Consider the following 69,923-nt stretch of genomic DNA (forward strand, 5'->3'; position numbering starts at 1 on the left):
ATAATAAGCTTCAAAGTCAGGGAGTGTAAGTCCTCCCACTTCGTTTTTCTTTTTTAGAGTGTCTTTAGCAATTCGAGGCATCTTCCCTTTCCAAATAAATTTGATAACTAGCTTTTCCAAGTCTGCAAAGTAGGTTGTTGGAATTTTGATTGGGATTGCATTGAATCTGTAGATGAGTTTGGGTAGAATTGACATCTTAATGACATTTAGTCTTCCTATCCATGAACATGGAATATTTTTCCATCTTTTAAGGTCCCCTTCTATTTCTTTTAGTAGAGTTATGTAGTTTTCTTTGTATAGGTCTTTGACATCTTTCGTTAAGTTTATTCCTAGGTACTTGATTTTTTTAGTTGCTATTGAAAATGGTATCTTTTTCTTGAGTGTCTCTTCAGTTTGTTCATTTCTAGCATATAGAAACATTACTGACTTATGTGCATTAATCTTGTATCCTGCTACTTTGCTAAATTTGTTTATTAGCTCTAGTAGGTGTATCGTCGATTTCTCAGGGTTTTCTAGATATAAGATCATATCATCTGCAAACAATGACAGTTTTACTTCTTCTTTTCCAATTTGGATGCCTTTTATTTCTTTGTCTTGCCGGATTGCCCTGGCTAGCACTTCCAGCACAATGTTGAATAACAGTGGTGACAGCGGGCATCCTTGTCTTGTTCCTGATCTTAGAGGGAAGGCTTTCAGTCTCTCACCATTGAGTACTATGCTGGCTGTGGGTTTTTCATATATGCTCTTTATCATGTTGAGGAAGTTTCCTTCAATTCCTACCTTTTGAAGTGTTTTTATCAAAAAGGGATGTTGGATTTTGTCAAATGCTTTTTCAGCATCTATTGAGATGATCAATTGATTTTTCCCTTTCGAGTTTTTAATGTGTTGTAATACATTGATTGATTTTCTTATGTTGAACCATCCTTGCATGCCTGGAATGAACCCCACTTGGTCATGGTGTATGATTTTTTTAATGTGTCTTTGGATTCGATTTGCAAGTATTTTGTTGAGGATTTTTGCATCTATATTCATTAGGGAGATTGGCCGGTAGTTTTCCTTTTTTGTAGCATCTTTGCCTGGTTTTGGTATTAGATTGATGTTAGCTTCATAAAATGAGTTAGGTAGTGTTCCATTTTTTTCAATGTTTTGAAAGAGTTTGAGTAAGATTGGTGTCAGTTCTTTCTGGAAAGTTTGGTAGAATTCCCCTGTGAAGCCATCTGGCCCTGGGCATTTATTTGTGGGAAGATTTTTGATGACTGATTGGATCTCTTTGCTTGTGATGGGTTGGTTGAGGTCTTCTATTTCTTCTCTGGTCAGTCTAGGTTGTTCATATGTTTCCAGGAAATTGACCATTTCCTCTACATTATCCAGTTTGTTGCCATACAGTTGTTCATAATATCCTCTTATAATTTTTTTAATTTCTTCAGGATCTGCAGTTATGTTACCTTTTTCATTCATTATTTTGTTTATATGGGTCTTCTCTCTTTTTGATTTTGTCAGTCTAGCTAGGGGCTTGTCAATCTTGTTGATCTTCTCAAAGAACCAACTTTTGGTGATATTTATCCTTTCTATTGTTTTTTTGTTCTCTATGTCATTTATTTCTGCTTTAATCCTTGTTATTTCTTTTCTTCTACTTGGTTTAGGATTGGTTTGCTGTTCATTTTCTAGCTTCTTCAGTTGATCCATTAGTTCTTTGATTTTGGCTCTTTCTTCCTTTTTAATATATGCGTTTAGTGCTATAAATTTCCCCCTTAGCACTGCTTTTGCTGCATCCCATAGGTTTTGGTATGTTGTGTTCTCATTTTCATTCGTCTCTATATATTTAGCAATTTCTCTTGCTATTTCTTCTTTAACCCACTGATTGTTTAGGAGTGTGTTGTTTAACCTCCAGGTATTTGTGAATTTTCTAAGTCTCTGATGGTTATTGACTTCTAATTGTATTCCATTGTGGTCAGAGAATGTGCTTTGAATAATTTCAATCTTTTTAAATTTATTGAGGCTTGTTTTATGTCCCAGCATATGATCTATTCTGGAGAAAGATCCGTGAGCACTAGAAAAGTATGTGTATCCTGGTGATTTGGGATGTAATGTCCTGTAGATGTCTGTTAAATCTAATTCATTTATCAGATTGTTTAGGTTTTCAATTTCCTTATTGGTCTTCTGTCTGGTTGATCTATCTATAGGAGAGAGTGATGTGTTGAAATCTCCCACAATTATTGTGGAAACATCAATTGCTTCCTTTAGTTTTGCCAATGTTTCTCTCATGTATTTTGTGGCACCTTGATTGGGTGCATAGACATTTACGATTGTTATTTCTTCTTGCTGAATTGCCCCTTTTATTAGTATGTAGTGGCCTTCTTTGTCTCTCAAAACATCCCTGCATTTGAAGTCTATTTTATCTGAGATTAATATTGCTACACCTGCTTTCTTTTGGCTGTAGCTTGCATGAAATATTTTTTTCCATCCTTTCACTTTCAGTTTCTTTGTGTCCCTGTGTCTAAGATGAGTCTCTTGTATGCAACATATTGATGGTTCATTTTTTTTGATCCATTCTGCGAATCTATATCTTTTAATTGGGGAGTTTAATCCATTTACATTCAACGTTAAAACCGTGAAGGCATTTCTTGAATCGGCCATCTTATCCTTTGGATTATGTTTGCCATATTTTTCCCTCTCTCTATTAATATCCTTATTGTACCCATACCGAATCTCTTTAGTACTGAACCTTTCTCCAGGTCTCTCTGTCCTGTCTTTGTTTCTCTGTCTGTAGGGCTCCCTTTAGTATCTCCAGTAGGGCAGGTCTCTTGTTAGCAAATTCTCTCAGCATTTCTTTGTCTGTGAAAAATTTAAGCTCTCCCTCAAATTTGAAGGAGAGCTTTGCTGGATAAAGTATTCTTGGCTGGAAATTCCTCTCACTCAGAATTTTAAATATATCGTGCCACTGCCTTCTTGCCTGCATGGTGGCTGCTGAGTAGTCACTACTTAGTCTTATGCTGTTTCCTTTGTATGTGGTGAATTGCTTTTCTCTTGCTGCTTTCAGAACTTGCTCCTTCTCTTCTATGTTTGACAGTGTGATCAGTATATGTCTCGGAGTGGGTTTTTTTGGATTTATTCTATTTGGAGTTCGCTGAGCATTTATGATTTGTGTATTTATGTTGTTTAGAAGATTTGGGAAGTTTTCCCCAACAATTTCTTTGAATACTCTTCCTAGACCTTTACCCTTTTCTTCCCCTTCTGGGACACCAATGAGTCTTATATTCGGACGTTTCATATTATCTATCATATCCCTGAGGTCCATTTCGAGTTTTTCAATTTTTTTCCCCATTCTTTCTTTTATGCTTTCATTTTCCATTCTGTCATCTTCCAGGTCACTGATTCGTTGTTCAACTTCCTCTAGTCTTGTACTATGAGTGTCTAGAATCTTTTTAATTTGGTCAACAGTTTCTTTAATTTCCATAAGATCATCCATTTTTTTATTTAGTCTTGCAATGTCTTCTTTATGCTCTTCTAGGGTCTTCTTGATTTCCTTCATATCCCGTACTAGGGTCTCATTGTTCATCTTTAGTTCTTTGAGTAGCTGCTCTAGGTGGTGTGTCTCTTCTGGTCTTTTGATTTGGGTGCTTGGGCTTGGGTTATCCATATCGTCTGGTTTTTTCATATGCTTTATAATTTTCTGTTGTTTTTGGCCTCGTGGCATTTGCTGAACTTGATAGGGTTCTTTTAGGGTTTGTAGACCAGTTGAAGTCCTTATCTCTGATTTATCAGATCTACAGCTTCGTGGAGTACACTTTTTCTAACTAACCAGCAGGTGGCGTCCACGAGCCACCTGTTCTCCACAAGCCAGATCTCCCCTGCTTAGCCTTTTTGGTGAGTGGGGGAGTGAGTCTTGTGGGGCCCAATTGGTGTACCAAGCTTGCGTGTGTAGTTGGTGTTGCCTGCCCTGTATGTGGGGCGTGTTTCTGGGCAGTCGGGGAGGGGGGGTGGCCCTAACAATCAAATCTCCCTGATGATCCTAGAGTTTTAAAGCTGCTGCAATAGTCTAATCCTTCAGTTCAGTCCTGCCACAGTTTGTCTCTGCCACTGACCCACAAGTCTTTGGTATTGGCGTATGGCTCCTGAGACTTGCAAGTGGGCCCCTCTTCCAGGCTGTGCACCCCGGGTCCTCTGTTGAGGGATGACTGTGCTATGTCACAGGTGAGTGCCGTCCCCCCAGGGCAGTTCTGGGCTGCTGGGCTGTGTTGGGAGGCTCCCAGTCTGCTCAAATGATGGCTGAATGGGGCTCTGTTAATTCACACTGCTCCCCCTTCCCAGCTCTGGGACATTCAGCTGAGATTGCAGGGAAGGCTAATGTCCACGCCCAGTTTTGTGGTGTGTGCCTGTTATTTGAAGCACTTCCGTCACACTGGGTTGTCTGGGGCAGCTCTGGGCTATGGGGCTGGCGATGGGCAGGAGTGTTTCCTGTCCACCAGGATGGTGGCTGTGAGCGGACACCCCCCTTTTCTTGGGAAGTTGTGTTGTTTAGTGAATTTTCTCAGCCACTGGAATATTGCCTTTTGTCTCAGAGCTCTCTTAGTTCTGCTCTTGACTTGACGTGCCCAAATTTCAATTCTTTGAAGCTTTCTGTATTGAGCTTCTTAGAGTAATTGTTTTAGAAAAAGCAAAAAGGATTTAAAAAAGAAAAAACAAACAAACAAACAAACAAAAAAACGGCCCTCCTCAGAGATCTAATGGGTTATTGAAATGCTAATAGACAAAGCAACCAGGGCCATTAAGGAAAGGTGCACTGGGCAGAGAGATCAGCTTTGCTTCGGGATTTGCATATGCGCCTCAAGGCCTGATCTCCGCCCTTCCCCTTTCTGTGTTCACCAGAACTCGAAAAATCCTCTGCTTTTATTTTGGAGTTTTTCGTGTTGTTTTTTTTCTATGTCTGTCTCCTCTCTGCTGGGCTGGCTGCTGTCAGATTCTCTGGTGTCTGGTCTCAGTCTATCTATGGTTGGAGTTTGAATCAGTAGAATGAGTTTCCGATAAGAGCAGCCACTGCAATTCTCCCTTCTCCTTCCCGGAGCTGACAGCCCCTCCTCCCCCGGGACTGAGCCTGGCAGGGAGGGGCGCGGGTCCCCTGGCCGCAAAAACTTACAGATTTCGCTGATCTCAGCAGTTCCACGTCTTCATGAGTGTTGTATGAAGTATGCCCAAAGACAGATTGCTCTGTGGTGTCCAGTCCACGCAGTTCCTGGCTTTTTACCTACTTTCCTGGAGGAGTAACTAAAACATACAGCTCACCAGTCTGCCATCTTGCCCCGCCCCTAGTGGTTTTAAGTTGCCTTTTTCTTGATTCTGCACTCACCCAATTACTACAATCCTTTAACTGTTTTCTGGAACTCTGGGAAAGATGGTCTGCCAGTTTTTACTAGTTACTGAAAATGGGAGGATGGAACCCTGGCATATCTTACTCCATCATCTTGGTGATATCATCTCCAATGGCTTCTTATGTCACTACACATAAAATGCAACATCCTTACAATGATCTGCAAGACCCTACATGATCTGTGCCTTGCTCATTTCCTACCACTCACCCCTTGTTCACTGCATTTCAGTCATATTGACTTCTTTGCTTTGCCTTGAACATCTCAAGAACAGTCCCTCTTCTGGGCATTAGCATTCACTGTTCCCTCAGATATATGCAAGGCTCCTCCCACTCTTCACTCATTTTGCTATTTAATTATCACCTCTCAGAGAGGCCCTCCCTAGCCACCCTATCCAAAGGAGCTCCCCCATCCCCGTCTGTCTCTATCCCCATACTCTGTGTGCTCCAGTTGCTGGGAGTGCTGACATCAGACAGCCTTCATCTGTCAGACCCTTCAGGGATTGCCTCAGCTACAGAGCAGCCTTGCCCAAGGTTATGACCTTCTCAAGGTAGCCCACATCAAATAACTCATGGGGTGATGTGGAAAGGCTGGCCGTTTCAGTCCAACAGGGGGCAATCTGATGAAAAGTGCCACATGGTATCAGCTGAGGCTATCATAGGAACCGTCTCTCAACTTGATTTGTCCCTCTACCAAATCCTTCTTCCTTCCCTTCCATAGATGTAATCCCCAGAGTATTGTCTATAAATATCCTGCATGCTAAACTCCATCTCAGAGTATACTTCCCAGAAAGCCCAATCTGTGAACCTCTGCTATAGGTTTTCTTAGCACTATCTGAATTGTATTTCATAACATTTTATTTGCATGTTGCATGTATCTGCTTAAGGTGTCTGAAGGCAGTTACATTGTTTTGAAACTGCTGTTATCTCGAGCACCTAGAACAATGCTGGGCACATACATAGGTGCTGAGTAAATACTTATTGAATGTTGAATGAATTATCATGTGATGGTTAATTTTATGTTGTAAATTTGACTAGGTTTTGATAGCCAATCATTTGGTCAAACACTGACCTAGATGTTGCTGTGGGGGTATTTTGTAGATGGGATTAGCATCTACAATCAATAGACTCTAAGTATCATCAATAATGTAGGTGGGCCTCCTCCAATCAGTTGGAAGACTTTAAAAGCAAAGAACTAAGAGTTCCAGATAAAAGAAGGAATTTTATCTCAAGACTACACCCTTCAATCTCTCCGAGTTTCCAGTCTGCTGGCCTCTTCTACAGATTTCCACTTAACAGAATTTCCAGTCTCTGGCATGCTGTACAGCATCTAGACTTGTTAAGCCCCACAATTGCCTGAGCCAATTCCTTACAATGAATCTCTATTTTGTATATAAATATATATTTGTGTATGTGTATATATATATATATATTTAATATATATGTGTTTGTGTATATATATATATATATATATATCTGTTTTCTGGTGAACCCTGTTGCTTCTGCTTTCTAGTGAACCCTGACTAGTACATATCATTATCATCTTCTTCAACTCATTATTACTCTAAGATTACTTTATGGGCAGAGAGTCCTTGGGTGGTTTCTGATACTAAGATTCCAACCTTTGAACAAACTTGTAACTCAGGGAACACAATCTTCTCAAGATAATTTGCCTCCACATTGAGAATAAGCTAAAACAGACTGTTAAGTGTCTGGAAGACTTGACAACAGAGCTCTGCTCTGCCAACAACTTCCTCTCTCCTGCTCTGCCCTCCTTTTGTCTGGAAACAGATTTAACAGCTGGCCTCACCAGGGAATGCTGCCTCTAGCCTTTGAAGCAGCTACACGGCAGGAATTTTGATCTGGTCAGCCCACAGGATAAATTGCAGATTAAGTGGCTATTCTTGAATATTTTTACACACAGTTTCATCTTTTTCAAGAGCATTCACATTGCTCAGTAATTTCTCATGTTAGCCGTGGGCTAGGGGTCTGCTTTATCATCTTCATTTTATAAACAGAGTAACTGCAGTCAGAGCAATAGCTTCATTTATTCCAAGTGTTTAACAAACACCTTCCATGTGCCAGGCTCTGGGCTGGATTTTGGAGGATATCAAGATGAATTAAGTAACCACCCAGGCTAGCAGGGGTGATGGGCAGGTACAGTTTTCTCTGTAATTGAGGTGGGAACCAAGAGCTGAGAGGGCCAGAAAATGGAATAATTGCTTCTGTATTGGGGGCAACCTCTGGGAAGGTTTACTGAATAGGTAACTTTTCTCAAAAAATAACATTTTAAACATAAAGGCTCTTCTCTCTTGTTCAAACTGTCTTCTGCTCTCTCAATTCCTTGCATTCCTAATTCGTACAGGTCCCAATTATTTTCACCAGGTGCACATGGTTGTACATACACACATGCTTTAAAAAAAAAAAAAAAAAAAGCCTTTTTAAAAACTTATCTATATTTTTGATATAATCAAGGATATTCATTGCTGCATTCTATGTAATAGCAAGGCACTATAATCCACTAAAATGTTTATTAATAGGGAACTAGGTAAATAGTTCATCTATACAGTAGGATATTATGTGGTGAAAAAATAATGAGGTAGGTCTGTGTACACGGATTTAGAACAAACTCCAAGTTATACCATAAAGTGTAAGGACCCACCCAGATCAAGATGGTGGCATGAAACACTACAGGTCTCCAACCCTCCCCCCCACCCCACCCCCAGAAGGTTTGAACAATCAGCAAGAACTGGTAGAAACTTCTTTCTCAAAACTCCCAAAAACAGTTAAAGTACTACTGTAAAAGCCGAGCACCAAATCAAGAAAAAGCCTACTTCAAAGCTGTAGGTCTTTTTTTTCCTTTCCAGAATTCCTCATTGGCTCAGGGCCCTAAGAAGCACTTGAAGCGTGTTGCAGCACCTGAGCATCAGATGTTTAACAAACCAATCAGTGTTTTTGCAACTTGGCCATCGACAGGTTCCCACAAGCTGTGGGAGAGTCTCCCTCTCAAAATATTCCTCAGGAATAGACTCAAGTATGTATTGACCTGAGGTGAAGTAAAGAAAATAAGTATGCAGCGCTTCATCAGAATTGACAGCAAGATTCAAGCCAGTGTCATGTACTGCTGGGTTCGTGGACATCATCAGCATCGAGAAGACAAGCGAGCATTTCCAGCTGGTTTATGACACCAAAGGCCATTTTGCTGTTCACTGTATCGCAACTGAAGAGGCAAAGTACAAATTGTGCAAACTGAGGAGGATATCTGTGGGTTCAAAGGGAATCCCATACCTGGTGACTCATGATTCTCGTACCATCCGCTATCCGGATCATCTCATCAAGGTGAATGACACAGTACAGATGGATTTAGGCACCGACAAGATAACCGACTTCATTAAATTCGACACAGGCTAATGCTTCATGGTGATCAGTAGGGCCAATCTTGGCCTCACTGGTGAGCTCACCAACACAGAAAGACATCCTGGTTCATTTAATGGAGGGCATGTGAAGGATGCCAATGTCAACTGCTCTGCCACGAGGCTTTCCAACATTTGTGTCATTGGCAAAGGTAGTAAACCTGGGATTTCCTTGTCCAGGAATTAGGGTATTCGATTTACAGTTGTTGAAGAGAGAGATAAGAGGCTGACAGCTAAACATTAGCAGTTGCTAAACTAGTGTTTCTTTGCTCAAATAAACAAAGGAGTTCTGATTTCCTAAAATAATAATAATAATAATAATGAAAGCAGTAGGATCTCTTGGCACTATAGATAGCTCTTCCTCCACCCCTCACTGGCTTGGTGCGGAACCAGCCCTCACTCCCAGTGTGGATCCCTGGTCCCAGTTCTGGAGGGAGCAGAGTAACCCTCATGTACATACTGGGAACATGTATGTCTGGCCTAATCTGTCTGGTGGTGGCCAGGGGGAGTCACCATCCCAGAACCTGACTTGCATGTAGAAGGCAGTTCACAGAGCTTTCCTACAGTACACTGTGGGAGAGAAGTCAAGTCATGCCACCTGGAGCAAAGGATTACTGGCTGTAAGACAAACAGTGCAGTGCCTAGGACTGTGAGGAAACTGTTTCCTAGGGAAGAGGGGACATTCACATCCTTAACTGGGAGTTCTTAGGTCCAGCCCATGCCCAAGACAAAGGATCAGGGAAGTCCCTATACTTTGGCCTGGAACTATTCTCTAAACTCATTGTATGGATAAGTCCTAAAGGAGAGCACTTGCATAGGTCAACCTTCATGTTAAAAAATAAAAAACAAAAAATTCTGCATGCAAAGACTGGGAGAAGTGTTTTCTTTTTTATCTTTTTTCCTTTTTTTTTTTTCTGTTCTCTCCTGGCATTTGAGGAAAGCTCTGTTATAATTACAGCTGGATACAAACTTAAGGAACAGATGCCTCAGAGTCTAAATTTCAGCAGTAACATTAAAATATCAAAATGTCCAGGTTTCAACAAAAGACTATAAGACATACAAAGAAACAGGAAGTGATGGCCCAGGCAAAGGAGACGATTAAAACATTAGAAACAATCAATGAGAAGAACCAGATCTGGTACATACCAGACAAAGGCTTTTTTAAAATGGTCCTAAATATTCTTAAAGAGCTAAAGGAAAACCTCGACAAAGAACTTAAGGAAATCAGGAAAATTATAGATGAACACAAAGAGAATATCAATAAAGAGATGGAAACAATGAAAAGGAACCAAGCAGAGTTGAAGACCTCAGCAACAGAAATTTGAAATTCTCTAATGGGGTTCAAGAGCAGATTGGAGCTGGCAGAAAAAAGAATCAGTGAACTTGAAGGTAAGACAACTGAAATCACTCATGGTGAGGAGAGGGAAAGAAGAAAGAATGAAGATAAGTGAATAGAGCCTGAGGAAGCTTCAATATATACATTGTGGGGGTACCAGAAGGAGAAGAGAGAAAGGGGCAGAGAGAATAGGCAAGGACGTAATGGCTGAAAATGTCCCAAATTTAGTGAAGACATGAATACACACATCCAAGATGCTTAACGAACTCCATACAGGATATACACATATAGACCCCCACTACAGCATATTATAAACAAACTATTGAAAAACAAAGGTAAAGAGAGAATTCTGAAAGCCTAAAGAGAGAAGCAACATGTCAAATACAAGGAAGCCTCAATAAGATTAAGTGCCAATTTCTCATTAGAAACCATGGAGGAAAGCAGTTAGTGGGAGGACATATTTAAAGTGCCGAAAATAAAAAATTGCCAATCAAAAATTCTATATCTGGCAAAACTGTCTTCTAAAAATGAGGGAGAGATTAAGGCATTCCCAGATAAACAAAAGCCGGGAGACTTTTCCATGACTAGACCAGTCCTACAAGAGATGCTAAAGAGAGTTCTGGAGGTTGAAAAGAAAGGATAATAGACAATTGATCAAAGCCACATGAAGAAATAAGGATCTCTGATAAGGGCAACAACATGAGTAAATATAAAGCCAGTGGATCACATTTTTGGTTTGTAACTCTACTTTTTACTTCCTACAGGACCTACAAGGTAAATGCATAAAATGGAACGATAAATCAATGGTTTTGGACTAATAATGTAATTTGTGGTGACAACTACATAAAGGTAGGAGGACAGAGGGTATAGGAACATAGTTTGTGCATACTTATGGAGTTAAGTTGTTATGGATTTAGGATGTTAAATTTAAGCCCCATGGCAATTACAAAGAAAATACTGGAGAATATGAAAGTTCATAGAGACAAAAATTAGAGTACAGGTTTCCAGGGGGAAGGAGCAAGGGGAATGGGGAGTTAATGCTTAATGGGTGTAGGGTTTCCATTGGGGAGATGGGACAGTTCTAGTAATGGAAGAATGGAAGGTGGGTACTAGAATGGTATGTTTGAGAAGGGTTGAGAGGAGAAAGTTTATGTTCCCACGATTAAAAAAAAAGATCTACTAAAGAAATAACGACAATTAAATGTGAGATATGATACTGGATAGGATTTAACAAGGGAGAAGAAAAGGTTCAAAGGAACATTATTGAGACACATGAAAAAATTGGCTTATAGGCTATAAGCTTTATATCATAAATGTCTTGAACTTGATAACTGCACTTAAGATGGTTACACAGGTGAATATCCTTGTTCTTAGGAAATGTACATGGCAGTATTAAGTGTTCAAGGAGCATTATGTATACAGTCTACACTCTTGTATTCAGAAAATGGATTGATAAATAGACAGATGGATAGATGGAGAGAATGATATGGCAAATGTGGAAAGATTTAAAAATTGGTGGATTCAGGTATCTGTGGAGGGGGGTTAAGGATATGTTGGAGCTCTCTGTATGGGGTTTGTATTATTTGTGTAACTGTCCTGTAAGTTTGAAAGTATTTCAAAATAAAACGTTTTTTAAAAAAACAGTCTGCAGAGTATTTACAAGAAAAAGTGTGTGTATGAGTGTGTGAAGTTTGTGTATACACAAACGTTTCTGGAAGATTCCTAAAAATCAGCTAATACTGCTTCTGGTGCTAAAAGACAAACTTCTTTTCCATTTCCATACCCTTTCATACTGTGTGTGATCACACTGCCTGTTTTCTTGAATCATTTCTCACCTCTCTTTGGGCACTGTAACCAGTCAGTTAAGTATTTCATTCATTCAACATTTTGCAGTTACTTATTGAGCACTTTTTATAGGTACTGGGAATGAGCAAGGTAAGGTACCTGCTCCAATCAAATTTATTCTTGTAGGAGAAGACTAACAATAAGTAGGAAAATGAACAAGTTGATTTCAGATAATGGCAAATATTATGAAGAAAATAAAATAGTGTAATGAAATAGAGAATGATGGGCAGGGCAGGAGGCTTATTCTGGATAGAGTGATCAGGGATAATCTCTAGCAGAAGAGATTTGAGTTAATGATGAGAATGAGCCCGCCATGGAACGCTCTAGGCTAGGGAGAAGATTGATCCAGGCAGAGGAAATAGCAATTGCAAAGACCCTGTGGCTCAATGAACAGAAGACCAGTGTAGCTAGAGCAAATGTACTACGGGTTGAAGTATGTGTTTGGGGAGGCGGGGGTGTGATGGGGGTGGCGGGGAGGCAGAGGGTTGGAAAAGTTTGGAGTTTATTCTAACTGTAATCAGAAGCCGTAACTACCTGTTGGACAGTTATGCAGAGTGGTATGCTCTGATTAGTGTTTTTAAAAGATCAGTCTGGCTTCTTTGGGAGAAAGTATGAAACACATTATATTTTAGAGTCTCACAAGACTTGTCATAAAATGCTTTGACAAGTTCCTCTTTTCAAAGAGGAAATCTCCCAGATCCAGAAGGGGGCGCTCTAGCCCCCGGGTCGACAAAATTAACACGGCGCTCACGTTGTCTACGAGAAATCGGTCGCTTCCGGAAGTGGCCGCGGCGCCCGGCGCTGTCCTCTCTATCCGCCGCCGTTTCTGTGGTCGCCGGGCTCAGAGGCTTTGCCTCTCTGCGGCCGGGCGGGCGCTGCTCGCCTCTACCCGGAGCTGATCCAGGGTTAGCGGCCTCCTGGATGCGTCGGATCCCGACCCATGGCTGTCCCGGGGAGCGCTTCCCGGACTGGCGCCAGGTGAGCGGGGCACCTGGGGAAACAGGCCAGGCCGCGGGGCCGTCCTGCTCGGGGTGTGTAGGAAAGGGGCTCTCCACCCCCTCGCGCTTTATGCGCTGCCCTCGAGCTCCAGCCCCGGCTCGAGTGATGTCTGGGCCAAGAGGAGCTCGCCGAGGGGCGCCCGCGCCGTCCGATCTGGCCCGAGGCCGCCATGCACCGGCCACCGACCCTCTGCTCCAGCCTTCGCAGGATCTTTGCCATTCCGTGGACTTTGGGTGTCGGGTGTGGGATCCTCTCCTTCACCACTGGAATTCTTTAAAAAAAAAATTTTTTTTTTTTAATATTGTAAGTTCTCAGAATCGAATTGATCGTCCTCCTGTGTTCATGGCACACGGGGGCCAGTGCAAGTTTCCTCTTTGATTTTGTTTTATTGTCTTCCTTCGTTCCTTATTCTCAATCCCATTATACGCCCCTTCTTAGACACCCACACTGATGTATTAAATGAGCGTCTTTACGGTCCACCGTAATGATTTTGGGTATATGTTGCCTTGAAATATATATATACTGGTTTTAAATTCATACACATAATAATATGATATGCATATTTTTTCCTTTTTACTTGATACCGTGTTTTTTGAGATCATCTGAGCTACTGTAGTAATGTAGTTTTCACTTCTGAGTGCTGCGTGGTGCTACCCCATGACCACGTACCCCATTTTACTTACTCTTTCCCTAATGTTGGACATTTAGATTGCTTCCAGTAATGAATATTCTGGCACTTGTCTCCTCGTAGATATGGTTGAGTGTTAGCCTCTCTGGGGTGGATGCAGGTCACACCTAATAATGCTAGATTGCTCTCTGGAATGGTCAAACCAGTTTATACTTCCCACCAGCAGTGCATAAAGCCTCTGTTTCTCCACGTTCACCCAGCACTTAGTATTGTTTGGTTTTCTAATTTGTATCGATCAGATGGGTGTAAGGTATCCTATTAATTTTCATATATCTATTAGACATTTGAGTTTCCCCTTTTGTGAATTGCCTGTTTATATCCTTTTCCTCTTGTCTATGGATTTCCTATCTTCCTGGTTTGCATGTTCCTTGCTTGTTCTTTGTATGTTCTAGATTTCAATCCATTGTTAGTTTTACAGTCTGCAAATACCTTCTCCGAGTCTTCTAACTTGATCTATGACATTGTGTTAAAACAAAAAATATTTAATTTTGATTAAATAAACTCCATCAGTTTCTCCCTTATAGTTTGTGTGTTTGGGGTCTTATTCGAGAAACTTCTTTCCACTTCAACATTATTAAGTTGTTCTTCTACATTTCCTTATATTAACTTACATAACATATTAACTTATATTAACTTATATTTGATATTAACTTAATAGTGCTACTTTTTAGATTTAGATTTTTAACCCATGTGTAGCTTTCTGAGTTTATTCTTGTAACTGGTTTGAGGTAATGACCCAGATTTTCCTCCACCACTTCAGTTAATGAGTAATTAATAGAGAAGCTGTGTTGTGTAGCTGTTAAGAGCACAGATTCTTGGAGCCAGGCTGCCTGTGTGCAAACCTGAAGGCCACCACTTACTAGGCAGGTGACAGGACAAGTTACTTAGCCTCTTTTTGCCTCAGTTTCTTCATCATAAAATAAGGATATAGCCTCCATTTCTTAGGGTATTGGTGGGGGTGTTAAATGAATTAATGCATGTAAAGCACTTCGAACAGTACTGGGTTCTGTTCATAATATGTTTGTGTATAATAAGTACTGACAATGATTAGTATTAATATGTCCTCTCTTGTGATGGACCTGTTATGTACCCATGTAAACATGGGTCTGTGTTTTTTTGTCTCTGTCCCATTGGTCTTTTTGTTCCTGCATTAATACCACACTCTGTTATTACTCTAGCCCTGTAAAATGATCTATCATCATAATCTGATGGTTTGAGTCTCTTCCTTTCCCTTTGCTATTCTTGACAATTGCCCTAAGCTATTCATCAAGCTATTATTTTTTCATGTAAAGTTTATCATTGAAGTTCTGCTAGTTGTTTGATATTGCATTGAACTTATGGAATACTTCTGTTAGAACTGAGGTCTTTATAATGTCAAATCATGCCATGTCTGTCTGTCTAGAGCTTCTTTCATGTCCTAAAATAGAACTTTGGTTTTCCTCCCAAATGTCTTACATATTCTTTAAAGTTAATTCCTGGATATTTGATAAGTCTTTCTGTACTTTTCTTACTTTTGTAAATGACATCTCCTTTTCTTTATATTTTCTAGTTAGTTACTGCTGATATAGAAGAACACTATTAATATTTGTACCAATATTTGTATGTTAACCCTGTAACTAGCAACATTGCTGAACTTCTTTTATTTCCAAGTTTGTCTACTGATTTGCTTGTGTTTGCTGTGTAAATGATCATATCTTCTCCAGATAGTGACAGTGTAATCTCTTCCCTTTCAATCTTTTGCCTCATTTCTCTTTTTTGCTCTGTTGCTTTATCCAGGACCTTAAAATCTTTGATGAAGTAGGCATCCTTATCTTGTTTGTGTCCATAAAGAGGATGTGGCTAATGTTTCTTCATTTACTATGTTTCTTGCTATAGGTTTTTTGGTCGATAACCTTTTAGAGCATGTATCAATTTAAAGAAGTTCTTTTCTGTCTCTGGTCCATTCCCAACCTGCCAACCTCAGCATTAGGAAACCATTCTTTCTTCATGGCCTGGGCCCCACAGAACAAAGTCTGTAAGCTGAACAGCTGCTCTCTGAGGCTTAACTCCCTCTTGGACTTCTTTGTGCCTCCCCTGCTTCTCTTCTTCAGGCCCAGGTTAGACCTGCAATTTCTTCAGCGGTTCCTGCGGATACAGAAGGTTTTGTTCCCCTCTTGGTCATCTCAGAATGCCTTAATGTTCCTGACCCTTCTGTGCGTGGCCCTGCTGGGTGAGTGAGTGAGTCCAGGCCAGAGGTGGGAGGGCAGCTCTGCTCTGGGGTCCCTTTCCTTCTCTCTGGGGTATTATGAGGCTGGGATTCAGGAGGAAGCCTTCCTCCTTCCATTCTCATCCCTCATCAGTGGTTTCTGACTCTCCCCTTCGCCCAGAACAACTGGTTATCTACCAGATTGGCTTGCTCCCCAGTCAGTACTACGGGGTTCTGGGGAACAGAGATTTGGATGGGTTTAAGAGCCTGACATTCCTGGCCGTCGTGTTCATCATCCTCAACTCCACGGTAAGGTCTTTCTTCTCCCTGCTTCTTTCTGCCTCTCCAGCCTGGTATGAGTGGAATGCCCAGTGGGACTTAGCCACCAGGAAGTAGGAACCGAACAATAGGGGTGTGTTCTCTCCCTTTTCTGGGAACTTGAGAGAGGGTTGCTCCAGAGGTCAGACTCCTAGGTAGGGCTGTTGGCCCTCTGGGGATCCTTTTCCTCAGGGGTTTCAGGCTCCTGGAGCTGGGCCATCAGGTTCTGGTTTAATTCAGCATTTCACAGAAATTACCACTGTCCCTTCCATTCCCAGAATCCTTGCTTCAAGGAACTCAGAGAGAGCACTTTAAAACTGCCATCAGCAGCCAGAGCTGCTGCTCCTCTTCTGGGGAACTGAGGCTGTGACTGGCACCATGTCACACCTCCCAGCCTTTGCACCTGCTGCTGTCTCACCTGGAATGTCCTTCCCCCAGCCCCTTGTTCACTTGGCCTCCTCATCTTTCAAGACACCTCCATTGTCCCCTCCTCCAAGCCCTCCCTAACGTTTTCTTCCATGTCTTCTACCAAACTCTGCCCTTTCTCTGTACTGACCTAATACGTTGAGTTTACCTCTGCAGTAACCCCTCTCGCACACTCGTAATTGTCCATGCCCTTTCTAGACTGTGAGCTTGTTATTTCCCTAATCCTTAACCACACAGGTGCTCAATAGATGGTGAATGAATGAGAATTGGGGCTCTGCCAGGGATCAAACCTAGTGCTCTCTTTCAGGCCAACCCTCCTTTTTCTTGGGGAAGCCATTTCTTATTACACTTTGGCTACTATGATGGTCCTCAGTCAGTAAGCTCCTGTATGTGCAGAACCCCATTCCAAGCTTTGAGGACAGAGGAGTAAGAACATAAGTGGAATAGAAGATATGTTCCCTAACCTGCAGAAGCTCATTAGCTCTCAGAATAAGACAGTATTCTGTCTTGCCTGTGGCAAGCCCTTTGGTATTTGGTGAAGGAATGAACACGTGAGTGAATGAGGAAGAGAAAATCCCGTGACTTGATGCTTTAAACAAGCAAAAATGCTGAGTGGACAGACTCTGATCAGAGTGGGCTGGAGTTGGTCAGCAGAGGCTTCCTGCCAGCCCTGAGCTTTGAGCCGCAACTCGTGGGAAGCCATCTGTCCCCTCCCCTCCCTTCCCCTTGCCTCCCTCACCACACAGCTGAAGAGCTTTGACCAGTTCACCTGCAACCTGCTGTATGTGAGCTGGAGAAAGAACCTCACGGAGCACCTCCACCGCCTCTACTTCCGGGGCCGCGTGTACTACACCCTCAACGTGCTTCGGGATGACATCGATAACCCGTACGCGCCCCATCCTGGTCCTCAGTGTTTTCTGCATGGTCCTGTCCATCTGGCTTAGCCTGGGAGAATCCTGGTGGTCAACCCCATGGAGGTCATCTGTGGTCATTATTGGCTAATTGCTTTGCTAATTGCTGCCCAGAGCCATGTGGGGCGGACCCCTGGAAGGCTGCAGGCTGTGGATGGGGAGCTGAAGAGAAGAGGCCAGGCCTGTGGGAGCACTTACCTTTTGTCCATTTCTTATCCTGGGCTTCCAAATAAGGCATCCCCTGAAGAAAGTGCCCTTGCTAGAAAAGCTAGAAAATCAGCTTTCGGGTTTTTGGCAGTAAAAAGTTACTGCCATCCAGGACTTAGTATAAGGTTCAAATACCCATTCTAGTCCCTCCCAGCTAATAGCTCTTGAGTTCACCAAGCCTCAAGTTTCCCTTCTGTGAAATGGGATAATGATGGTTCCTATTTCAAAGAACATAGTGAGGATAAATGCAGTCCCTGACTCAGCAAGTGTTATGGTGGAAGTTAGCTATTGTTATTTTACAAGTGAGGAAACAGGCCCAGAGATTGCAAGTGACTTCCCCAAGTCATGTATCTCATGGGAAATAGGAGGATCAGTGTGATCCTCATGGTGAGATAGGACATATGGGGTCTCTTCTTCACACCCCAAGCACTCCCCACTCCCCATACCCCCCAGACAGTTTCTTTGTTACCCAGGGTGACCTTCCCTGCGTGAGCCTAAGCTTTGCAGCAAAGATTCTTGGTAGGCAACGATGGCTGCTGCTGCTGACTTTCTCTTCTAAGCCTCTGCCCAGAGACTGAACGCACACAAAGTTTCTGCGGCCAGATAGCTAAAAGGAGGACAGGCACATCTAAGAGAAATTGGGGAAGGTTGACATAAATGGGACAGCTTTCCTGATTGTACAGAAGTTTAACTCATCTACTGCCATGTATTTCTTGGGCTCAGCTCAGCTGACTCAAGCCCCTGGGTACCAGACATTTCAGTTTCCACTTTTACTGAGGGGTAAAATGAGGTTCCATAGGAAGCAGCTCTCCAGAACCCTGTTTAAAGCCCCCAAGGGTCCGTTTGCTGCTGGGAAACCAGCCCTTATCTGGGTCCATCTTCCCACAGGCTCCTTGCTAACAGCACTGAAAGGCAGGGTCAGAACTGAGACACTGTGATGCCGTCTTGGTTCTCTCCACCCGTCAAGCCCAGCTTCCTGGGTCCAGTCTCTTTTTCTTTGGGTTGGCTGCAGGGACCAGCGCATCAGCCAGGATGTGGAACGATTCTGCCGGCAGCTCAGCAGCATGGCCAGCAAGCTGATCATCTCCCCGTTCACCCTCGGCTACTACACTTATCAGTGCTTCCAAAGGTGAAGCCTCTTCCCAACCCAGAGTCCTTTCTCCTCCCCTGGCCTGGTTTTCCCAGTGTCACTCACTCATTCCAATATGGGGTGAGGAGCAGGGACAACTCCCTCAGGTCAGAATCTAGGAGAGGCTTGTCCTCCCTCCCTCCCTTCTACCCACACCCCAGGAAGTCTTCCTGTCTCTCCCTGCCTGGGCCCCTGCCCTGCCTTGGGCCCGGTGGTATCCCAGTGTCACAGGGATCCTGGTACTCCGATGACTTGGGCCAGGTGCCAGGTGCCCCCCACACAGGAGCAGAGACCCCACAGGGCTGCGCAGATTGGCTGGGGCTCCCTAGGGGCGGGCAGGGTCAGGGCCAAGGTCTATAGGTACATGTGATGCCCCACACCCTCCCGCATTCTCTTTTCTTTTCAGCACAGGCTGGCTGGGGCCTGTGAGCATCTTTGGGTATTTCATCCTGGGGACCATGGTGAACAGAATTTTGATGGGCCCCATTGTGGCAAAGCTGGTGCAGCAGGAGAAACTGGAGGGCGATTTCAGGTGTGCCTCCCTTGCTTGAGGGAGGGAGGGGCTGGACCTAACGGTTAAGGGAAGGGGGCCCGGGGTAAGACAGCTCTTAAGTTCAAATCCCAGCCCTGCCACTTAACAGATGTGTGATCAGGCGAGGTCTTTAACCTCCCTAAGCTTCAGTCTTCTCGTCTCTAAAATGGGATGATGATGTTGCCTACCAAGGGGATTGTGAGGCTAAATTAGACATGAGAAGCCCTGGGAACAGTGTCCAGTTGGCCATTATCATCATCATCATCATCGACCCTTGGTCTCCTCGCATGCTCCTGCACCAAGCACTCTGTTTTGGGTTGTTTGGGCCTGGCAGCTGGGGACTGTAGCCCCTGCTCCGCTCTTCTTGGCCTCCTCCTTCAGGCCCAGCCCCAGGGAGGATGTGGTGCTGGGGGCAGGAACACATTTGTCCACTCTGGGGAGAGGCTAGAGATGGGCCCTGTCTCTGTAGAGCTCCTGTGGCCATCCAGGAGATAGGGTTGGGCCAAAGCAACCACAGTTTTGAGGTGGAGCTGGGCTCCGTTTGGGAGGTCTTCTTGATCCAGGGCTCTGAAGAGGGGCCAGCCCTGCCCGTGGTCAGCACTCACTTCTCTTTGGTCTGCCCAGGTTCAAGCACATGCAGATCCGGGTGAATGCTGAGCCTGCTGCTTTCTACAGGTAAGTCTGGCAGAGAGGATCACCTTTTGTCTCGTCAGAGCTGATAGTAGAGATAGTGGAGAAGGAAGGATAAGTTCTACCATCTACCACCGCGAGTTTAGGGGCTGAGTGTCCTCGTACCCGGCTGTGCCCCTCGCTGTACTTCTCACTATATTTGCCTGCCTCATCCTTAGGTCCACATTGGGGGTGCCCCACACTGGCCGGCTTTAATCTCAGTGACCTAGAATGGGGCCTAAATTTGCTCAAAGAATAAAATGAGTGGCTGCTTCACCACCTTGCTGATGGCTGTAGGCGTTTCCTTTGTCTCTGTTTTTCTGCCTGTAAAATGGCTTTCTGGCAGTGCCCGAGGTCTGGAGCTGATCCTTCATCTCTGGCAGGGGAGGAAATGGGAGCCTCTCAGGAGAGTGTTAGGACAGACCCGCCCCCCACCAGTGCTTTCCAAGTGGGGCACAGTGTCCAGCCTCCCAAAAGCAGCGTTGTGAGAAATCCCTTCCCTCCCCTCCCCCTTCCCCTGGGGCCAGTGCAACCAGTATTTGAACTAATAGTGCAGATCACAGAGGCTCGTGTGTGAAGAGTGGAAGCTACTCTGTGGATCACCTGTACAGGGGTAGACCTAACAGCCCTGGGCCCTTGCTCTTTGGTCAATCTCTGCTGTAGTTTGCAACTGCCACCCCTGGTGGGGGGTGGGGGGTGGGCACCAAGAATACTGGGAATCTAGAGCTGGGGTTTGCTTGGGAGTGGTAGGGCTAGCATATGTTAAATTTGCTTTTGGAGTCTGCAGCCTCTGCTCATAAAGCACTGGGCTCTGAGGAAAGCAGGTTAGTTCTTGGAGCTCCAGACAGGTTCATCTGAGGCCTTTCTATCCCTTTCTGCAAAATCTGACAGCCTCCTAAAATGCCCCTCTCTCCTCCCTGCACCTTTCCTTCCTGGAGAATTTCTGCCCATCCTTGAAGCCCCTTTGGCCTTCCCAGACTTTCCCGACTCCGTTAGTGGTTGATCCTGTTTGTCACCATAGCCCTGAAGACATGCTTTCTGGTACGTCACCGTCCACACTTTAAGTGAAGACTGCAGTGTCTCTGCCTGCCTGTCTGAACTGGGGCTCCTCAAGGACAGGAAGTGTCATAACAGAGCCTGGCCCCGAGGAACTGCTCCTTGATTGCTGGTTTAGTAAGAGCAGCCACAATTTATTGAGAGCCCCTTAGGTGCCAGGCACTTTATATGTAGTAACTCTAACCTGTTCCAGAGTTCTTTTGAGCTCCATTTTACAGATGAGAACACTGAGACTCAGAGCCTTAAGTAACCTATCGGTGTCAGAGTGATTTGAATCAGGTCTGTCCAACTTTAGGGTTATTTCTGCAGACGGCACCGTAAGGAATGAGTGAAGCAATGAATGGATGCTAACAGCAGAGTGGGTCTGAGGCTGGTGTTATTTGGATGGGTGGAGCCCCTAAAGGAGAGACGATGAGGGACAAGGGATCTCCCAGCTGGCCGAGGCTTTCCAGGCCCCACTGACATCCCAGCCCTTCTCCTCAGAGCTGGGCACGTGGAGCACATGAGGACGGACCGCAGGCTGCAGAGGCTCCTCCAGACCCAGAGGGAGCTCATGTCCAAGGAGCTCTGGCTGTACAGTAGGTGCAGGGAGCCTGGCTCCCGGGGCCCTGGGAGGTGGGAGCCACGGAACTGGGTATTCCACTTCCTTTCCCACACCTCCCTACTTTGCCTGTGGCTGGTAAATTTGCTCTGATGAAGGAATTACCGAAGTGGGGGGGGGGGGGGAGGGATACCTTGCTTTGAGAATCCTCTGGAGAATGCGGATCCAGGGAGAGCCTGGCCCCCTCGGCTTCCTGCTCCCCATCCTGGGATTGTGTTCCCCACAAAACTGCAGTCTGTTTTCTGCAGTTGGTGTCAACATGTTTGACTATTTGGGCAGCATCCTGAGTTACGTGGTGATTGCAATCCCCATTTTCAGTGGGGTCTATGGAGACCTGAGCCCCACCGAGCTTAGCACCCTGGTCAGCAAGGTGAGAGTCTTTCCTGGTGACCCCTCTGGCCTGCCCCCTCCCACCCTCTGGCCCAGCACCCAGGCTCTCGTCATGGAGGCCTGTGCTGACCGCTCTCTTGTCCTGTCCAGAATGCCTTTGTGTGCATTTACCTCATCAGCTGCTTCAGCCGACTCATCGACCTCTCCACAACGCTTTCGGATGTGGCTGGTTATACACACAGGTGAGCCCCTCTCTGGTTCCTGAGCAAAGTGAGTGCCCCTGGGAGAAGTGGCTGAATGAAAAAAGGAACAGAAGAATTCACTATGTACTCATGGGTGTGAGACAGGATTAAGAGTGTCTTCTTCACCTGGGCCTCCCAGACCCTGCCTCAGGTTTTCATTTCTGGCCCAGGATTGGGGAGCTGCAGGAGACCCTGCTGGACATGTCCCTGAAGTCTCAGGACTATGAGATCCTGGACGAGAGCGAGTGGGACTTGGACAGGTGAGTATCGGGCTGGCAGCGTAGTGCAGTATTGAGAATGCAGGCTGTGGAATAGCCCAGCTTGGGCTCACCCCCCAGCCCTGCCCTTTCCCAGTGGGGTAACGGAGTTGTTAAGAGGATTAAATCCACACGCTGGAAGTGTTCACAATCAGTGTTGCTCTGCTGGCATCCATTGGGTTCATTTGCATCATTCTCCCAGCCGACGGAGGCCGAGTGCACCCGTGCCTTCTGCCTGTGCTCAAGATATCCCCCCCCCCGCCCCAACTGAGCCCTGATACCTGCCTCTATCCTCAGGATTATGTCTATTCTTGGTTCACTGTGCCTCACTCAGAGCCAGAGGTATCTTTATTCTTGTGTCTGCAAGTTCTGAAATGTTTCTGACCTTTCTGTGGATCCAGGGTTTGTTTCATCTCACTTTTCTGGAGCATATTACTTCACCTATCTCTATCTCAGCTTCTTCTATATCTCTAAAAAGGGGATATTAATGGAAGCTTCCTCTCAGGGTTGAGGTGAGGGTTAAGTACAGCAGTCCGTGGAAAGCACCTGAACAGTGGCCACATAGGAAGCTGTCAAACAATGGGAACAGTCTGAATTCTAGGACCTGCATTCTGCTCTCTCTTCTTAGGAACTAATGCCCCTGCTTGAAAGTAAATCTTCCTGCAACTGTGAGCCCAGAGGCTGGGGGTGATGGCACAGGGACTGTAGAAAAGTGGGGTTATGTGGGGTAGACAGGAATCCACAGAGAGCCAGGAATCCCCAAACTCATTCTTATTATCAAGGCCCTAGTCTCACCTTGACTAATGAAAACCCACTAGCTTTGGAAGCACACAAATTCAGCTCTCTTACTATCTCTGAGACCTTGGGTAGGTTACTTAACCACGTGACTTGATTTCCTCATCTGCCACATGGGGATAATACCTGTGATTCATGGGTCAGTACCGCCACCTCCACCCCCAATCCAAGGCTGTGCCCACCAGGAGAAGCACCGCCCCCGGGCCAATACTGACAACGGCTTTTCTTCCCCATGCCCACCCTTCCCTGGCCCCAGGGCCCCGCGGCGGCCTGCAGAGCCTGCAGACACAGCTTTTCTCCTTGAGCGGGTCTCCATCTCAACCCCCTCCTCTGCCAAGCCCCTCATCAAGGAGCTGAGCCTGAAGATCTGCAAGGGGCACAGCCTGCTCATCACGGGCAACACGGGCACCGGCAAGACCTCCTTGCTCCGGGTTCTGGGCGGCCTGTGGGCGAGCACACAGGGTGAGAACCAGGCCTGCCCTGCCCCAGCCCCCCTTGCATCCAGGTGGTATGGTGCAATCCATGCTTTTCATTGGGGAAAGAGGGTGGGAGGCAGGTTGAAGAGGAGGGAGGGGAGGCAGTTACCTTCTTTGGGAGATCTCAAGGTGGGAATTTGTGAGCCCCGCAGGCTCAGTGCAGATGCTGACCGACTTCGGGCCCCACGGGGTGCTGTTCCTGCCCCAAAAGCCGTTCTTCACTGACGGGACCCTTCGGGAGCAGGTCAGCCCTGTTCAGGACCCACGGCCCCCCTCCCACCCCTGTCACCCTCTCTGGCAGTGTGGTCGCTGGCAGGTCTCAGGCTCTAGGGAGGTCTGGGACCAAGGGAGGGGGTGATAAACTGTCCCACAGCTAGAAGTCCCTGGTTCTAAGAACAGTACATTAGTATCCACAGATTGGGCCCATGTACTCAGAGCAACTTTTATATAGAAATAGATAGATAGATAGATAGATAGATAGATAGATAGATAGATAGATAGATAGATAGGTATTATAGAATGTAACATACATACATAAAAGTGATAACTTTCCAAGTGCAATTTAATAAGTAGAGGGCAAATTTCAAAGAATATTATAGGTTACAATTCCACAGTTTCAGTTATTTCCTTATTATGAAATATACCATATATACAAAAAGGTAATATCTTTCAAAGTATGATTTAACAAGTAGATATATAGGAAATTTCCAAAGTTATTATGACTTGTAGTACCACAGTTTCAGTTATTTCCTTATTGTGAAAAATAACATATACAAAAAGGTATAGTTTTCAAATTACAGTTTAACAAGTAGCTGTAGAGCAAATTTCAAAGGATGCTATGGGTTACAGTTCCACCATTTCAATTCTTTCCTTTTAACTATTCTGGTACCCTAGCAACTAAGGAAAAGAAAATTATATAAAGATTCAGTATACATAATCCTTTGTTAAATTCCATCTTGTCTCAGAGCAGCTTTTGAGGGCCAGTAAATAAATCAGTGAGGGCTGCAGACCAAATACCACCCGTGTTTGTCAAGCTCTGGTGTTGGATTGTGGTGCCCCTGGGCTCAGAGGCCTCAGAGGCTCTGTCTGCCCTGGCACACTTGTGAAGGTGGCAGTGACCCTGCCACCCCACCCGCCAGCACCAAGCCTCCCCCACTGGACCCTCAGTCAGGGGGTTCCCAGCCACCCCCAAGCAGAGAGGAGCCTGGCCTCCAGGCGGTTCCTGGGGGTGCTTCTGAGGAAGGGTGGGCTTGGGTGCAGCCTCTTGCTAGGCTCACTGATCCTCTTGCTAGGCCTGTGTGGTTTTTATTTTCCCAGGTGATTTATCCCCTGAAGGAGATCTACCCGGACTCAGGTGAGCTTGGCCTCCACGGGCCATACCCTGTACCTCCACTGTCCCTGCTCTGCCTGACTGTGGCCTCACCCATGCCCTTTGGGAGAGGCCCCAGCCAGCCTGCTGCTTCAGGTTGGGACCCCTCCTTCAACTGTTTAATGTTTTGGGGTCTGTACCCTGACCTCATCGCGTTCTGTCCCTCTCCTTGAGCAGAGACCCTCACTGGAGAGAGGAAGGTGATTATTTCCTTCACCTGGCCCTTCCCTTCTACTGACCCTGTCAAATGTTGTAACCTGTCACTTCAGAGCCTCAGCCCAGCATCCTGGGGCCTCTGCCCCTGCCACAATGTGCCCCATCTATCCTGGCTCCCCAGGAGCTGATATCTTGAAGAAGCCTTCTCTGTTTTTCAGGTTCTGCTGATGACGAGAGGATCATGAGGTTCTTGGAATTGGCAGGTCTGGTGAGTCAGGCAGGGGCCCTACAGTCCACAGCCCACCTGGGGGCACTGGCCTGGCATTTCCCACCGCAGGGGCTGGCACCAGCAGCAGGAGACTGCAAGTAGGAGCCTGGGGCAGGGAGAGTAGGAGCACAGAGCTCAAGTGCAAGGACAAGGTGTCAGTCAAATTCAGGCAGTAGAGGCCTGTGCCCGCTGTAGAGAATTTTAAAACAATAAAACTGTCAGTTTTTATTGTCACCAGGCTCCAGCAATTGTAAACAAGGAGTTGAAAGCATACTCCTTGCTGCCTGGGGCAGATGTACGCACAGGGGTTTCTATCTGTCTGGGCCGTATATATCCACCTGGTGTGTTTGGTGGGGACTGGGGTGGGGGCTTTGCCTTAGGATGTCAGGAGACAGGGCCGGGCCTTTCACAGACATCATTCTCTCCGGGTCTGTTACAGTCCAGCTTGGTGACAAGGACAGGGGGTCTGGACCAGCAGATTGATTGGAACTGGTAAGAAGGGGACTGGGGTGCTCCAGAGCCAGCTCCCCTACAAAGACCTGGGTTCCAGGGTCCCACTGAAGGATGGAGGTGGCTCCTGAACCTAAGTCCAGGTGTTTGGACAGCCCACCAGGAACACATTTTGGCCTCACCCTGCGTGAGCAGTGGGGCTATGGTTGAAAATAGAGGGGAGTGGCCTCTGTCTGTCCTGGGCCAACCTCTGCAGAGAGAACCTCCTCTTGCCCACACCCCTTCTGGGCAGAGACCAAGCTTTGTCCCTTGTGAAATGCTAATGGTCTTTATCAAACGCTGTGATCTGTCGCTTAGAGCCTGAGCCCAGCATTCTGGGGCCTCTGTTCCCTCTCCTCAGGTATGATGTTCTGTCCCCAGGGGAGATGCAGAGGCTCTCCTTTGCCCGTCTCTTCTACCTGCAGCCGAAGTACGCAGGTGAGGCCTGCCCTAGTGGTGGACATGCCAGGCACCATGTGTGCTCATGGGGTAGCAGTGTGTGTCCATGTGCACCCAGGCAGGCATTCATGGATGCAAAGCACACCTGGGCCTGGCAGGTCAGCTCTGGGTGGCCCGCAAGGGCAGGCTCCATCCTCCTTCTCTGCCTTCTGCTGATCGTGGCCATGAGGCAGTGATGCTTGGCATCCTCAGAGCCGTTTGGGATACGGTATGATGCCACTGTATAAGCCTCCCTGCCGTAGCCACAGCAGGAGCCAGGGAGCCAGCCTTGAGAAGGGTGATTTTGTGCTCCTCAGGCTCTGCCATCAAATGAAAGGACATCCCCCCCAGCTCTGCCTGGCAGAGGGATGGAAAGTGTAGACTTTTCCAAAGACCGACATTCTAGGGGGATCCTGTGTTCTCTGGACTGAGTGGTCCCAGGGAGTGGCTGGTGCTTAGCTGATGGGAACAGGCCTGCCACTGGCAGACGGACTCCCTGGTGGAGGCTGGCCCTCTGCTCCTTTGGCCGTCCCCTCCCTGAGGCAGGGCTCCCGGAAGGCAGCGCAGCTGTCGGCCCGCCTCCAGGTCCCCGCCTGCAGTGAGTGTGGGTTGGAGGAGAAGCAGAGGTGGACAGTGGACAGAACTTCGGTCTCTTCCTGCCGTGTTCTGCCCTCAGTGCTTGATGAAGCCACAAGTGCACTGACAGAAGAAGTGGAGAGCGAGCTCTACCACATCTGCCAGCAGCTGGGGATGACGTTCGTCAGCGTGGGACATCGGCGTAGCCTCGAGAAGGTGTCCCTGCTCACGAGGATGGCCTGAGGAGGAGGGACCCAAAGGCTGGGGAGTGGCAGTGGCAGAGAGGGCAGGGGTCAATGGCCTGATCTCCACCTGATGGTGTTTTGCAGTTTCATTCCTTGGTTCTGAAACTCTGTGGAGGAGGAAGATGGGAACTGACTAGAATTGAAGTGGAATGAAGCCAAGGACGAGGATGCCCACCAGGGGAGCCACGCTCCGGGCAGACCGGCAGTTCCCAGGAGAAACCAGGAGGACTGAGTGGGCCGGGATGAGCTCCAGCTTGGCTTCACAGGGTCCTGCGTGGACAGCAGAGGGCTCAGCCCGGGAGTGGGCCTCCCTGGGGACACTCCATCCTCAACATGCCGACTCCTGCCGCCTCATACACCTGAAATGCTGATGACTCACAGGTTCCTTCAGATCACGTTTTCTAAAGAAATGAGGGGTAAAAGTGGAAAGAGTATTGGACTTGGAGTCAAGAGATCCAAGAATCTCTTACACTCAAATCAGTGAAATTTTGCAACAGAGATTTTTAACTTTATTAACTGACCATTTAAATTTTATAACTTTTTAAAAAAGACAAGTTAAAAATTAAAAAACAAAAAAAAAAAAATTCAGCTTCTCTCTTCTCTGTCTCCTCTATATAGAATAATCGTTTTTTATTGAATCTCCAGGCTTGTAGTTGAGTCTGGAGGGGAGGGAGCAGCACTTGCCACTGTCCTGCAATCTTCTGCTCATGGTTTTCCACTTCGCTCCACGTCTTTCCCTTCCCGTGTGTCAGTTGGAGTGCCTGCACCACTAACCCTCTGGTTTCCTTGTCTTAACCCAGATGAAAATAAATCCCTTCCCCTTGGTTAACTAAAATAAGTCTGGGATTTTCCCGACGTAATCTGTACTAGAGAACAGCAAAAACAGCAAGCTGAACAAACAAAACCTAGAAAGCACAAAAGCACGGGATGAAAAGTTGTAGAGCCCAGAGGGGTTAATCTGGAAGTGTTCTCCATACCAACTTCATCAGAAATGTGTACTGTTTATACTATCGATTATTTACTGTTTCCCTTAAATCAACTCACTTTCTAAATTTAATTGTATTTTTAGAAGTAATTTACACTTGCCATAAATAGAAAGTAACTGTAAAAAGAAATACAATGAAAGCCAAACAGTGTTATTAAATTGTAACTAGGCACTGTTGCCTCCAAGGGCTCTGAGCCTGATTGAGGCCTGCTGTTTTGTTTTGTTTTGTTTTGTTTTCTCTTATACCACTCTATAAATTTATTAGCACCTTGCATAAGTGGTATATTTGTTGCCATTGCCAAAATAACATTTTTATAAAAAAGGAGGTTAAATGTGTTAGAGAAGAGTTAAAGACATATTAGCACTGAGATTTCTCTCCTTAATAAAATTGAAAAGATGGAACAAGAATTGCAAGGAAAATAACTTTCTCACTGTAAAATCTCAGATTATTCAATGATTCATTGGTACCACCTAACACCATCACAGGTGTGGGGGTGAGAGTTCCAAACTTGGGGAGATGCCTCACCTGGCTTGGCTACCATGTAGGCCTCGAGACCTGCTGTGGTGGATTGAACCGCGTACCCCAGTTTGGACACATGTCTTGGTTTTGGTCCGTCTTCTGGTAGGTGTGGACCCATGTAAATAAGATCACTTCAGGATGTCACTTCAGTTAAGGTGAGGACCCACTGAATCAGGTTGAACTTTAATCCGGGTTACTGGAGTCCTTTGTAAGCAGAATGAAATTCAGACAGAAAAAAAGAGAAGCTACAAGAAACAGCCAGAAGCTATATGCCAGTTTGAATGTATTATGTCTCCCAAAATGCCATTTTTTTTGCTGTAATCTTGTGTGGGCAGACGTATCAGTGTTGATTAGGTTGTAATTCTTTGAGTGTTTCCATGGAGCTGCATCCCACCCAACTGTGGGTGATGACTCTGATTGGATAATTTCCATGGAGGTGTTACCCCACCCATTCAGGGTGGGTCTAAATTGAATCACTGAAGCCATATAAATGAGCTGACGGGCAGAGGGAACTCAGTGCAGCTGAGAGTGACATTTTGAAGAGGAGCTACAGCCAAGAGGGACACTTTGAAGAATGCACAGGAGCTGAGAGAGTAGCTGCAGCTGAGAGAAAGTTTGAAGATGGCCATTGAAAGCAGACCTTTGCTCCGGAGAAGCCAAGAGAGGAAAAACAGCCCAAGAACAACTAAGAGGGACATTTTTGAGGAACTGCAGCCTAGGGAGGAATGTCCTGGGAGAAAGCCATTTTGAAACCAGAACTCTGGAGCAGACACCAGCCACTTGTCTTCCCAGCTAACAGAGGTTTTCTGGACGCCACTGGCCATCCTCCAATGAAGGTACCCGAATGTTGATGCGTTACCTTGGACACTTTATGGCCTTAAGACTGTAACTGTGGAACCAAATAAACCCCCTTTATAAAAGCTGATCCATTTCTGATGTTTTGTGTTCCAACAGCATTAGCAAACTAGCACAAGCTGGAAGTCAGTGGAACCTGAAAGAGGAGAAGATGCCACCATGTGCATTGCCATGTGATGGAAAAGCCAAGGCACCCCAAAAATCACTGGCCAGCCAGAAGATAATGACCCCGGGAGGAAGCAAGCCTTCTAGGCTCTGAAACCTTGAGCCAATAAATTCCTGTTGTTAAGCCAACCCATTGTATAGTATTTGTTTTAGCAGCCAAGAAACTAAAAACAGGTGCCAGCACAATCTGTCAGGTGATGATCTGACACAGATGCCAATCTTCAGGTAGGCAGCTGGCCAGGTCTGGCAGCATTTCCAGTCCCATAAGTAAAGCCTTCTTAAGGAGCTACAGGATTTTAGTACTGGAAGGGCCCGGGCAGCCATTCAGTCACAGAGTCTCAGGGATGAAAGGGACCTTTAAGGTTGGCACCTGTAAGGCACCTCTCCATGCATGAATCTCTGGCAACATCCTGCCAAGTGGTCTTCTGGCTTCTACTCAGACACCTCCGGCAGTGGCTCCCACCCATCCTCAGATAGTTCCAACTGAAGAAAGTTCTTCCTTCAGTTAAGGGGAAGCCTGTCTCGCAAAAGTTCTCATTGAGTTCCACGCCTTGTGCATGTGTTAAGTCATGGATTCTGAGTGTGGAAAGACTCCCTCTCTAGTTTAATTTCTATCATTTTGTCAATATAGCTGGAGCTCCCTCTAAACCTTTTTGGTGGCGGTGTTGCCTCATTGACTTGTTTTATTCCTACTGGCTCCTTCAACGCTTTAAACCATTTTCCCAAGTGCTGCCACTAACAGATCCATTCGGAGACCAAGCTTGGTCTAATTCAGGTCTTCCTATTTGCATTTGCATCCACTGGGCCATGTTCCCAGTGCTCTTTCTTCACTTAACACCCAGGATCTCCCTCTCAGAACCTCTGCCCTCAGGTCCCTCAGAAAGCTGCTCTTAGAGGCAGACTCTGCACCTTTAGCCATCACTCATCTCAGAGATGGAGACTACTGCAATGAATCAACACAGATTGACATGAAGAAAAGTCAGGACATGTGCCTGGATAAAAAATGCTCGTTTTTAAAATGTACCATGTACCAGCTAAGCAGATAATTTCCCAAACTTGTGTCCCATTCTGCCCCACCCAGGGGTCTACACGGACCAGGTAGATGATACTTAGAAATGTTGTCCTTTTATGCCTCTCAACACTTGTGAAGAGTCCTGGGGCCATAAGGTAGGACAGAAAAACTATATTTCATCTGCATCAAGTATGTGCTTGCCACAGCAACTTTTGTATCTTAAAGTCACCCCAAAACCAATGTATCCAAAACTGAACTTAAGATCTTTCTCGCAAAGCCTTTCCAGCTACCCATCAAGATTCATGAGCCAGAAATCTAGGACTCTTCCTGAATACAATACCCTCAGCCTTTTACCCAACTCATCCCAAGTCCAGTCGATTTTTCTCTTAAATTGATTTTCCATCCATCCACTTCTCTCTATCTGCTGGAATCCGGTATGGAGGAAGCTCAGGAGAGAGAGAGAAAGGTGAGAGCAAAACACAGGAGAATCAAGGAACAGGAGATTCAGTGACTGCTGGACTCAGAAGAAAGAAACGTTAGGAGGCAGCATAAGCCCCATTGTTTGGGGAATGTTGAGTAACGTGAGGTATAGCCACACTGTGGACTGTAATGCAGCCATTGAAAACAAAGGCTCGCCAGTTATTTATTCAACAGCATTTACTGGACATCTTTCATGCATGACGTGGTATTCTAGATTCCGGGGTTACAGTGAATAACAGGTAGAGCTGGTGCCTCCTGTCTTGGAGCTGACGTTCCAGGTGGATCTGAAGACCTCTCTGAATTTACAGTCTGTTGGGGGTAGATGGGGAGTGAATAAGCATCTGCTATAGAGTATGGTAAGTGAAGTGCTCTGGTACAGGGATGCCCATGGGGCCGTGAGCTTACAGGAGGACTCCTGGTTCATGGGGGCTGGGGAGGGATGCGCAGGGAAGTCTTCTCAGATAAAGGGAGACCCTAAGCTGAGCCTTGAAGGCGTCACCTCTGCTAGAGAGTAGGCGAGTGTGTGGAAAAGCGTTCCAGGGAGAGGGAACAGCATGATAGAAGTCCTGGAGGTGAGAGAGCACAGCCTTTGAAGAGAAGAAAAGAAGTTGAGTTTAGCTGGAGTATTGAGCTGGGGGAGGTGTTAAAAGAGGGCTGAAAAGTTTAAGTGCCCTTCTAAGAAACTCCTGTCTGGTTTTAGTACCATGAATAATCAACTAGTTGGGTTTTGTCTTGTGGACATTGCTTTCAGAATTGGCTGCCAGAAAGTACCAAATTTTGCTTCAGCCATAATTTGTAACGGTCATTGTAGGATGCATTTAAAACGTCTGTGTTCCTTTCATTTGTTGATGGGCTTTTTTTTTTCCTCCTACCTCCTTTTATGTTATGACAACTTTCATTTTTCCTTAGCGCTGCCTTGAATCCTTTCTGGAAGAAAATGAGGAAAGAAAGATTTCAAACCCCAGTATGGCCTGGGAGATTAGAGAAAATCCACTCTTTACAAGGAGGCACCTGGCCTCAGCAGATTTTAGCATCATAAGAGCTTGAAATTACAGAAGGCAACTTTTAGAGGCCAGTTTAGTTGTGGTAAATGCATTCAAGGCAGCCATTTAATCATTAATTTATTCAGCAAACTCTGTATTTATTGAACATTTTCTGTGTGACAGATGCTGTACTAGGCCCTGGAGAGGCTGATAGATTCAGCATCTGTTTTCGGGGGTTTACATTCTAGATGATCATGAAGACATAGCAATAACTTAGTCTGAAATGTGAAGGGGAAAAATACAGAATTGAAGGCGTGTTTTGACTACATAACCTGGGTGTAACTGAGCCACCCTGTTTTTTTCCTTAGAGACAAATTCAGCACACAGTAGAATCTCTCCAAAAGACAGTTCAACTCCAGAAGCATCAAAGAGCATTGATTTTGATGAAAGCTCTCTTGGGAAGTTGGTATGTGTGGATGCTGTCAAATATCACACAGCAAAACTTCCTAAACATTCTCTGTAAATGTATCATTTAGAGCAGTTGCCACATCTTTTCATTCATTTAACAAAAGTTAACAAATCCCTGCTGTCTCCTAATTCTAGACCTTGGGGATAAGACAGTGAATAAGAGAAGCAAGCTTCTTGCTTTTTTTAGCCCAGAAAGAAGCATGGGATGAAAGAAGTAACAGAGAGTAAACAAATTAGTAAAAATATAGGTAAATAACTGTTTACTATCAAAAATCAATAATAATTGGGAATAATTTGAGAGTTAACAACAAGGTGAAACTGAAATACTAGACACTAAAAATATGTAATTGGAGGTGGATGGTCAGAGTTGAGGCATTCTGTATTGTTTGGAAGGAGGGTAGAGACATTGATTAGCTTTATAACTTCGTAAGTCAAGTTTGCAAGCTTAAAATTAAGAGTAACTGCCCTTCCCCTTTCCCTCGATCAAGATTCAGAATTCACCGGGTGTGGCTGGTATGGAATCTGTGGCCAGCACCAAGAATTCTGCTGCCATGGCCACAGTGTGGTTGGGCTGATGTGAAGAGATGGTCTGTGGGGGTGGGAAATTGGTTATGTATGGAAAATTGTACAAATAAGTAAATGTATTGAGGATAAAGGGAACCAGATTTCTCACTGTTGGAAAAGGGAGTTACAAATATGGCAAAAGGGTAGGCTTGAATAAATTCAAAGATGTTAGATTAGAATTGGAGGTATCAATAAGAACTCATGACCTGTAATGTACAACTAGATATAAAATATAGATATATGTATGTGTATGCATGCATGTGTGTGTTTCCCAACTTGGTCCCCTGAGAGAGTCTACAAGCAACTGCACACCAGTAGCAATAAGCAGAGAGCACACTCAGTACCCAGATCTTGGTTCTAAGTACTATTCTTCACTAAAAAGAAGTAGACAAGATTCAGGCAAGAGTCACCCATGGGTGTTAAAACTAATGGGTTAAAATGTTATGAGGAATAGAATATATAGTCTCAAAATATTTTCCCATAAAATACTTATTAATCAGTAAGTCTTCAGTACTGATTGGTTAACTTTATACTGGAGAACCCTGGCAGACACCTTCTTGCTCTAGTGATAAAAGTTAACTCACCAGGATGGGACCACATGGTGCTTCCTGGCATGATGCCCTGGGAGGGACAGAGCACCTCTCCTATGGTATTTCTGCAAAAAGTGCAGATGCAAGTTATACAATCTGAATCTGGTCATGAGGAAATGTCAGACAAATCCAAATGGAGACTATTCTATAAAGTATCCAGCCCCGAGTCTTCCAGAATGTCAAGGTCATGAAAGGCAAGCAAAGACTGAGGAACTGTTCCAGACAGAAAGAAATTACGGAGACATGACAACTGAATTCAGCCTGTGATCCTGGACTGGACCCATGACTTATCAAGGACATTATTGGAATGGGCAGCAAAATTTGAATGGGGTCTGTGGGTTAGGTGATTAGTATTGAATCAACGTTGATTCCTTGATTTTCTTGGTTGCATTGTGGTTGTGTAGGAGAGTATCCCCGTTTTAAGAAAATGCACACTGAAGCAATAAGCGGTAGTGGAACATCATGTCCTCAACTTACTCTGAAATGGTTTAGGAAAATATGTAAAAATAGTTACAGAATATTAAGACAATATGGTAAGCTGTTAATTTTAAAGTTAAAAAACCACAATAGTTCAAAATTAAATTAAAAAGTTAAAAATACCTACTAAAGGATTAAGTCCTTAGCTAAAACCTGACAGCCATACCAATCGTGTGCCTGCATGCCCCTGGGAGAACTTCCATTCTTCCTGCCATAATTGCAACTAGCCTGGAACAAAAGGCTGGAAGAAAATACATTTGCAGTTTTCATTGCTTCTCTGCCCACCAAACACATATCACAGGTCACACACTTCCCCACTGCCCACTTGACACTTCTGAATGAGGAGACCAGAAATGCGGAGGAGGATGGAGGAGGATGGAGGAGGTAGGGAGAACAAAACCGTGGCCCAGAGAGTCTGAACAGTTGGTTCAGAGACACGTGGAGCATCTACAAGCCTTGTCCCAGGAGGGGATTCACAGAGTAAAGTAGAACAGAAGGCCTCTCCGTGCCTCTCTGGGCCCTTCTGGTGACAGAGGCTCCCTGAAGTCCACGCCTGGCTCTGCCATGTTGTGAGCTGAGCCGTGGAACTGAATCAACTGGTCCACGGCTCAGAGGCCAGGAGTGGGGGAGGGGAGGAGCAGGACAATCAACGAGAACAATTAGCATTGGGAGGTATTGATCTGCAGTGAAAAATTAATGGAGCACATCACTGCTGGGTCTGCTCAGCTGTGACTAAGCAGAGACTTCATTGCCACCTAAGTTGAGGAGCAGCCAGGCAGAAGGGACAAGAGGGAGACCTAAAAAAGAAATAGAAGGCAAGGAAGCACCGGGGTACAGATAGAACCAGTTGAGGACAGTATCTATTGACCCAGTCTTAGTTCCCCAGAGGGTTGGTTTTGAGTGCCTGGGCAACCTTGGGGAGCTTTGAACTGGGATGCTCAATAAGTGGAACCACTGAGAAAAGAGATAGCTACCTCAAAGAAGCCATCTACTGTTTTTCCTTTTTTAAGTAAACTTCATTTTTTGCAGCAATTTACAGAAAAATTGTAAAGATAGTATGGAGAGCTTTCATAAACTCCACTTTCCCCATGGTTAATACCTTATATTAGTATAGTACGTTTTTCACAATTGATGAGCCAATGTTGATACGTTATTATTAACTAAAGTTCATACTTTTTCAGATTTCCTAGTTTTTCCCCCATGTCCTTTTTCTGTCCCCATCTAGGATACCACATTATTTTTAGGCTCCTCTTGGCTGACAGTTTCTCAGACTTCCCTTGTTTTTGATGACTTGGACAGTGTGGAGGAGTAGTGGTCAAGTATTTTGTAGAATTCTCTCTGTTGGGGTTTGTCTGATGTTTTTCTTGTGATTAGACTTGGGGTATGGGTTTTGGGGAAGGAAGACCACAGAGGAAAAGTGCCAATCTCATCACCTCATGTCAAGGATACACCTATATCAACATGACTTACCACTGTCGATGCTGACCTGGCCGGCCGTTTCCCCACTGGTTTCTCCTCTGGAAAGTTACTCCCCAGCCCCCTTCCATACTTTACTTTTAGGAAGGAAGTTACCATGTGCAGCCCATACGTAAGAGTGGGGAGTTACGATCCACTGCCTTGAAGGTGGAGTATCTACAGAGATCGCTTGGACTTCTGCACAGATTTGTCTCTTCCCCTATAGTTATTTATATCAGCATGGACTCCTGGATATTTACTATATAGTTATATATTTATATACTATAAATACTATCTTTACGAACCTATTACTACTATGTTTTGTTGTTTGAATTGTTCCAGCTTTGGCTATTCAGTAGCACCTATGTCCCTTTGACATATATGCCCATCATTGTGGATTTTTTTTTCCCTTCTGGCATACAAGATGCTCCAGACTCATCTTGAATATTTCCTGCCCCAGCCCTAGAATCAATTGGCTACTGTGTGTTCTCAATTTTGAAAATGTCACTCTTCTTATAACTCCTCTTTGTCAACTTAATAATTCAAAGGCTCAAAAGGGCCTGCACTGGGCTCCCACCTTCTGACCCCATTGCAAGTTGCCCTCCAGAGAACTTTGGTCCCCAGCCCATCCCTAACTCTGACCGGGGGGGGTGGGGACAGGAAGGGCTGATGGTATCTTTCTTTAAAGAGAAATGTCTTTAAATTCCAGGCCCACCGATGAGCTGAGTGAGGTAGAAAACTGGGTTCTGAAAACACTTTCACTTACTCTAAATCAGACTGCAGCTCTCTTAGCTCAAATGCCTCATTTTGCAGATGAGAAGATGGGCCTGGAAAGGTCAGTGTTTCACGTCAGCTACTGAGGCAGAGCCTGATTGAGAGCCTCAAGGCTCTCCTGGCTTCTAGCCCTGGGCTCTTTCTACTCACCTGTGTGGTCCATCAGAAAGAAGCCTAACACTTCTCTGACACTTTTGTCACCCTCTCCCCACCGTATCTACTTTCTGCAAGCCAAAGCGAATGAGTGTCAAGAAAATTCTAGCTGGAACTAGCTGAGGACAGGTGGTCAGAAGCCTATACAGATGCCTTGGCCTGGTCTCCTCCAGGCCCAGCCTTGGTCTTCATGCGAGAGTAGGGTCTGGACTCCGGCTTCCTGGAAGCCAGGCCCCACTGAGAATGCTGAGCCCCCTTCCAAGCAGAGACACATTAGTCCCCGGGGCCATCTGCTCCCGGGGCCACTGACAGCACACGCAGCGAGCAAGTGAAGGAGCAGCATGAGGACAGGCTGCCAAGTGACCACAGGAAGAAGCAGCCAGGTGTAAACAGAAATCGGGAAAGAGAACCTGGGCTTCTGCCGAGGGACCAAGGTAGAAACACTGAGGGAGGAGGTAAGGGCTGTTAGAAAGCAAAGCAGTGGTCTGGGGAACATTGCAGGACCCACGGGCAAGAGAGCAAAGGAAAAGTACCCAAGGGGTATGCCCTGGAGCTCAGATGTGAGATATGGTAACTGACTGAGCCTGGGAGAGGTATGGGGAGTGGGGGGAGGGTGGCAGATGTGCAGGGGGGTAAGCAAGGCCACATGTGGTATAGGTTAATGGAGCTCTCCCACCTGAAGCCTGTGCCCCCCACTACCCTGAGATACAGTCACTGACAATATGGAGTGGGCAGAGTGAAGGGGCAAGATTGGAGACTATAATGGGGCATATGAAATGTAGCCCTTCTCTCAATGATCTCATATTCTGGTTGAAGAAAGACATGGATGAAAGTGATACCCAGTCAGATGTCATATTCAAATTCAGCTTCGTGTTCTACCTGCAGATGTGCTGCAGACCAAGTCACGAAAGCCACTGTGGGGACAAATTTTGAGGCTGGCATGGGCAGGTGTGGGATAAAAGGTGATCTTGGACCTAGTGGCTGGACAGGGTCTTCTAGGCTGCTGGCATGTCATTGGTGAGCTCTGTGTGTTCGGGGCTGGTCTTGAGCTTTGCAGGCCCCGATATCTGATCTTGGTCTGAGCACTCCAAGATGATGAGGCCACATTAGTCATCAGGAGATCACTTGGGGGACATGGACTCAAAGCATAAGGAAGCCAATAATCTTACTAGGGATTATTTCACCTCATGGTGGTGAAGTTTCTTTCCCTCTGGATCTCACATACATTCCCTCATAGATGCGTGTTGGGCATCTAAGAGATGCTGAGCACTATACTAGGAGCAGAGGCCAACGATTCCTTGGGAAAGAGCAGATCCTAGAATGGGAAATAGATGGGCTTCACCAGACTAATGGAGAAGGTGCTCCCTCCTTTTGGAGCCACACAAACACCTGCCAGCACCCTAAGGTAAACTGGAATCTCGGTGCTCCAGTGGAGCTTCTTCAGAATGGGAGAGGCTTGAGAGCTCAGAGAATAAACTGGAATTTGAGACAAATGTTCTATTAGTTGAAGGTTTTGCTTTGTATGCTATGTGACTCTGTACTTCCTTCCTATTTATTGCTTCTGAGCGTTTTAGAAGTCTTCCAGCCTTCAAGCTTTGGCCCAGCAGTGATACAGGAAATCACGGAAAGAGTCATGTGTCTACATTTCGCCCAGAGCATTAAGGGAGGGGGAGACCGAAAGCCTCCCAGGGCCAATATAATGAAGGCACTCAATTATCCATCAAATGTGGAGTGCCCACCATGTGCCAGGCCCTGCAACAGGTTCCGAGGGTACTCTAGGTACACAGGCCAGACCCATTCCTGATGCCAGGCGTTTTCTCATCCTTCCCTTCTCTGCCTCTGCATGGGCTCCACCCCTTCCTTCAACCCCCAAGCATTTTGTAAGCACCTACAGTGACCCACCACTGGGTGGACACTGCTAGTTCAAAGACAAGTAAAACGAGATACAAACCAAAAGCTATGAGAAAAAGTTGTAAATGCTGAAGAGTTCAAAGAAGAGTTTATATTTGTTTGGATGGCTTTATGATGGCCCTTCAAATGGATCTAACCCATGGATAGAATTAGAATAGGTGGACATGGAAGTGAGGCTTCTGCAGGGTAAGCGGACAGCATAGACAATGGCCCAGAAGTATGTAAGGGTGGAACAGGCCCAGGAAACTCTGCAAACCAGTTTGGCTTGAATGCGGGAATTGAGCAGGAAAGCAGTAGGAGGGAAACCGGGAAGGTGGGTTGAGTCTTTTCCCAAAGGCCCTGAATGCCAAGTTAGAGAAATCTGTACTTGCTTCAGAAGACTATAGGGAGTCTCTGAAGGTTAGAGCAGGAGGGGCCGGCTATGAGGGACACTCAGCAGGGCACAATGATTTGAGCAGGAAGTAAAAAGGGAGAGAGAACAAGAGAGAGATGCCAGAGCCAGTCCCTGCCATTCCATGTGTGGCAGGGTGGGCCCGGCAGACAGGTGCAGCGGCCTGGGGAGGCCATGCCTCCATGCCAACGTGGGGGCATCTGAAGAGGCTCCAGCTTGGGCTGAAGTTTTGGGGTAGCCGACTGTGTCCCAGGTCCCTGGAGAGGCGAAACACAGAGGACAAGAAAGAACCTTGAAAGAGAGAAAAAGAGCAGGTGACATAAAGGACAGGTGACATAAAGGACAGGTGAGCATGGTGGGCCCTGGCTTATAACAGGCAGGCGCTCACAGATTTTATATCCAGTGTCTTTCTAGTGACTCGTGCATAATGGGAATGGGTGAGAGGAGGCAAGGGAAGGAGCCCTAAGCTTCTGCAGCAGGGTTTATTTTAGTTTATTTAATTTTTTTTGTTTTATTATTTTCAGGTCATTTCCTAATCTGTCCTCAACTGTTTGTGTGTCTATATTTAATTTATCTATCTTTATGTTTTTATTATTCACTTATATAATAATAGTAAGTGTTGTTTTCAGGTCATTTACTACATGATCTCATTCATGGCCATGCCTCAAAATCACACGGGGAGCTTTTCAAAAGGACATGTGTCCCAGCCTCACCCCAGGTCTACTGGGTCAGAATTTCTGGGAGTGAGCTCCCAGGTGACTAAGAGACAGTCACGGGCGAGAACTTCCATCTACCAGAGGAGCCAGGCAGGGAGGCCCAGAAGAGAGGGCGCTGCAGCTATACGGAGAGCAGAAGGGAGAAAGAAGCAGGCGAGGGGAGACGTGGGGTGTGGGATATGTGCGGGGCTGGCTAGGCCTTGACTCATGGCCCCCCTTCCCTGCAGTGGCTGCTCTCTCCAGGTCCTGGGGGGCTCCACCGTCATTACTACCCTGCCTTGTGGGCTCCTGCCCCTAGGCGGACAACCCCTCATACATGCCCTCCAGCCGGATGACCCCTCATCCATCCCCTCCAGCCCTTGTAAATCAGTCGCTCCTGCCCGTTACCATCCTCTGGCTCTTTTGGGTGTGTGTAGCCTTCCATCGGCAGCCTGTCGAGCCTGCAAGCCTGAAATAAAAGCTCCCTCCCAGGGGCTGGGTTTCAAGGTCCACAGAGAGAAGGCCCTCCTGGGGTGCAGGCAGCCCTCGTGGGGTGCAGGCTTTCTCTTTGTTCTGCCCGGATCCGGCTCTGGCTGCCCAGGCCCTTTATGCCCTTTGCTGTGGCTTCTCAGCCTCTCCCCTCAGTGATTACTGGGGGATCATTTGCATATCCTTCTGCAGGATGCTGCGTGCTTCTTCCCAGGACAAATCCCCTGCGAGTGATTGTCCAGGGGAATTTCTAGCCTCTTCCAAGGCCTGAGTACCCCGTTGTCCTTGATTTAACCAGAAGAGCAGATGCTATTATTCCGTTTTAGAATGCAAGAAGGACTAGACCACATGGTTGGTCTAGTCACCCTATTACACCCTCCCTGGGTCCTCACGTCCCATCTTTAAGGCCCTTATATGTTTGCAATTTCATATTTTATTTGTGTGATTACTTGAATTCTCTGTCTTTCCCTCCAGACTGTAAGTTCCCTGAGAACAGGGACTTGGGACTGCTTTGTCCACCACTGTGACCCCAGCACCTTCCCCCCACTGCCCGGCACATAGTAGATGCTCAATAAATATGTTTTTAAAAGATTATTGTGTATTTTCAACAAAAGATTTTAGATTTCAAAAAAAATGTTGTACAAGTGAATGAGTTAGAGGGAGAACATGCATTCATGCATTCAACAATGTATTGCGTGTCCGGCCCTCTGATGAGTTCTGGGGATAGAAGATGAATAAAAAACAGTCCCCACCCCTGGAGAGATGGTTTTGTGGGAAGCTACACTTTTAAATTAAAAAAATAACAACAGAATGAGGAAAATGGCATAATGGAGAAATGTCGCAAATGCGGTGAATGGAGGTAATGAACTTTTCCTGGAGGGTCAGGAGGCATCAGGGAGGAGGGGACTTAAAGGACAAGTGGACGATTGTGTCTTGGAGTGTTGGGGGTGGGCAGAGTGAGGGAAGGGCTTTTCTAGATTCAGGGAAGTGGACACATCCTGCAGGGGCCTGATTGGCCCAGAGAAGGCCTGTGAGGAGCTGCGTGTGGGCGGGACTCAAAACCAGGCTCAGGGGCTTCCCACGGGTGCCCCTCGGGCTCTGGGTCTCAGGGTGGGGGTGGCAGGGGGCATACCCAAGTCCAATCCAGGGCACAAGGCCCACCCAACACCTGTCACTCTCCTTTGATGACAGGCTGACAGCAACCTCTGCTGGGAGGGAGTTCCAAAGCTGAACCCATTTGAAACAATCTTATGAGATTTCTTGAGCGAAAGCTCAAATATATCTTATCTGGTCTGCTCACTCCACTCTCTCATCTTGTCATCCCATCTAATACATCATCAAATCGGTGGGTCGCAGCGATCTGCAGGCAATGTCATGCAGTCTTCCTCATAACGTTTCTCTTGATCTTTACTCCCCTTCCCTTTCACAAGGATTTAGCATAGATTTGTCTGACTTGCAGTTTTTCCTCACTGCTTTTTGTTCAAGTTGTAGGTAGGAGGTGCAAGTGCATGTGTAGACACAAAAGGAAGGGAGTCAGTACTCTTGGGGGGCCACGGGAGTACACCCGGGGCACGAAGGAGACAGGATTATGTAGCACAGGGAAAGAGACAGGTGCTCTGTCTCATGGGGAGTCATAGGTCAGAACTTGGGGGCTCCGTGGCTGGGACACTGCGGTTGTGCCTACAGTGGAGCAGGGTCTCATATCACAGTGACGAACAGCAGTGACGAGCCGGGCCAGCTCAGCAGAGAGAAGCAGGCCACTCGTGCCTCTGCAGTTGGAGTAACTTGGAAAGAGGAACCTCTTCCAAATTTTGGTCTAACCATCACTTTGCGGTTTTACTTTTTGTACCCCACACAGACACACATATACACACGCAGCATCCTCACCCACAGAGAACTCCTGGGTACCTCGCCTGCACTTTTACGTCAATTTTATTCTGACTCATATCTTTACAGAAAATGGCACAGAAATCATGGGTTTAGAACACCTAGAAGTTATTACAGTTCCATATTTCAAACACCTTAATATCAAGTTTCTTCCTTCTTACTGTACATACATTATTTACACACCAAGGGCTATAGGCTAACACTTTAAAACATCGGGGGACAAAGACAAGAACTGGGCCGTGGGGGGAGTTCCACAAAAGAAATGAAGAAGAAACCAACTTTTGAGACAGAATTAAAATTGCAACTCACTGTCGCAGGCCTTTCTTTTGTGAGGCTTTTTCCCTGAAAAGGTGCATGGGATGGTAGGGGAAATGTCAAGGAGGAGGTGGGAGGGCAGGGGTCTTGAGCCTGGCCTGGGATATGGGTCCAGTGGGCTCCACAAGGCTATGTGCTCCCATTACCAGGTGAGTGGTGGAGCCCAGGGCGCCAGGGGCAGCTGCGGAGAGGCCGATGGTATCGCCAGGCCCTCCCATCACAGACAGGACAGAGCCTGCCCCCACCCCGGTCCCCTATTCCAACCTCATTACCAAATCTGTCTTATTCTAGTGGACACACATCATGGCTTACAGCTGGCACAAATGTGGATGTGCCTGCAGCTTAGTTTAACACTGGCCTCTTGCCTTGCTCCCCTTCCAGTCTTTTCCCACATCCTTCCTGAGACCACCCCGTCCCTGATGAATATTGATAGCCCCAGGCCAACTCCAGGTTTGGCCTGCATCAGGTTGAGTCCAGGCTTGTGGCTTCCTAGGTGTCCACTGACCAGCTGGATTGGGTTGCTCACATGCAGACCAGTAATCTGTGAGAAGTGTTAGGGGAAGTGTCCCAGGCAGCAGAGCAGAGAGTCAGGAGGCTTCAGAACACAGGCTCTGGGCCCCAGGGGCCCCGGGTAGGGGTCTGGACTCCCCAGTACTGCAGTGAGCTGCAGCATTTGTGAGAGGCACCCCTCCTGGCAGGGTACAGGACCTGGGTTCGCTACAGGTTTTGTGCTTCACCACATGCACGTGTTGGCACCTGTGATGGGAGGAACCAGTAGGGCAGGCTGGGTGTGGAGAGGGCGGGTTCCTGAGGGTGCCCAGGGCAGGGCGTGAGACTAAGAGGCCCAGGATGAGACTTCCTGGGTTGAATCTGGAATCTGGACCCCACTAATGGGTGGGGCGGAAGTTGCAGCAGTTGTGCCTGAGCCTGCAAGGCTGTGCATTCACCAGCTGAAGCCCGGGCTCAGGTCCCCACAAAGGAACAGGCCAAGGGTGGAAGCAGACTTCTGCTGAGCACTGGGGTGCTCGGGACATTGGAGCTGGAGTGCAGGTTCTCAATCAGCGTCACAGCCATGCAGGCAATGCGTTTGCAGCAGTGGGCTTTCAGGCACGGGCAGAGCAGAATCCACAGGGGATGGAGAGCTGGGTGGGGGTGGGGTGGGGCTCTTCAGAGCAACAGAACAGAGAGTAAGGGGTGATCGTGGACAGTGCGAGTTGCCAAGGGATTGCGTGAAAGGGACTCAAGGACTGGGGCAGCAAGGTTTAAGAGGCCAGGATGCTGGATGAGGAGCAGGCTGAGAGGTCAAGGCCAGGTGGTGTCTCAGCATGGTGCAAAGCCTTGACCAGAATCAAATTGTGCCTAGTCACCCGGGGGGTCATGGCGGACCTGTGGGAAGGGGAAGGGTGGCAGAGGGCAAGCCTGGGCCCTGCCTGGGAGAGCATCTCCTGGCACCGCAGCCTCAAGACGAGCAGAGTCCTGGGGCCCCAGTAACCTAAGCCACGTCCTCGAGCCGCGGGGGACTCAGCTTCTCTGTTGGCCTGTCTTCGTCCACGGCCTCCTCTTCCTCTGGCTTCTCGGCATTTCGCGCCAGGCTGTCCGGCCCAGACACAGTCCCCAGCACTTTGGTGCTGTGCTCCTGCGCTTTGGCTCGCAGCGCCGCAATGCTGTTCTCCCTCAGTTCCTCCTGGGAGATGGTTGCCTGAGGGTCGGGGCCCCGCTCCTCCTGCTCCATCTTGTCAAGCTTGGGCAGGGCCTGGCGCTCCACCTCGGGCTTCCTCCCCGACTCGGCTGCTGCCTCCAGCGACTTTTTGTGCATCCCTAAAAAGAATTGTTGGTATTCGGGTTTAGAAAAGCGCCTGGGAAAGCCATCTTGAACTGAAAACAGCAAAGATAGAGAGAGGGCAGAATTAAGGACGAGCAGAAAGCCTTACATCACACACCGCAGTCACGCGAGTCCCCGGGGCTGGGGCCGGGGCAGGGGCGGGGGAGGGCGGCCAGGGGGCATGGGGCTGCCGACTGGCATTTGGGAACCAGGCAGAGGGTTTCTCCATGCCCAGCCCCTGCGCCAGGCAGCCTGTTTTGCCCCTTCTAGGACACAGCACTTGCCTTCCCCTATCCCTCTCTCTTGGGATTGCAGATCTTAGATCCCCAAGTTAAGCTAGTGCTGCTATCAGACATGAGCCCAGGTGGCAGGTGGGGACAATAGCAGGTGGATAGATTTGGCGGGGGGTGGGGGGTCCTTTGGGCAAAGTCAGTATAGTGGCCAAAGAGACCTAGGAATTCTCTTAGCCTCCAAGGGGGACCATTTCAGTCACCATAAGCTCACCTCTGGCCCAGGAGAGAAGGGATGTACAAACCCGAGGGCAACAGCCCCATCATCGTCACAGGACAAAAGCACTCACAGTCAGGGACACTCCACCCAAGGACAGACACCAGGCCCCCCAGGTGGACTGGAGGCCTCTCGCCTTCTGGGCCACTGTGGCCCAGATACCCTGGCTCCAGGACTCGGTCCCCTCCCCTAGGGAGCCCACTCTCCTCACCGAGGAGCAGGGCCCCGAGGAGGGTATGGGCTCTTACCCAGTAGCCACGGGGCACAGGAGTCCATGATGCCATCCTTGGCGGACTTGAGGATGGACTCTGGGAGGGGGATGGAGTGCCGTACCATGGCTCCATACAGCCCGTACTCCGCCATGACACTGCTCCGGCCCCAGCACTTCTCCCGCTTTCTCCACTTGGCTCTGCGGTTCTGGAACCAGACCTGCCGGTGCAGAGGAACAGGTTAGGGGTGTGCTCTGAAAGGCACTTACCCTGAGGCCCTTACCTGCATGTCTGTCTGGAGTTAAGGTCCCCGGTCCTTAGATGACCAGCAGGCCCATCACCTTCTACCTTCTGACCGTGGGTCTCTCCAGCAGGGTGTCCTTACCTAAGCTCTCCCTCCCTACATTCCTCCTGGCTCAGGAGTGTTCAGAACGAGGACCTCAGGTCCTGTCAACGTGGCCCTTATTGCCATTCTAGGGAGATGGGACAGCTGCCTCCTGACAAGGTCTTGCTGGGAGGGCAGAACCCAGGCGCAGTCCTCGGGTTGCAGCTGAGAAGCCAAACCCCGTTGGCTCCCTGGGGAGGGTTCACATCTCCAGTGTAGACACAGAAGCTCCTTACTGATTTGCAGGGGGTCCAAGGCACCCTCTCCCCTGAACCCAAGGACAGAGCAGCCAGGGAAGGCTACGAGATGAGTGCAGACTCCTACCAAAGGGAGTACAATGGTCTTGGAGGTTTCATCCAGGTCCCTGGAGGCCTGGGGAACTCTCCCCTGTCCCCAAGGCAACCTCCATTCCCCACCTGTCCTGGCCAGGCCCTGCATGCCATCATGCCCTTCCCATTGTTCTCCAGTCTCCACAGTTTGGCCCAAACTCTGGGTGAGCTGGGCAGCTGTTCATCAAGGAATGAAGACAAACCTCCCCGGAGATGAGGCGCAAATGGGGGTGGGGACCAATGGGGGTGGGGAGGGGGCATCTAGGGAATGTCCTCTGGCTCAGAAGCTGGCTGGTGCAGTCTGAATGAGAACGGAGAACCCTGGGGTGTCTACTGCACTCTAGCCCTGCTCTTGGAGGAGACCCTAGGATCCCCACCATATTGGAGAGGGGAGGGGGAGAGGATTCTCGGGCTCCCACAGCAGCTTTCCTGAGGCTTGCAGCTGCTGACAGAGCCGGGAGCTTCCCCTGGGTCGTCCCCTAGGAGGTGAGAAGCCCGCGGGAAACCGCTGCGCGCCGCCAGGCCCCAAGGCCGGGCCCCTCCGGCTTCGGCTTCCTCACCGCCCCTCGGGGCCCTGACCCCAGGCAGCGAGACGCCCGAGGCGCCGGGGAGGGTGGCGGCTAGGGAAGAGGAGGGCTCGGGAAAAATCTATTAGTTTCCTGGGCGATTTCCATCCCCTCGCCTCGGCCCCTTCCCCCGCCCTGGGCGGCGGAGGTAGCAGCTTTTGATGAAAAATTGCTCCAGCTCTATTCAGGAGGCGGCAAAAGAAGAGTCACCCCCAGGGGCAGCCCTGGGCTGATTGAAAAATAAGTTAATTTCAGTTTGAATCGATGGGCCTCAGGCACTGAAATATCACGGGAAATTAAAGCGGCTGCTCTCCCGGGAGCCGCAGCATTGACCCGCACTAATTAATACTGGGGAGGCAGCGTTCGCCTCACCGCGAGCCGCTCCCCCTCCCCGGGGGACCCCAAACACTTCTCATTTAACTAATTAGACGGGGAAAATTGGGTGTTAATTTGTTTAGGATTTTTCCCCTCTTCCCCCCGGCAGCTTCCTCCCCCGGTCCCCGCCCCGCGCGGGGGCGCGGGAAATGAATGCGGGGCTCGCCGGCAGATGGCTGCCCGGGTCACTCTGCAATCTTCTCCGACTTGATTGCTTGATTAGGTCGTTAGCACATTAAAAAAAAAAAATTGCTTGCCGTCTGGCGCTGGCGTGATGAGTGGGACGCGCGGCAGCGCCCGGGTAATTTATCTTTTTATACGGCAAAGCATTTGATTTCAATCTGCAGATATATGGGGCGCCTTTGACACCTGTTTAACATCGCGCCGCTGACAGCTTAACCCTTTGCTGCCGCGGCCGCGGGGAGGGCCGGGCTGGGGCTCGCGGTGCGCGCGCTCCCGCGGTTCCCGCCGCCGCCGCCAGGGGGAGGAGTGCGCGGCCCGCGGCGGCCGGGGGTCTGCGGCTCCGTGCCCGCCCCGCCTCGCATCCCCCGCCGCCCCAGGAGAGCCCGGAGACCCGAGACGCCGTGCCCCGCTGGAAAGGCCGCACGGTCCGAGCGCATCTTTAACTTTGTAACTCTTCTTTTACCAAAAGCCCGTAGCCTCTCCAAGTGGGAGAGAACCCGCCTCAGACGCCCCGGGCCTCGCCTCCCCCGCGACGGCCAGCGGCGTTAGGAAACTGTCGTTCGTCCCACCCCGGGTGGCACCTGCCGTTCGGTAAAGGTCCGAGGCTTCCCCCTGGCGCGAACCCAGACGCCCCGGGTGCACTGCAGAGTGGAGAGCGGTGGGCTGACTTCAGCCCGGCCTGGCTCTGCGCTGCGTTTACATCTCTCCCCTACCCAGGCCCTGGCTTTGCCTTGTCTGATCCCCCTTCCTTTAGCACTTGGACCCCCTCCACAAGGATCCAGTGGTCTCAGGGTACCTTCCGCCTCTGAGGGAAAAATCTCAGAGGACTGATCCTAAAGGTACAAGTGACTTCCGGTTTCCGCCACCACTCAGAGAAGATTGCAAAGAATGAACTGCCGGTTGATGGAATCCCAGGCACCAAGTCGTGAAAGCAGAGGGTCAGAGATTATAAGCAAGCCATCTGCCTCCTGGTGGGGAGAGGACCTGTCCTGATTGAATATACTGAATGCATTATACAACCTAACAGTCACAACCCCTTAAATGGAACCCTCGGGGCCAAACTTGAGAATGTTTTAGATTTAAGAAAGGACATGGGATGCATATACTGCATGTTACATAACACCCTGCAACCACAGCACCCCATAATCAAACCCATCAGATTTGATTTCTGCAGCATAAGTATACCTATTCACACTGAGAAGATAAATAAAAAGACCAAGTTTTTGCCACCAAATGAGTTTTGATGCCAAAAATGAAAGAACTTGCCGTTTGAAGCATGGTTTGGATTTAGAAATTTTGGAGGAGAGATTTTGGAGCATAAAAGATGAGATGTCCCCACTTGCCCCGGTGTAGATGCCTGAGAAGGGGCATTGCCTCAGCTTCCCCAGGAGTTCCATGATGGGTACTGGTGCTTGAAATGGGGAGCGGTGCTATCAGATGGAAATGGCATCGTTATCGGAACACTAAAGAAAGGGTGCAGAGTTGGAATTTAGATGATCTCTGAGGCCTGCAAACACAACCATTTTTCTGGCTCTTCTCATTTGGGTGAATGAATAACTGGTCTGCAGACCAGGACTTTGCTTTGACCAAACTCTCCCAGGGGAGTTGGTGCCAGCTGGTTGCTCAAACCAAGAGTCATCCAGACCATGGGTTATGGGCTCCTGGAATGCTTGGCTCTCCACAAAGGCCAGATGCTGCTCCAATTTATAGAGGAAACCTTGGACAGCCAGAACAATTTCTTTTTAGAATAGTTGGCAGGGAAGCTGTGGCAGTGGTGCCCTGGGCGGGGGTGGGGGGGTGGGGGTGGAGTTGACAAAGGCTCAGAATTTACCCTAACCATTCTTCATATTTACTTTTCCCTTCCCTTCCTAGAAAAACCGGCACATGTTCAGAACTTAAAAGTTTGCAAGAAGCACTGAGGTCAGCCAGTCCTGAACTGGAATTCCCAGCTTTGACAATAATTGCTGTGTGATCTTGGGCAAGTTACTTGACTTCTGTCAGTCTTAGACTCTTCAAACATAAAATAAGAATACCTACCTTACAGAGTTGTTTTCAGGATTAAAGAAAGTAAGGAAAAGTGCCTATAAGCAATGCTTGTTGCACGGAAAGTGCTCAATAAATGTCAGTTATGATTATTACGGTAGAAGCACATTTCTTAAGTCAGTGATGCTACCTGCCCTTCTGGCCACCTCCACCTGCTTTTTAGCAATGCTGGGCTGACAAATAACTACAAAAAAATAATAGCACCAGTGGCGGCAGCAGCAACTCTAGGAGGAGGGAGGAAAAGACAAAACTAACCTCCAGACTGTAATATTTTAATACAAATAGCCTCTAATTGCCCCTCTTGGTATCCAGAGGGCCAAACAGATGCCCTTGAAACTCCTCCCACATTTCAAGTATATTCCAGACTGTCAGGATTCAAACGGGAGAGAAGATCCCCCGCAGTGCCCACCACTCCCTGCAATCCTGCTGTAATTCAGGAGGTAGAAGACCTGGGTTGGAGATCCTTACTCTCTGCCTCCAACTGGCTTTGCACTCTTGGGTGCATTTCTTAACCTTTCTGAGCTTCTGGTTCCTCTTCTGCCACATGATACCACTCCTCGGAGGTTTGTTGTAGAAAATTAAAATAGTTTGTGGAAAATGCCTGGCACATAGGAAGGGATTTAAAAAAATGTTGGTCTGATGCTTGAATTCTATGGACAAATGTGCAACGAGATGAGGCTTTGCTTTCAAGCAAACACTCTATGACACTTTTAACATAAATCCAGGTTCTCCCATCTCCTACCTTTGCGATTCCATCTTAGCATTTAGGCCCCTTTCCCTAGTTGGTCTCTTGGGTCTGGCAAGCCCGTAATATACCTTTAATGCCTCTCTCCCCTGCCCTCCTGACTGCCCACTTTCTGGAAGAGACTGCTCTTCTCATATGGGAGTCTGGTCCTGAACTCTTCAGGCATCAAGGCCTCAGTGAGGCCCCTGCCTTATAGCTCAGGGCTCCAAGAGCCCAAGAAGGGGCCCATAAGTGACACCCAGGGACACCAGGCAAAGGAAAGTTAGGAAGCTCTTCCAGCTTGGAGAAGAGCCTGGGTCCCCAGATGCCTTTCCCCTCTGAGGTGGTGCCCCGGCAGTGCTCAGGAAGCCCAAGTGGGCTGCCTCTAGCTGCCGACAGCTGATCTGGCAGGTGCCTCCACAGCTAGCAGAGGGAATGTCTGTGCCTCCAAGGACGGACTGGATCCAGGGAAGGACTTCTTGGGAAATGGGTGCTCTGCTGCTGCAGGGCCCATATCCAGCAGGCCAGGCACCTCCATCAGCTCTTTATGTGGGTAACTGGCATGAGCAGCTGTGGTTGGACCCAGGGCTTCTCTCACCTCTGCACCATCATACAGCTTCTGTCCCACCAGCTCCCATCTTTGTATCCCCACAAGACAGCATGCCCAGGGCTCCTTCCCTCAATGGCTCTCCCAAGACACCCCCTCTGGTCCTTCCAGGATCACCCCCTAAAGGAGACATCGTTCACAATGGATGTTCTTTTCACCCGCGGGTCACCGCGCTGCTCCAAACCTGGCCCTCCCATCTCTCCGCATGCCATTGCCTGGCTCTGCCGGTTATGCGCAGCTTCCATCATGTTCACCCAGCTTCTTTCCTCTCCTCTGGCTGGAAGCTGATTAATTTGGGCTCATTGCTGCTGTGATTTAATGACTTCACCCTTCAAACCCACTCAGCACTTCTGACACTGTATTTCAGCACTTTCCGGTCCCTAGACAAGCCGGGCCCTGCTGCAGCCTCCAATGCCCACTAGGGGGCAGCTCTGCCCACGTTTCCGGTCAGCCCTAGGCAGCCTCAGGTGCCTCCTTTCCCACACACCTGACGGGTCATTTAGCACTTTCTCCCATTCATACTAACCCAGTTCTCTCACTTAAAACACAGAAACACCTCTCCCAAGCCTCTAACCCACTGTTTTAGCACTGGGTGCACACAGAACCACCTGGGATGCTAAAAAACTTACAGATGCTGAGGCTGCACCCAAAGGCAATTAAATCAGAATTGCTGGGTGTGGGGTCCCTGTATGGGTATTTTAAAAAGCTTCCCTGGTGATTCTAACAAATATCCCAGGCTAAGATACACTGCAAACCCTTTCCCGTCTAGGCACCTAGATTCTAACTTCTGGAATATAACCTCCTAAAGCTTTGTTCCCCACCCTTGGCAGGAGCCACTTTAAAAGCGGCAAAGTCGAGAATCCATACCCCTGCCATATATAGTAAGTGTACCACATACACTAAGCCGCTAGAGTGTGTATGTGTGTGTGTGTGTGGGGGGGCATTGTTCATTTTGCAGTTTTCATATTTCTGTAATGTTTGCATTTTCCTAACAAGTATGACTTTTGTCAGAAAAAAAATTATGCAAACAAATAAATGAATATGCCCTGATCTTAACACTCTAATAGCAAGTGACCCTACAGAGGAAATAAGTCTGTTCTGCAAACCCATTTCACCTTCCCCAAGGCTAACATCTGCTAGGGCCTTCCAGAATGCCATATCCCGACAAGTTTTGGGAGACATTAAGAGGACGTGTGCCTGAGCCTGACATGGAGAATCTGAATTGCTTCTTTCCCCAAGGGTGCACCGTATTTCTCCATCCCACCCAGAGAGGTGCGAGTGAGGAAGTGCATAGCCCTAAAGCCAAAGCAGAGGAAACACCAAGGGGCCTGCCCTTATCACCCACATCTGCCTCCGTTGCGGTTTATACAGAGCAGCGCGCCTATTTAATCCCACGTGATCTCATCTGAGCATAGCAGAGCACAGGCTGGAACCCGAGTCTACTACTTCCTTTGCCTCTCAGCCCCTCAATTTCCTCTTCCAGAGAATGGGGTAAGAATAGCATCTAACTCATCTGGTTGTTGTCAGGCATGGAAGGCACTTCACAACATTTGGGACAATGACAAGAACTTAATAAATTCCAGTAATAATACTTTCATTAAATTAGAATTTCTGAAATATAATGTTGTTATTATTTTACAAATGAGTAACTGGAGGCTCGGAGTTTGACTTGCTGGCTGTGAAACAAGAGTTAGAAATAGGTTTTCACTAGACACTAGACATAGGCCTCAGACATATCAGGGTGTCTATTTGGATGGGCCCAGCAGCAGTGTCTGCCTGGGACCATCCACCTCCACCTATCCTGCACCCCATTCCATCAGTGGTGGCCCAGAGGCTGGGGGAGGGGAGGGGACCCTGAGCAGCCCCTCCCTGGGAGGGACCCCACCTCTTCCTTTTGCAGACAAGGAAGGTGAAGCCCAGAGATGGGAAGTGACCTGGCCTGTGTCACACCTGGTGGGTGTCAGAGCCAGGACTAAGAGCCCAGGCCTCTGACACGCAGTCCAATAACCTTTCCCTTCCCCCTTGAGCATTTCTCACTTCTAACTTGGAGCCTCTGATAACTGCCCCTTCTCCCCCAACACACACACAAAGGCCTCCGACAGAGAGCTCTGGAGTAGTAGCTTTCCATCTTTTGAAGCATTGTTCCCACTTAACACACCAGGCAGAAAGGTCAGACTCTAGACAGACTCAGGTGCGAATCCTGCCCCCAGCTGGCACTACCTTAGGCAGACTTGTCTGTGCCTTAGTTCTTTAACTGTAAAATGGGAATATCTAGTTCACAGACTGTTCTGAGAATTCTTTGCTGAGTATGCATAAACTACCTCTGGAAGAAAATAGAATAAACTGGTTACCACCGGAACAGCTGCTGGTGGGTAGCAGGATTCATTTTTCACCCTTTTTGAACTCATGTACATGAATCTGCCCACTAAAAAATATTTTTTAATGAATGAATTTTGTTTTTTTTTTTTTAAACAGTGCTGATACCTAATAAATATTGCTTATTTTTATAAAGAAGGTTTGTTCCTTCCTCTCCCCCCAACTTCAAACCACTTCTGTTCCTCAGCTTCAAGTCAAAGCAATGGCTTCCAATCCAAGAGGCAGGGGTTGAAAGTGTGGGCTTTGGATTCAGATCAGGATTTGAATCCTGTGCCCCCCACTTACTAGCTGTGTGGCCTTGAGCAAGTTGCCAGGCCTCAGTTTCCTTAGTTATAGAAGGATGCTAACGAGCTCTACCTCCCAGGTGGTCCCTGGGGATCTAATGAGGTCAGAGCTGAAATCTAGTGATAACTGGGCCTCCACCAGGCCCCAGGCCCTGCTCTGAGCACTTGTCACAGATCTTGTTGCATCTCTACAACAGGCAGGTGCCACTGTCCTCCCCATTCTACAGATGAGGGCTGGGAGATTCTGGGAGGGTAAGTAGCTTGCCCAGGCCACTCAGCTCATAACTGGGGAAGCCGGGACTTGAACCCAGGCAGTGTCCCTAAGTACTAGACCACCCTGCCTCTCCTGTTTACATTGCATATTTAGGGAAACACCTGCACATGGAACACACTCTGTAAATTACAGCTATAATTATTGTTGATACACCCTAGGACCTTTCCCAGGGCACTGGGTAAAATGCTTTGGGGCAGGACTACTCAACAACTCACACCTTCAGCATTTAGCCAAAGAACCATGCGGTGCTCAAAGAGTTGGAGAGATTCTTGTCTCGGTTCTCCCATAGCCACAAAATGCCACAGCCAGTCCTCACAGTCCCATGATAATTAATGCTCCTGCCTGGCACACCTAGCTCCTCCATGCTGGTTTTCTGGAAGCCTAGCGTCTGCTGGCCAGGGCCCGTGGAGCCATGTCACAGCTGGGGGAGAGCCTTCCCCAAATCCTGAGCCCAGAAGGCTCCAAACACCCCCTCCCACCACCACCACCACCATGACAGCCAGATTTTAGGACAACCCACTGCAAGGACAAGCCATTCCTTCTTACTGGACTATAATGCAAATGTGGAGCTGGCCAACAAGAGGAATTCGTCAGCTCTCCACCCTTAAACCAGACACTTGTAATGGCCAACTGTGTGCTGCTGAAGGCAGCCAGTGGTGACTATCACACATGAACTGATTGGGGCCCTGGCTTATACACTACACACACGCACACACACACATGGTTCGGAATCACCCTCCAGCCCTCACTCCACCGGAACCCAGTTTGGAGGGAGTGATGATCCAGGCAACCATGGATAATGCACCAAACAGATAATCTGCTTATGAATAATTGAGCTTATTGTTAGTGTCAATGTCTAAAGCCACTGGTGGAAATTCCGAGTGGATCTCCAGGGGAAAAGGCCCTTATGGAAAATCAACTCATGACCTCATGTCCCACTCCCCAGTGAAAGATTGCCAATCCACCCCCCACTCCCCGCCACACCCATACCACACCTGGAGACACAAAGACCCTGACCAGGGAGGTGGTGCAGGAGCCCTCCCCCTCCCTCCAAGTCTCAGCCCCAGCAGTGAGCTGCTCTCTGGACTGCTTGGGTGATGGGAGCAGCTTCCATTTACGGTTGAGCTCCAGTTTAGGCAACACTAAATCTTCTGGAAATGTTCCCTACCGCCCTCACTTCTTGTGCTTCGTGGAGATCCTGCCCAGAAAACCATCAGACTTCATCTTCTCTCAGAGAAATTATGAAGCAGCTCCACTCCTTCCTGGCTAGGGGGATTCTGGACTTAACAAAGGTCCTGCTGCTGCTGGAAGGAGGCTCTGTGCCCACCACAGCTGAGAACACTCCAGCCCAGATCAGTGGCTGGTTATGCCTCAAAACTCCCTTGCAGGGGTCCCGGGGCCTGATCACATGTCCCAGGCCATGTGCTGGACCAGAACCGGGGAGACGTGGAGGAATGGGGCTCAGGGCAGGGACAGAGGCTGCTGCGTCATGAGGACAGGAAGGAGCCTCAGCTGGACAGAGGTGGTGGAAGTAGGAAGGGAGGGGAGGGGAGGGAAAGGAAACAGACTGGGGTGAGGGCTAGTAGCCATCTTCCCCCATACAACCACCCAGAGAGACCTGGGGCTACCACTGCCCTGGAACGGACCTTCAGCTGGAGCTAGGGGACATCCACCATAACGGGGACCCTGCTCAAGATCCAGGACCCACCCAGCACTCCTCTCACCACCTGGCTCCCTCAGGGTCTGTCTGACAAACTCAGCTCTTCTGTCCTCAGGAAGCCTACGAGGTGGACCAGCCAGCCAGGCCACATCTGCAAAGATTCTCACATCCCCACAATGCTCACTTCACATGGTAGGTGTGTAACAAATACCTGTCAGCTCAAATATCTGTTTCGGGCAGGCATGTCGTCCCCACAACAGTGTGTGGGAGGTGGGGGCCAGGGCACCCGTAGTGGTGGATGCCCCCAGGAGTGGGGAAGGTGTGGGAGGAAGGGGCACAGGGCTCTGTTACCTGTATCCTGTCTTCTGGCAGCTCTGTTTTCATGGCCAGCATCTCCCGGGCATAGACGTCTGGGTAGTGGGCCTCGTTGAAAGCCTTCTCCAGCTCCTCTAGCTGGTAGGAGGTAAAGATTGTCCTGAGGGAGCAAAGCCGTGCACTCAGCACCCCAGAAACTGAAGGACCCTGTCCCAGAGAGAACAGAGGGGCCCTCCTTTGTGTCCCCTGGCCACACCCCAAACCTAAGCTGGCTTGGCACAATCAGACACAGTCCCCCCTCACACTCACACTTACACTCACAGTCACATACACTCACACATTTGCACAGAATTTAACCCTCTGGACTCAACTTCATTCAAGGCTGAGGGCCCAGAGTATGCTTTGTTTTTTTTTGAGAGGGTGGGGGCATTATTTTTGTCCCCAAGAGCATTTCACATTAGGAAACTTCCTGGAGGTGCTTTGGGGGAAAAAGTGTTAAGGAAGAAATTTTAGAAAACCATAGCACGCCCCTCTTCCTCCTCCCAAGCACAGAGAGGACGGGCTCACCAGACAAATATATGCCCCCGCGACACCAGGACCTGCTCCCTGAGCTCCTCTCAGGGACAGATGCTAGAGTTGATTTTTAAATTTGCTCTCAAAGCACAGAAACTCACCAGAGAGTCAATTGTAGATGTATCCCAGCATTTGAAAGCCAAGAACTGAATCTCCCACCCTCTCCCCAACCCCAGTGCTCCAGCCCTCCTCACCTGCCCTTCCCCAGTCACCACCGGTCCCCTAGAGCACCCCTCCGAGTCTTTTCTCCTGTTCCCTCCTGTGCTCCGAAGGCAAGAGCTACCTTCCAACCATCCCACACTCACCCAGCAGGAGTCCCATTCAGAGGGGTCCCATTCAGGGGAGGTCACCCTGAGAGCCAACTGCACACCCCATCCCCCTACCCCCACTCCGCTCTGTTCATATTGATCTATTTTGGGCCACAAACTGCCTTAAGAATCTGGTCAAAAACTACATTCTCTCACTGTAGGAAAATGCACAAATGAATAGGCTCCAACACATCACATTTTGCATCTAATATTAGGGGGCTCACAGAACCCCTTTCTTGAATAAACCACTAAACATTCCCTTCCAGAGACAAACTCTTCTCTTTTCAGACCTTAATTTCACCAGGCTCCAGGTGACTTTTATCCTAGATCTGCATCAAGCCAAAAGCCAATATAGTCCAGATTGCACAAACTAGACGAGTAAAAACAGTACATCCCTTGCTTGATGCCCTGGGATTTAGCCCCTGGGATTGGCACAGGGGGTTAGAATCCCCTATGCTGTACCCTCAGCCTTGTCCAGCACAAGGAACAAGTACAAGTGTAAACCCCATACATTCCTCATGCTGGTGTCGGCTTTAATATCTTGGGAGATGATGCAGGGTATGTGTGAGGAAGAGAGATTCTGCTTTTTATAGAAAACGACTGGTTTGATTCTAAATTGTTTTTCCTATTCTCTAGGGAAGGGGGTGAAATGCTTATGTATAAAGAAAGTTAATTCTTCAGAATTTTGAATGCCATTTTCTATTTCTCTCCTGCCACTTGCAGAGGGTCCCAGAGCAATTCATCAAAATAAACAATAAGAAAAATTCAAGTCCTTTTCAAAATTAGGGAAATTTGGCACTCAGGTAGCATGAACTGGCCAAAGCCAAAGAAGAGAGCTGCTTGTAGGTCTTTTAGGACCATTCAAGGGCCAGCCTCTGCCTGGGAGAGGCCCCATCAAGAAAACCTCATCCCCCTCCTGAACTTCCCCTATTTCCTGCCTCCAAGCTGGTCCACGTGTTGTCTTGCTCTCCAGGGAGCCTCAACCACACCCCTCCCTCTCCCCCCACTCTCCACAATGTGACACAAATCCTGCTCCCATCTTTACACAGGACCCCAGACCCTTCCAGCTCCTGTTCTGAGCTTTCTGGGTAAAGAGAAGAGCAAAAATCCCCAAGACTACAGCCACCGCAGCTACATTCCCCAACCCCATCCCACCCCTGCTAAGTCTGGATTGTTTCTGGGAGATGAAGATTCTCATCACCAGACTACAGGGTACCTACCCCAAATCCCCAAATGAGAGAAATTCAGGAAAACACATGTTTTACTAATTAAAAACTGCACCCACAATCAGTAGCCATTCCCCTCTCTCTAATAATCTGCTCCCTTTCATGCCCCAGAAATAGAAACCTAAGCAGGCAATGCCCCCGTGTGTGGGAGTTGCCACCCTGCCTATCCCCACCAGGGAACCCTTCAAAGCTCCCACAGGTTTCCCTAGAGGAGAAGGTCTCAGGTGAGGACAGAGGGTCAGGAACCTTAAGTATGGACTTTGGGCTACAGATCACTCAGCTCCAAGTGCCACATCCCAAGATGTCCTAATGCAGAAACACTGAGCCTGCACCCAGAGAGGCTTTTTCCAGGGCTGTCCATGCTCTGGGAACCCCACTCCACCCCCACCACCCCACACCAGCACTGAGGCAGCTCAGCCAGACCCGCGCCTGCCCTCCCTCCTCAGACTGTCTCCCTACTGCGGGAGGCTGACGATCACCCACCCTGGGACCTGCATGAGACCGGTCCAGAGGAGGGTTCTAATAAGTATTTGTTGAATGAATCAGGACAGGCTTTAAAAAAAAAAAGTTTCCCTTTAAAACAAAAGAAAACAAGCAAAACAAAAAACGAACACCTGCTTGAAGGGAATGAACTGAGGTCACCGAGAAGCCACGTTGAAGTTCACCCTCCTTCAAGCTGGAGCCTGTTGGGGTCTGAGAAGACGTCAATAGGGGAGTTTCCGGAGGGCTAATGAACCGGGAAGCGCAGAGAGGGGCAAAGAGGCTGAGAACAAATTGGGAAGAGAGAAGAGGACGAGCTGGGACGGGGAGGGGAACTGGAGAGCGCTCCAGCGGGGAAAAGTCCCGAAAGCGGGAACCCCGCGGGCGCCGCACCTGAACTGGAACCGGGAGAGAGAAAGGCGAAAACAGACCCGGAGGTGAGCGCCGGGCAGCTCCGAGGAGCAGATTTTTGGTTTCCTCCCCTTTAGTTCCTAAAAAACCTCCTCATAAATTTACACAAGGAACTGGTGGCAGCGGTGCGGAGGCAGAAGGGACTGCCGGTCGAGGGTAGAAGAAAATAACTTTTCAGAATATATCGTTTGGAACCTACTGAATTTTTAACTTAGTGCAAGTATCGCCTATTTAAAGACGTATTTTAAAGCACACACACAACAACAACCCTCTCTTTAGTGTGAACCCCAGGCAGCCCACTCCCTTCCAGCCAGGGCTGGTGGGATTACCGAGTCCAGACACACACCTACCCCCACCTTACAGACGGGGAAACTGAGGCCAACTGAAGGGAAGCCACCCGCCCAGGATCAAAAAGAGCAGAAGCCAAGAGAAAAATTTCCATCAGGGCAGATATCACGCTCAAGCTCCGGGGAACGGTGGGGAGCAGAAGGCTAGGGCGATGATAGAGCGGACAGGGACCGCGGGAGACGAATGGGGGAGCGGGGGGACAGAGGGCCCGGGAATCGGCTTGGGCGGGCGGCGGGAGCCGGTCTCAGTCCGCAGAAGGGTCTGCGTGGCTCTCGGAACGTGCTGATGCGGGGACCTGGGGGCCGCCAGCCCTCTCTGGCTCGCGTTTGGCCGGAGTTGTGGCCTTCCGATTCTCCCGCAGAAGGAGGGGGCAAGCCGGAGAGACGCCTGCCCCCCGCCGCCCGGTTTGGTCCTCACGCTCCTCACCCGGCGCCACCGGACGCCAGGGCCCCTGGCAGAGCCCCCCGAACTACGCCCGGTCCCTCCACCCCGAGTCGGGCCTCCGATCTGGGTCTAGAACAGGGGACGGCGAGGGTGGGTGGGGAGGAGAGGTAGCAGAAAGCGCCGCGCGGGCCTTCCTTACCTGTGTCGCCGTTTCTTCCGCTTTTTGGTCTGGTTTAGAGCTGATTTAGACATTTTTCTGTCGCTGGAGGAAACATCTTCAGAATCTGAAAAGCGGGCATAGGGACGTGCGGCAGAATGGGCGGCGCGCTTGGCGGTGACCCTGAGCGTCAGGCTCCCGAAGCCTGCGAGGACCCCACCCTGGCCTTCTCCGGGAGCCGCGGGGGTCTGCGCTGTCTCCCAGGGAACCCTCAGGGGTGGCTGTCCCCATCCCTAAGCCCAGGCTGGCCCCACGCACGCCGGCGCCCGAATCCGAAGGTTTTGAACAGATTTCGTTGTAAGAGAGGCAAAGACAGCCTGTTTGGCGCGCTTGGAACAGGGGCGGCGGGAGAGCGAGGCAGCCTCGGGGGTCTCAAAGATTCCCGGCGACGTTCCCGGCTCCACGCCCTGCCCTACGCTTGCAACCAGGGCACCCCGGGACAGAAAGTTGGCCCTAAGGAGCCATGCCGGGGCGCTGGGAGCCGGGAAAGGCTGGGGGCTCCCGGGCACATCCCCTTTAGCAGTGTCGGCGCAACGCGCCCGCGCCCGAAGCCGCAGAGCCTGCGGCGCACCACTTTTCGTTGCTCCCTAAATACAAAAAACAAAATGAAAACGAAAAATCGAGGTAAGAGCTGAGCGTGGAAGAGAGCCGGAGTGGCAGAGCAGGCGGGGAAGCAAGCCTGGGAAAGCGGCCCGGGGATGGCGCGGTGGGGTCATGCAGGGGTCCCGGAATCCTCGAGGCGCCAGGATCCGATATGCTGTGGCGCTTCCGTGGGATCTCGGCAACTTCCGCGCAGCAGTGACCAGGTTGTCCCTGGTCGTGGGGTGAAAAATAGACCCCAGTTGACCAACAAGGGTCTATTTTGGAACGGAAAAAAGAAGGAGGAACTTTGGACACCAGGGTAGGGGCAGGAGCAGGAGCCCGCACCCGCTGCCTGTGCCACTGGCGCAAGGAACAGAATCGGGTCCCAGGAACGTGGGTCCTGCCGGAGACCTGGGCCTCAATGGACAGAGGACCTGGGGGCCTCCACCTCGTCCAGAGACTCCGCAGCACGGGCCCCGACACCCACCGTTTCCAGTGGGGCCCCAACTGGGCGCCGCGGCCGAGCCGGGCCCGACTCGGGGAACGGAGAACAGCGCGGCGGCCGGAAACGCTGGGGCCGAAAAGAGGCGGGCGCCGGAGCATCCTCCCGGCCCGGGCCGCCACTCCCCAGCGCGCTCTAACCAGGCCCTGGCCGAGACCCAACGGTCTAGCACGAACTTTTCGGCTGGAGAAGGCCTTGTCGGGGAGGCGAGAGCCGACGGTGCGGAGCTCCCGGTTCTCGCCCCGAGTCCGGCGGCCGCACAGCCTCGCCCTCACCTACCCGAACTGACCGTCTGGCTGGTGTCCAGCGGCCCCGACGCTCTGCCCAGCGGCTGCAGGTGGACGTTCTGCGGGTCGGACAGCACTTCCAGGAAGGTGGGCTGCGCGTAGAAGCCGGGGAGCCCCCCGGGCCCCAGCAGCCCCATGGCGCCCACTCCTGCTGGGCTGAGCACGGAGCGCGCTGCCAGCAAGTGCCCGGGGGCCAGGCCGTCGAGGGCAGCCCGTGGGTGAGAGCTGGGGGGCTCCTTGTTCAAGCCCAGGATCTCCTGGATGCCGAACCCGGTGCACCTGGCCGGGGCGCCCCCCGAGGTACTCTTGGCCACTGTCTCGGCTTTGGGCTTGCTCAGCGCTTCCCCCGCTTTCCCCGTCATCTCCCGGCTCTTTGGAGAGGCCGAGACCGCAGGTCCTTCGCTCCCCCCGCCCCCCCGCCGGGCTCCCCGCTTTGCGAAGTTGGTCCCAGGTGCCCCCTCCTGTGTCTAATGCTCTGGAGCCCCAAGGAGATTCCCCTTTTATCCAACCAGGCGGCAGCCCAAGTGGGGTCAGAGCTGAGCAGCCAATCACCGGGGCCAGGAGCGATTAGGAATTCCAAAAAGCTGGCAGCTCCCGCCGCAGGCGGCACCAAGGGGCCAGGGCACTGGGGGCTCGGGCACCAGGTGATCTCTGCAAGGCTTCCGGGAGCCCCGCGGGGAGGCAACAAAGTTCAGGCCATTCCAGGAGGAAGGTTGGCTTGAGGTTCTGGGCAGAGCCTGGCTGGGACATGTCCCTCGCTTGGCCAGGACAGGTCCCTGGGTGGGGTGTGAGTATGGGTTGAAGACAAAGGCTAGAAACTGGGAGACCTCTTTTCTCTTTCAACTTCTAAGCAGGTGGGCAGGATCAAATAGGCCCAAATATCGGATCCCTGTGTAAAAAATGGAAGGAACAGGGAGGGGTGGTGCGATGGAGAAAAGGGAGAAAAGAAGGGGCCAGCCCTGTGGAAGGGTAGATGTAGGGTGGAAGGAAGCTGAAGGCTTGTCTCCCCAGCACACAATACAATGCTTCCTTTAGAAGAGCTATTCAATAAATATTGGTCCAATGAATGAATGAATGATAAAGGGGTCAGGAAGAGGGGTCTCTAGTGGGAAAGGGGGCAGGTGGTGACTTCTTTTGGAGAACAGCCATGGAGATCTGAACATCTTCCTAAAGTAAGTGTGAAATATGCCCAAGTTCCATGGAAGGACTTCATTTATTTCTCCATCCATTTATTCAACTAATAATGTATTGAGTACTAGCACTGCTAGGAGCTCTGCAGTGAATTAGATAGACCAGGTAAGGTGCTGCCATACCTTACAGTTCACTAAGAAAACAATGAAGAGGATGGGGTTGTTGATGGGGGTGAGGTAGGAAAGGGATAGGAGACAATTTAAAATGTAAGTTTTCTTTCCCAGTTGATGGGAATCCCTTGATCAGCTCCTGTGTTGGAAGCTGTAGAATTGCAACCAGTTGTGCCAGTTGAAAAGCAATGAGAGGTGACAGGAAACTGCTGCAGACAGGGTGGGACCCTCACCTGGAGGGAGAGACAGAGAAAAGCCTAAATTCCAAAGGTGCTTCTGGCTTCCCACCCAGCTGAGCTGACAGAGCTGCTGCTTGAGGTCTCAGGGGGGAGCGTGACCCCCTTGGGCCCAAGCCCAAGTGACATTAGAGAAGGTGATTCCACACACACACACACACATACACATATGCACATCACGCCAGGGGCCCCCAAGTCCCTGCACCCCACCACCTCAGCTAACTCTTCTTGGACCTTCTTGGGGCTGGGGACTGTCTAATCTATCTCGACACTCCCCTATTCACTGTGCCTAGCATATAGTAGGTTTTTAAAAAATGTTCCTTGAATTGAAGCACCATATGAGGGGAGAATAAAGACAGGGTCAGTTGCTTTGGGTAGAGACTGGAAAACCAGGCTGGGGGAGAGATTCCATTCAGGATCACTTGGTCTGGTAGCTGCAAACCCCCAAAGAGAGGGAAACCTTCTCACCAACCACAGCCCACTGCTGGGAGCCTGGTGCTCTCTGTGGCTGCTGGGGGCTGGGGCCAGACTGAGAGGAGGAGGAGCCTGGTGGTTGTGGAAACTGAAGGCTGACAGGGCTCTTGTGAGGTGGTTCCCCACCCTCTGGTCTGCTGGAGGCCGGGGCATTCACGGTGTGGGAGGGGCCTGGAAAGGCTGCCTCCCTACCCAGTAATAATGCCACGCCCACTGGGCTCCTACATTGTCCCAGCCCTGTACCCCACATCATCTCTGGTGTGGCAAGGCCTCAGTTCCACATCTGAAAGTTGGCATAACAATTCTTACTGGGAAGGTACAGCCTTCAGGGATCTGCATCCTTCACCTTGTATTTGTGGGAGTTGGGTTTCAAGTGGCACCACTCAGACGGCAATACGAATGGTGCAAAGCAGTGGTCTTTCCTTCCAGAGAAGAATTTCTATCCCCATGTTATGGATAGGGAGACTTAAGTTCGCTGCATTGTTTGGTTACTTGTCCTGAGCTACCCAGCTCGTAAGCAAGAGAGGCCACACTCAACCCCAGAGGAGCCTGATGTCAAAAGCTGTTCTCTTTTGACTCCATCTGTCCTCGGCCTCCTCTCCATGCCAGCCTACCCTGGGAGGATGGATGGGATGTTATGGTAATGGCATCTGTCATGTCCCTGACTTATTATCATGGGGCATTCACGATGAGCCAGATGCCAGCCAATGGGCAAGGATGTGAGTGATGGAAAACAAGGCCTGTGAGTGATGGGAAGCTCAGCTCTTGCCAGGAGATGAGGATGAAAAATCACTTGACCAAACCTCATAACGGAAACTGCCGGTTCCCAATCCCATAGAGACAGTCTCCATCTTGCCCAAGAGGGCTGGGGCTGGGGACAACCCGAGGCCCTCTAAGAGGCTGCAGGTGGAGGGAGGGAGGGCCCAGCATCCACCCACAGCCAGCCCCACCCTCAGAACTGGACTCCCCTGGCTGGAGGCTCTCTCTGAGCCTTTGGGGGACGGTCATTGTTACTGCTCCACAGCTGCCCATCTTGGACCAGCACTTAGGGAGCCCTACAGGGGAAGGGGAGACCCCACAGAGCTTGGGCCATGGGTAGGAGGGAGAGAAGGAAACCTTTAGGGTACCATTTCAGAAGCATGTAGGGTAGTCACACCTGGATCCAAATCTTGGCTGCGGAGCCAATCATTTAACTTCTCTTTACTTCCATTGCTTTATCTATAAAACAGACTGATGCTGGAGTTGTAAACATCCACTGACCCCATGAATTAGCTTAGGGGTCAAGGGCCTGGATACTAGAGTTAGACTGCCTGGGTTCAGACCCCCACTCTGTCACTTGCTTGGTGACTTTGGGAAAGTTACTCAACCTCTCTGTGCCCTCAGTTTCCTTATCCACAATATGAGGATAATAGTAGTACCTACTTCTTAGGGTTGTCATGAAGATTATAAAAATACAGTGCTGAATACAATATCTGCTACAAAATTAGGCATATGTGAGGGTTCGCTATTACTATTGTCATTCAGCAGGATAATGTACCCAGGACTGGCAATGTGATGGGGAACAAGGGAGATCTAGTCCCTGCCTTCGTGGAGCCTGGTCCAGTGATGGAAGGAGGGAATGTTTTGAAAGCGAACGTTTAGCATGGTGCTTGGCACTGGGCTCAGTATCTCGTGGCCCTTAGTGCTACTACGGATGGGTGCAAGTCCCTTATCGCATTTAATCCACCCAACTTCTCTGAGAGGTCAGGAGTTCTGTCCTCCTTGTTACAAATGAGGGACTAAGCCTCAGGGAGGGGGACTGGGGAAGAGGGAGGGTGCTGCGTCCCTCCTGCCTTGGTGCTGGGCATTTTCAGCATCGGCTGCAGGCAAATCATGCTCCCCTGCTGGCTGCCTCCCTGAATCATTACCTAGCCTTCGACAACAATTTTTTTGTGTGGGTGGGGGGGAAGGTAGAAAACACAGGGAAGAGAGAGGCTCTGTGTTTGAATCAATAATCCCATTATGAATCTGTCACCCATGAATGTGTTTCACTTTGTTTTAATGCTCTTGTGTATTTTGGGCTCACCCCTTGGGGGTAAACCTGACTTTTCATTGTGCTCATTGGATTTCCCAAGGGATTCTCAGGATGTGCTCAGCCCCAGAGGTCCTACTCTCCTTTCTCCTGTCGCCAGACATTGGGCTCGATAGGCCATTTCCTTTGTTCAATCAAGAGGTTGATGCTGGGAAAAAAAACAAGAGGGATTTTGATTCATATTTCACATCCATCCACTGAACATTTAAGTTCTGGATTTGGGGACATTGTCTCAATGAATCTTCCCAACTCCCTTAAAACATGCATATCATTTTGCAAGTGAGGGAGCAACCCTCAGAGAGTCCAGGGGACCTCCCCAAGAACACACAGCTGCCACGGGTCAAGCCGGGGTCCGATCCTCCTGCATTCCTGCTTTCCTGAAGGCAGAGTGGAGATCAAATGGAATCAGAGCTCAGAGGAAGGGACGAGGGATATAAGGAGGCAACTGATGCCCTGCCCTGCCATCCTTCTTGATCAAGGGTGGGGGAGAAGAAGGGAAAGGGTGCTGAGAAGGGTGGGGGGTGGAGGTGAAGGCCAGCTGAGTCCCCAGAACCCAGGATGGCCAAGACCCTCAAACTCCTGGGCCTGCTTTTTCTCTGCTTGGTTTTCCAGGGCCCAATGCGTAATATAACCCTTTGGACTTTTCCTGTAGGGTCTCAGGGAGTGGGAGACAAGGAGCAGGCTCACTGTTTATTCATTTAGAGCAGCTGTCGGTTTACAGAAACATCATGCAAAGTCCAGTTCCCATATCCCTCCGTCTCACACACAGTCTTCTCAATTAACATTTTACATTAGTGTAGTAGATGAATGTGTTTTGAAAGGAGAGCGAGGTGGTGGTTGTCCGACATTGTGAATCACGAACTGCCACTGCACTTTAAAACGGTTAATTATATGTTACGTGAATTTCACCTTAAAAAAATTATCAGTGAAATTACAAGCTTAATGAGCTATTATCTTTTTCCTGGTACACATTAAAATAAACACATAATAAGCAGTGAACATTTAAGCATTTTTCCTGTGGATCACCTAAAATCACTTCGTGTAGCCCCCGACAGCAGGACCCAGGCCTCGCCATGGGAGTCTTCAGCAAGGTCCGTGAACTCTTCTGGAGACTCGCCCGGGTCATCCTGTGTAGCCAGCTCCGGTTCCTTCACCGTTGACTTCTCTGGCTAATACCCATCAGCCTGTGACCTTCTGGGCAGGAAGGAGCAGGGCTGTTCCACCTGGTGAGTTCCGTACCAGGCACCTCTTCCACTCACACGTGGGCTCCCTGCCCATCTGGTAGAGAGAGAGGTGAGCTCTTTTCTTGATCAATGATGAAATGGGTTGAGGTGTCTGATCAGCTCTCCTCCCTGGGGAATGATGTGGCCACACAAGGCCCTGGGAAAGGGGCATCGAAAGCAGCTTCAGGTTGGCGGCTGTGGAGAGAGGATGGGCTCGCCTGACTGTGATTAATGGCTAGATGTTTGCCTCTTTCTAAAAGGATTTGAGGCAGAGGATGGATGTGGAAATACAGGGGCTGAGTGACTCCTGGCTCCACAAATTACTAACTGTATCACCTTGAGCAAATCCCTTCACCCTCCTGAGCCCAGTTACTCCCAGGAAAATGGGATTGATAATATCCAATGACACTTGCCCTACCTGCCGTCCAGGCTGTGGTAAGGATTGAATGAGCAAAGGAAAGTAGAGTCACTCTGAAAACTCTAAGGTGAAGTCCTCAGCCTTGGACGCACTCTGGAACAACCTGGAGGAGACTGAAAAACAAAACAGAGCAAACCAATGCTTTAAGACCCAAGCGCAGAGATTCTGATTTCATGAGTCTGGGGTAGGTCCTCGGCATCTTTATTTTTAAATGCTGTCCTGGAGATTCTAATGAGCACCCAGGGCTGAGAACCACTGCAAGGAGCAGGCTCTTGGTATTGCCTCCAAACCAGGCTTGCAGGATCCTTGTCTCCTTCAGTCACCTGCCAGGTGCCACTTGTAGCTGACCTGAGGTTCTCATCTCCCCAGGACACCACCCACCAGGTTCCAGCTGCCCACAGCCCCCTGAACCCTCCCCAGACAGCACTACCCCCTCCTCAGCCTCTCATGGGAAAAGAAAAGCATCCCGCATGTGTGTCCTTTTCTCTTCCCCTGTGTTTACCCACAGGCTGGATGGGACAGTGGAAGGAGGCAAGGAGCTGAGCCTCAGAGGATTGCTCCATTTCCAGCTTGCTGGGAGACTTTGGGCTGTGTCTCAGTGTCCCCTTCGGTCTCGGATGCTGGGAATGACCACATCCTTCACACCCCGGAAGAGAGTTTGTTATGCTTTACCCCACAGGACTGTGGTAAGACAGTCCAGTCAAGTAGTCATACCTTCAACAGCTGTTTATTGAGCACCTACTATGTTCCAGATACTGTTCTTGTTGGAGGGAATAATGCAGGGGTAGAAAGAAAGCAAAGTTCCTGCTTTCATGGAATTGACATGGTTGTAGGAGATAGTGAGCAAACAGTCAAGTAAATAACATGCTAGATAATTTAAAAAGGTGAAAGTGCTAAGAAGAAAATAAAAATAAAGTAGGGTGAAGGGTTAAAGAGTGGCTTGGGATGGGGATACGAAGGCCATTCTGGGGCGTCAGCATTTGGACAGAGACCTGAGGGGTGAGAAGAAGCCACCCATGTGGGGGCCTGGGGGGGGTGGCAGGGGTGGTAGTACAGCAGGTGTCCCTGTCCTGCATCTCTGCAGGACAGCAAGCAGGCGAGCAAGGCCACATCAGAGAGGTGCAGAGCAGGTGAGCGGGGTCTGAGACAGGGGTCAGGCCCTGCGGGACCTCATGGGCCAGAGGAAAGACTTGGACGTTATCTCCAGCGTGAAGGGAAGCTGCTGGGGATGTATGGCCTGAGGGGTGTGTGCGCTGAGTTTTGCTTTTTAACCAGTCTGGCTGGCAAATGGATGTGTATGGGTGGGCTGGGTTTGGGAGGAACACAGGAGACCAGTTAGGAGGTCACTGCATGGTCCAGGCACAAGACAGCCGCAGATGGTTTAGGAGATAGCGGATGAGGACAGATTTGAGATTAATGTGAAAGAAATGTGAAAGAACTCTTTCAAGCCAGGGTTCTATTCTTCAAGTCTGAAGCTCAGAGTTCTTGGAGCTCAGAAATCTCTCCAAAGGCTGCCTCTGTGTTCTCGAGTCCTGGTACCCTCCCATGTCAGATCTGTGGCATCGTCACCTGGGGTCTGCAGGAAGCCTGGCTCAGAGGGCCCCCTGCAGCCATTCACCCTGCCCCTGGCAGCTCAACCTGCAGCTGTTTATCAAAATCAGGGGCAAGACTAGGATCCAAGCAGATCCCGTGGCACAGTAGGGCAGCTGGCAGCAGCCCTTAATACGAAGCTACTGTGAACAGGTGGAAAGGCAGGAGCACCCTAGGAAGGCAAAGGGGATGTGTCCTTGGGGGCGCCTTACAAGAGACCCAGGAGGTGTAGGGGGTGGGGCCAGGGTGGGGGCTGGGCAAGGAACCTTGACAATGCCACCTTTAGGCAATGAGAGGAAAGGGTTGGGGGCTGCAAAGGATCCACCAGAGTCCCATCCCAAGAAGAAACGTCCATATTGCTTACTTATTGGCCCTCTGAGGTGGGCAGCTTGGCTCTTACTAGATCCGTGACTTTGGGCAAATTATTTCACTTCTCTGAGCCTCAATTTTCTCATGCTTAAAATGGATTGTGAGGATTACATGAAACAATACCTGTAAAGTTCTGTAACAGACATTTATCATTTTGGGGACTGTCTAACATGTGCATTTGATTCCTGTTTGGGAGGATTCCCCAACTTTTGAGTCCTAGTTGAAGGCAGAGCTCCTTTTCTGCAATGAAATGAGAAATGCCAGACACAAGCTTTCCCAGCTTCCCTTGCAGCTAGACATGGGGCTCACTTGGGATCTGTCAATCAGAAGCAACCATTCTGGATGTTGACTCGGGAGTCAGTGACACAAAGAAGAACCTTGGAGAATTTTGTCTAGCAGCAGCAGTGGTTGCAGTAAGATCAAGTTGCAGAGCAATAGGTTAACAGCAGAATCCCATGTCCAGCGTCAGTGGTGGTGGTGGTGGTGGTGGGAGCTCCAGCACCTAGGCGCCGGTGGAAGTGGTGGTCAAGTGTCTTCCTTACTAGAACAGTACCATGGTAAGATTTTGGGCATTGGTTCTGGTCTCCAGATCTGCTGGAGAATCCCTGAGCTGCACAATGTATTACTAGCAAATTCCTTTTTTGGTCAAATCAAACAGAGTTGCTTATAACCCAGAACCTAAACTATTAGAAGATACAAGTGTAGTACTTAACTTTACTCCCTCCCCCCACCCCACCTCAATTCAATCAGGAAACCTTAATTTCCCTTAACAATCTAATTTTGGATGAAATTGAGCTGTGATTAGAATGGGATTTTGGAGAGAAGGACTTTGGAGAGAGATCTCTGTGCAATTTCTGATTCTATGGGTGTGGCTGAGATTGATGGTTGATGGTTGCCCACCCAATTTCCATTCTCTCCATCTTCTATAGTATCAGAACCCTAATTTTGTTCAGAGTGGTAAGGTCCCCAGAAAAAAGACTGCATTTTCCAGTCTCCTTTGAAGCTAGGAGGATCCATTTGATAAAATTCCGGTCCGTAAGATATGAGCAAAAATCTTAAGACATCTGGTACATGCCTTTTTTCTCTTTTCACATTTCCTCTACTTCCTGCCTGGAGCACAGACATGATGGCTGGTATGTCAGCAGCTGTTTTAGACCCTGAGGTGCCCTTGAGGATAAAAGCCCACATTAGTAGAGTGAAGAGAAGGATAAGAGTCTGGGTGCCTGAAGACCCACAAGCCACCATCTCAGACCTGGACTGCCCCAGTGAGCTTCATATAAGAGAGATAAATTTCCATCTTCCACCAGCGTTTAACTCACCTGTCCCTCTTGCTAGAGGTCACAGGTGATTCCCATGGAGAAACATTTTGAAGTTGAACAGTTTTGACCTGAGGGGAAATCGAAGGATTTGTTGCCCATAGCAAGATCTGGATGAAGCCCAAGTCCTGAGAGCTGGAAATCTGTTTTGAATTTGTCCCTCAACTCTAGCCTCACAGAACTTGATCCTTGCTTGATCCTGTTCTCTTCCCTCCCATCCTAGGTGACTTTTTTCCAGTGTCTTTATGGTGACCCCTAGAATAGCTTTTGCAGTAGTCTAGGTACACCAGCCTTGGCTTTGCTGCAGGGGAGCCCCTTGCTTTTCTGATTTGATGCCTTTTCCCACGATGCTCGGCATCCTCTGCCCAGGGAGAGCTGTGGATGTGGTTCTAATCCTGGCTCCAGTACTTACTTGTGATGGACCATGGGGTGCATCTTTTAGCTTCTCTGTGCTTCAG

At 48.9% G+C, this 69,923-nt stretch overlaps 2 protein-coding genes and 1 pseudogene across 5 annotated transcripts; 2 read left to right on the forward strand and 1 right to left on the reverse strand.

Moving 5' to 3' along the window:
• The first annotated feature begins 8,247 nt into the window (after positions 1-8,247).
• Positions 8,248-9,022, forward strand: LOC119532591 (annotated as a pseudogene).
• A 3,710-nt stretch (positions 9,023-12,732) lies between these two features.
• ABCD4 (ATP binding cassette subfamily D member 4) lies at positions 12,733-29,065 on the forward strand. Of its 4 annotated transcripts, XM_037832306.1 has the most exons (19): positions 12,733-12,937; positions 15,737-15,855; positions 16,013-16,140; positions 17,322-17,461; positions 18,706-18,822; positions 19,229-19,354; positions 19,979-20,029; positions 21,563-21,657; positions 21,929-22,050; positions 22,161-22,252; positions 22,423-22,512; positions 23,561-23,766; positions 23,933-24,024; positions 25,098-25,134; positions 25,524-25,573; positions 26,013-26,065; positions 26,424-26,500; positions 27,177-27,292; positions 27,406-29,065. In XM_037832306.1, the coding sequence occupies exons 1-19, from the start codon at positions 12,900-12,902 to the stop codon at positions 27,472-27,474; spliced, it is 1,818 nt and encodes a 605-aa protein (XP_037688234.1). In that variant the 5' UTR covers positions 12,733-12,899; the 3' UTR covers positions 27,475-29,065. The 4 variants fall into 4 exon arrangements, with proteins under 4 accessions (XP_037688234.1, XP_037688235.1, XP_037688236.1 ...); XM_037832307.1 differs by lacking the exons at positions 15,737-15,855; positions 16,013-16,140; positions 17,322-17,461 and having other exon boundaries at positions 12,735-12,937; positions 27,406-29,064; XM_037832308.1 differs by lacking the exons at positions 12,733-12,937; positions 15,737-15,855; positions 16,013-16,140; positions 17,322-17,461 and having other exon boundaries at positions 17,512-18,822; positions 19,234-19,354; positions 27,406-29,064.
• Positions 29,066-43,725: 14,660 nt separating this feature from the next.
• VSX2 (visual system homeobox 2) lies at positions 43,726-60,829 on the reverse strand. Its single transcript, XM_037835281.1, has 5 exons — positions 60,460-60,829; positions 59,079-59,163; positions 55,186-55,309; positions 45,068-45,248; positions 43,726-44,308 (listed from the first exon to the last, which is right to left on the reverse strand). The coding sequence occupies exons 1-5, from the start codon at positions 60,827-60,829 to the stop codon at positions 43,983-43,985; spliced, it is 1,086 nt and encodes a 361-aa protein (XP_037691209.1). The 3' UTR covers positions 43,726-43,982.
• Positions 60,830-69,923: the final 9,094 nt, after the last annotated feature.

This window comes from Choloepus didactylus, chromosome 4 (genome assembly GCF_015220235.1).
Source record: "Choloepus didactylus isolate mChoDid1 chromosome 4, mChoDid1.pri, whole genome shotgun sequence".
In the NCBI taxonomy this organism is placed as follows: Eukaryota; Metazoa; Chordata; class Mammalia; order Pilosa; family Megalonychidae; genus Choloepus; species Choloepus didactylus.

Bases quoted from the DNA above. Each gene is read 5' to 3' on its own strand.
- ABCD4 (XM_037832306.1), top strand. From the start codon at position 12,900: ATGGCTGTCCCGGGGAGCGCTTCCCGGACTGGCGCCAG. The intron at 12,938-15,736 runs GTGAGCGGGGCA...TCTCTTCTTCAG, and splicing joins GCTTCCCGGACTGGCGCCAG to GCCCAGGTTAGACCTGCAAT. The intron at 19,355-19,978 runs GTGTGCCTCCCT...TGGTCTGCCCAG, and splicing joins AAACTGGAGGGCGATTTCAG to GTTCAAGCACATGCAGATCC.
- VSX2 (XM_037835281.1), bottom strand. From the start codon at position 60,829: ATGACGGGGAAAGCGGGGGAAGCGCTGAGCAAGCCCAAAGCCGAGACA. The intron at 55,310-59,078 runs GTAAGGAAGGCC...TTGCTCCCTCAG, and splicing joins CGGAAGAAACGGCGACACAG to GACAATCTTTACCTCCTACC. The intron at 44,309-45,067 runs GTAAGAGCCCAT...AATTCTTTTTAG, and splicing joins CTGTGCCCCGTGGCTACTGG to GGATGCACAAAAAGTCGCTG.